This window comes from Saccopteryx bilineata, chromosome 3 (genome assembly GCF_036850765.1).
Source record: "Saccopteryx bilineata isolate mSacBil1 chromosome 3, mSacBil1_pri_phased_curated, whole genome shotgun sequence".
Lineage (NCBI taxonomy): Eukaryota > Metazoa > Chordata > Mammalia > Chiroptera > Emballonuridae > Saccopteryx > Saccopteryx bilineata.
Genome location: NC_089492.1, coordinates 294,472,339 through 294,543,950, shown reverse-complemented (window position 1 = coordinate 294,543,950; position 71,612 = coordinate 294,472,339). Strand labels below are relative to the sequence as shown.

General features: G+C 43.6%; 1 protein-coding gene and 1 pseudogene across 1 annotated transcript; both read left to right on the top strand.

Annotated features, from left to right (window-relative positions):
• The first annotated feature begins 29,450 nt into the window (after positions 1-29,450).
• LOC136330108 (zinc finger protein 211-like) lies at positions 29,451-32,187 on the top strand (annotated as a pseudogene).
• A 3,959-nt stretch (positions 32,188-36,146) lies between these two features.
• On the top strand, positions 36,147-45,552 carry LOC136331781 (zinc finger protein 530-like). The gene is made up of 3 exons (XM_066270804.1): positions 36,147-36,375; positions 40,176-40,302; positions 42,945-45,552. The coding sequence occupies exons 1-3, from the start codon at positions 36,343-36,345 to the stop codon at positions 44,519-44,521; spliced, it is 1,737 nt and encodes a 578-aa protein (XP_066126901.1). The 5' UTR covers positions 36,147-36,342; the 3' UTR covers positions 44,522-45,552.
• Positions 45,553-71,612: the final 26,060 nt, after the last annotated feature.

Genomic DNA, 71,612 nt, shown 5'->3' with positions numbered 1-71,612 from the left:
ATATGTTGTATTCTTCTTTTCCCTGGATGCCTTGAAGATTTTTTCTTTGTCATTGGTTTGTGATCATTTCATTATGATGTGTCTTGGAGTAAGTCTGGGTTAAGATAACTCAGTGTTCTGTTTGCTTCTTGGATTTGAGGCTCTAATTCTTTCCACAGGCTTGGGAAGTTTTTGTATTTACTTATTTGAATATGTTCTCCATTCCACTTTCTCTTCTTCTTCTTATATACCCATTATTCTTATGTTGCTTTTTCTGATGAAGTCAGACAATTCCTATAGGGATTTCTCATTTTTTAAAATTCATGAGTCTCTCTCCTCTTCTCTCTGTAGTGTCTCTAGTTGACTGTCTTCTATATCACAAATTCTCTATCTGGCTTGTTCTATTAGCTTAGCTTGTTACTTCATTTTTCAGTTTATGTATTGAGTTTTTCATCTGTTTGGTTCCTTTTTATAGTTTCAATTTCCTTGGTGAAGTATTCTTTTTTTCATTGAATTGTTTTTTGAGCTCTCTAAATTGCCTTTCCGTGCTTCCTTGTATTTCTCTGAGTATTTTTAGGACTTCAATTTTTTTTTTGTATTTTTCCGAAGCTGGAAATGGGGAGGTAGTCAGACAGACTCCCGCATGCGCCCGACCAGGATCCACCCGGCATGCCCACCAGGGGGCGATGCCTCGCCCCTTCGGGGCGTTGCTCTGCTGCAACCAGAGCCATTCTAGTGCCTGAGGCAGAGGCCACAGAGCCATCCTCAGTGCCCAGACCTGGGCCAACTCTGCTCCAATGGAGCCTTGGCTGCAGGAGGTGAAGAGAGAGACAGAGACGGAGAGGGGGAGGGGTGGAGAAACAGACGGGTGCCTCTCCTGTGTGCCCTGGCCGGGAATCGAACCCGGGACTCCCGCACGCCAGGCTGCCGCTCCGCTGCTGAGCCAACCAGCCAGGGCCAGGACTTCAATTTTTAATTCTCTGTCATTTAATTGCAAGATTTCCAAGCAATTAAAGTTTTTTCTAGAGATTTTTTTTATCATCTTTCTGAGCTACATCTCTGTCTTTTATATCCATGATATTTTATTTCTTTTTCCTTAATGGCATTTTAGAGTGGTATTTTAAATAACACTAATAAGAGATAATTTTAAAAATAAAATAAAAATTGAAAAGATACAGTGAGAAAATGAAAATTCTATTATGATAAGTGGAAAAAACACTACAAGAATAGGGAGCCAGAACTGAGGGAGAATGACAAAGAGATAAAAATTGAAGTAAAAAACATGCAAAATGCCACAAAAAATATGAATCCCAAATAAAATAATTTATCGATAAATGGCAATCAAATGAGAGAAAAAGAAAAAGAAATAAAAAGAGAAAAGAAAAAAAAGTTAAGGATTTTGAAATGTAACCCTCATAAAAAAACAAGAATGAAAAATGTAACAATTATAGATAACGAAGTTCAAAAGGAAAAGGAAAGAATTAAACAGAAAGAAGATAAAATGACCAAAGTGGAAAGAAAAAGAATTAAAAAAAAGAAGTTATATAAAATGTAAATTTTTCCTGTTTTTGAGAGGTAGCTTCTTTTATTTTCAGCAGGTAAGTCTGTACTACAAGTTTTGCCCCTGTGGGGCTCTTGAGCAGATACTTGCTGTTGTGTCACTATGGCAATGATGTAGGCTAGGACTCAGTTGTTAAGGTTTGAAGGCTCTGACAACGGGAGACTCAGGTTTCCAGGTGCCTCTCACCACATCTCTCTCCCTCCTGAGCTAGCAGCCTGGGGACTTAGCTGTGAGGTTGCCCTTGCCACTGCTTGCAGAGCAAGAGGCTCTAAGAGCAGCCAGGTCCTCCCTCCAGCACTACTCAAAGCACAGTTCTGGATAAGGCTGTGCCAACCAGAGCCAACGGCGAAAGCAGTCAGGGCTGGGAGCTGATTGCAGATCTTGCACCTTTTTTTTTTTTTTAAACATTTATTTTTATTTTTTACAGAGACAGAGAATGAGTCAGAGAGAGGGATAGGGACAGACAGACAGGAACAGAGAGAGATGAGAAGCATCAATCATTAGTTTTTCATTGCGTGTTGCAACACCTTAGTTGTTCATCGATTGCTTTCTCATATATGCCTTGACCACAGGCCTTCAGCAGACCAAGTAACCCCTTGCTGGAGCCAGCGACCTTGGGTTCAAGCTGGTGGGCTTTTGCTCAAACCAGATGAGCCCATGCTCAAGCTGGCGACCTTGGGGTCTCGAACCTGGGTCCTTTGCATTCCAGTCCGATGCTCTATCCACTGCGCCACCACCTGGTCAGGCAATCTTGCACCTTTCTAAGGGCCCCCAGGCACGTCTAGTATGCCTCAGCACTTCGCAGGTCTATTCTCCACAAGCTTCTCCCTTGTGCCCTTTTTGGTAGCCCTCAGCAAGCCACGGCCACATGTGTGCCCAGCCCCCACAACTTCTGCAGTGCACATGGAGGTCTGCTTCCGCCCACTTAGGTACACAATGCCTGTGATCTCAGTCAGTGCTGGAAATGCAGGAATGCGCTATGGGACCTGTAATGGCTTGTGGAGGTGCCCCGCCCAGACAGGTCCAGCCTTAGGGATCCCAACCCTTGTGCCTTGTCCATACTGCTGGTTGGAAAGCCAAGACTACACAGTAACACTGGCTACAGCCATGCAGATGTCCACCCCTGATAATCCCAGGCTAAGTCCTCCAGTTGCAAGCATGTGCACCCACGCCAGAGGCTCCAGGTGGAGTCATTCACACACTACCCGCAACCACGGGCGCGGGAGCGCACCAAACTGCTCCGGCACCGGCCTCCACGGGCAACCCAAACTGGCAACCTCCGTGGGAGCCTGCTGCCAGTGCTAGCCCTGTGTCCGCAATCTCAGGCTGTGCTGGCGCACTCTATCCTCTGCTTCATCATCCACCCTATCCTAGCTTCCCTCTGCCCCAGATCCTCTATTTCTCTTGGTTCCAGATGAAAGAGGCCCTTCATCCATCAATGAGGAGAGCAGAATATACCATTCTTCATCTTATTTCCTTCAAAGTGGATTATATATTCAGCCACCTTTTTGCCTAATCATATCTTTCTCTATTGTGTGTATATTTCAGGTGCTCCTGAGATTATTTTCTGTCCTTGGTTATTGAATTTGTTGAAATTTCAAGGGGGTGATATTGGGAGCACTCCTCATGATGCCATTTCTCTGATGTCACTCCTCCATTCATTGATTTCTGATATGTGCTTGACTGATAAGCTCCACCAGAGCTAATGAACGCTTGCACAAGCCAATGACCTTGAGCTCAAGCTGGTGAACCATGCTCAAACCAGATGAGCCCGTGCTCAAACTTGCAGGCAGAGTTTCAAAGCTGGGTCCTTGTGTCCCAGTCCAGTGTTCTATCCACCATCTGTGCCACCACTGGGTCAGGTGGAAATATCTTAAATAACAGTTTTATTATTTTTTCAGAGTGAGAGAGGGATAGACAGGGACAGACAGACAGGAACAGAGAGATGAGAAGCATCAATCATTAGTTTTTCATTGCATTGCAACACCTTAGTTGTTCATTGATTCCTTTCTCATATGTGCCTTGACTGCGGGCCTTCAGCAGACCGAGTAACCCCTTGGAGCCAGGGACCTTGAGTTCAAGCTGGTGACCTTTTGCTCAAACCAGATGAGCCCGCGCTCAATCAAACTGGTGACCTCGGTGTCTCAAGCCCGGGTCCTCCACATCCCAGTCTGATGCTCTATCCACTGCGCCACCGCCTGGTCAGGCGAGATGAAATGGTATTGAGGGCAGGATCGTGCTTTACAGGAATTTTGCTGTGTGCTTTTCTGGGCTCTGGCTGTTCTTTTCCTTGCTTGTGGCTAAGGTTATAAGCAAATATGGTCATTTTTAAGTGGCATTGTACCAGTTAATGGAGACCATGTCATTGATATTGTTAAGCAAAGTTTGAGTGGTGAGAAGAGGGTTGTGGGTTGTGAAGGGACAGCACAAAAAGTGCAGAGTGGAAAGGGGTCATTTCTTTGTGAAATTTCCATTGGGATCTGGGTGACAAATATTGTACTAGTGATCAGAAGTAGACAAGGACGACATCAGAGCCTCATCATTTAAGGCTTTTCCTGGATTTGGGATCCCTCAGACTGGTTCAGTGTTTCAGAATCCTGTTTGAGTAAATTAAGCGCTCTCTGGATACCATATACCAAATTTATGGGTGAGTGCACAGAGATCCCTGCAGTGTGGTGCAGGAAGGTGGCAGAGCTGAAAGAGACTTTAGTTTCAAATATGTGAAGGAAGTAGAGATTAGAAAATGGTGTGTACAGCTACAGCATATCTGAGAGCCTGGTGTAAGAATTCTGCGGCCAAAGATATTTCACCTGTACCATCTAGCAGGTGCCTACTGTTTACATCGGCCACCATCCTAATGCCCTTAGAGAAGCTGATTCTTTTGTCTGATTTGTTGGAAGAAGTGATGAGTAGTACGAGCTGTTATGGGATCAGTATTTATTTAACTCTGATAAGTTGTGACAGGGACCTGACTCAGTGTTGACCTCAGAGATTATCATCTGCATTCAGCTGGAAGCTAGTAGATGACTACCTTTTCAGGGACCTGGTTTCCCTAAATACCTGTGATGAATATTTTCAGTATTGATATCAGCAATGCAAGAAATGCCAGAACCATGTTTCATTAATTTGTAAAATAATGAAGGCCCTTTTCTTTGACTTCTTTCTAATTTTGGATGTTTTATTTACTGTGTCATTTAGGTTATAAGTAGGTTTTGGATCTAGATGTGTGAAGCGGTCAGCAACTTTTCCATGGGTCTCAAACTTTCTCTGACTTTGAAGGAACAGTGCAGTGCTGAAATCAGCTTTTGCCAAATTTTCATTATTGCCCATATCCTTCTAGAATAGACTGTCAGATTTTGTGACCCTCATATGCAGCCTGGATGCCATGAGTTTTAGGAGACTCAGAGATCACTTTGAAGTATTGGTAGATGTCACAACATCAGTTGCTTCTGGGAAGAAATGACATTTTTTCTTGTTTACAAGGACTGCCAGTTTTGGTGAAAGAAATAATTTTTATAAGTGTTCCAAAGTGCCATGTGTCTTTTTTATTTTTATTCAGTGAATGAAGGGGAGGCAGAGAGACTCCTGCATGCACTGCACCCAAGATCCACCTGGAAAGCCCACGAGGGATGATGCTCTGCCCATTTGGAGCATTGCTCCATTGCTCAGCAACCGAACTCTTCTTAGCACCTGATGTGGACGTAATGGAGGCTTCATCATGAGCCAGGGCCAACTCACTCTAATCGAGCCATGGCTGCTAGAGCAGGAGACAGAAAGAAGCAAGACGGAGAGGGTGGAGAAGTAGATAGTTGCTTCTCATATGTGCCCTGACCAGGGATCAAACTCAGGACATGCCTGACCTGTGGTGGCGCAGTGGATAAAGCGTCAACCTGGAAATGCTGAAGTTGCCAGTTCGAAACCCTGGGCTTGCCTGGTCAAAGCACATATGGGAGTTGATGCTTCCTGCTCCTCCCCCCCTTCTCTCTCTGTCTCTCTCCTCTGTCTCTCTCCTTCTCTCTCTCCTTTCTAAAATCAATAAAGAAAATAAAAATAATTTTTTTTAAAAAAAACAAACAAACAAAAAAACTCAGGACGTTTGTACACCAGGCTGAAGCTCTGACTTCTGAACCATCCAGTCATGGTCATTTCTTGTCTTCTTGACAGAAAGAATTCAATGAAGAGGCAAAGTGCAGCAAGTAAATTAGGGATTTATTGGCTATTTAGGAATAAACTCAGAAGGGGCTGCATTGGTAAACTCACTGGTGAGAATGAGTGCCTTGATCAATTACAGAAACTAGGTATTTCTGGGCTTTTATTTCCTGTACTTTCCTTGTTTTGTCCCCCCATCCCATAACCGCCTTCTGGTTCTTCCTCTTCTTGTTTGTTTGTTTGTTTTTTAATTTTTTTTATAGGGACAGAGAGAAAGTCAGATAGAGGGATAGACAGGGACAGACAGACAGGAATGGAGAGAGATGAGAAGCATCAATCATCAGTTTTTCGTTGTGACACCATAGTTGTTCATTGATTGCTTTCTCATATGTGCCATGACCGTAGGCCTTCAGCAGACTGAGTAACCCCCCGCTTGAGCCAGTGACCTTGGGTCCAAGCTGGTGAGCTTTTTGCTCAAACCAGATATGCCCATGCTCAAGCTGGCAACCTCGGGGTCTCGAACCTGGGTCCTTTCGCATCCCAGTCCGACGCTCTATCCACTGCGCCACCTCCTGGTCAGGCTCTTCCTCTTCTTTATGTGTCTTCATTGTACTGCTGTGTGCCTAACACCCTATCAGGAAATTCATGATCAGCAGCCTGGGTGTGGTGGGGCCTACTCTGGCTTAAAAATTCATCTAGACTCTGTAGGGATGCAGGAACGCAAGGAGACAACTTATCCCTTTCCTCCTTTGCCTGTCTTGGCTCATGTCTAACTAGCCACCTAAAGTAATATCAGGACTGTTCTCTAACCAAATGAGCAACCTCCCTGGGGAAATTCTCCCACTACTTTGAAAATTTTATCTTAATTGATGTTCAAATGATAAAGAAGCAATAGACATCCATTTCATGTTTATACTCCGCATCTTGGTTTTTTATTTCAAAGGTTTGTCTTACATTCTTTGCCATATATATAATGATGCAAGTTGATTGTTTGCTGAATAAAATTCTCCAGATGCTGTAATAAAAGGCATAACTTCTTTATTAATGTATCAGAACAGCAAGAAACTGACATCTTGCCACACAAGTAGCCAAATGAAGGTGTCTATATTAAAGCTGGCTACCTCAGCCCTGGTCGGTTGGCTCAGTGGTAGAACGTCGGCCTGGCGTGCAGAAGTCCCAGGTTCGATTCCCGACCAAGGCACACAGGAGAAGCGCCCATCTGCTTCTCCACCCCTCCCCCTCTCCTTCCTCTCTGTCTCTCTCTTCTCCTCCCGCAGCCAAGGCTCCATTGGAGCAAAGATGGCCCGGGCGCTGGGGATGGCTCCTTGGCCTCTGCCTCAGGCGCTAGAGTGGCTCTGGTCGCAGCAGAGCGATGCCCAGGTTGGGCAGAGCATCGCCCCCTGGTGGGAGAGCCGGGTGGATCCTGGTCGGGCGCATGCGGGAGTCTGACTGCCTCCCCGTTTCCAGCTTCAGAAAAATACAAAAACAAACAAACAAACAAAAAGCTGGCTACCTCACGGAGACTTAAGTTGTCCAAACCATGCGCTCTGGCTACTTTCTTTTCTATATTTCAGTATGACTCAGTGTATTGGGCTTAGAGATAAACACTCATTAAAAAGGGCTCAAGACCCCTTAGCAGTAAAAGATGACAACTTTCTTCAGCTGTTTTCAAGATGTCTCTTGCATGAGCACATGTTACTTCTCAGAATCGCTTGCATCTGGTCTTTTCCTGGAGTGGTGCGAGAAAAGCCCAGTTGACCTCCGGGGATCCTGTGACGTAACGTACATTTCCCATCAGATGATGTGTGGAATTCCACCCTGGGTAGCCAATCAAGATTCAGGATCAGCGTTTTCGAAGCAGCTCTACACTGAGGGGCGGGATATCCGGGATCCTCACAGGAAGTGATTTGTTTTCACCCCTTATTCCCACAGGAAGTGGATGGAGGTTCCACATTGCTGGGTGTTTGGGAAAATGTCGCAAAGGAAGATGTAAGCGTCGTGGTCCCCTCATTCGACGCATGTGTGAAGCTCGAGGCCGCCTCTTGCCCGCCGCTCTCGCTCCTCCCGCAGAATCCGAAGTCGGCGGCCGCGGTTAGGCGCCCGGCTGAGGTGAGCGCGTCCCCCGTGCCTTCACTGCTTCACACCTCTGAACCTGGATCCTCGGTGCGGGGGTTGGCCACGTCCTGCAGCCCAAGCCCTGGCGTCCGGGACCGTGAGATGCTCGTGGGTGACACCCAGTGTGACGGGGCAGGGAGGAGTGACAGGCCGAGGGGTTGCGGACCCGGAAGACTGCGATTCCTTTCTGTCTGCATGAAACAGTCTGAGGTGCAGTGTGGCCTTGATTAGGAGTCAGAGAGTTTGTGCCTTAATTTGGTGGTGGGGGGTGGGGTGGCAGAAGGATTGTGCCTTTATTTGGGGAGGGGGTGTCCTTCTAGTTATGAAAGGTTTGGAACAGGAAGGAACACAAGCTGTTTTATACTTTTACGAAGTTTTAAAATCCTGCTGAAAGTCTGACTTGTGGTAGCGAAGGAAATAAAGCGAGAACCTGGAACACAGGTCGAGGGTTCAAAACTCTGGGCTTGCCGGTCAAGACACATGTGGGAGTCACACTTGCTGCCCTTCCTCCCTTCTCTCTCTCTCTCTCTCTCTCTCAAATGCTTTCTCTCATTCTGTAAAATGAATAAATAAAGTTAAAAAAAATTAAATCCTGTTGAGAAAACAGACTGGAATAGGACGATGAGGACAGTGAGGCCCAAGAAGGTGAGTCCTGGTCCCAGTTCACAGAGCTGGTAAAAGAAAGCACTGAGGAGAGACTGCGGGGCATGGACAGTTTGCTGGAGGTCACCAGACATCATTCCTGGGCATTCCTACCTAGGAGACCTGCTTTCCTGGAGGTGAATGATGGGTGGTTGTGTCTTCTGAAAAGTCCTGAAGTTGAAAAACCACTTTATCTTCTATACATTAGACAAGAAGGGAAAGGGTGCTTCAGTTCCTCACTGGTGACACTACCATATAGTGTCTGCAGACCTTTCACTTGGTATTTGCCCAGCTCTTGGATGTGGACACTCTGGAAATACTCCAATCCTGTGTTCTGAGTGCAGGGCACAGCTAACATCAAGGTGCTCCCTTTTCTGGTGTGGATGTAAAACAGTTCAGATTTGTAGAAAATTATTTTATTATTTAAAGAAAAACTTTTTTATTTTATTTTATTTTTATTTACTTATTTCAGAGACAGAGCGAGAGTCAGAGAGAGGGACAGACAGGGACAGACAGACCGGAACGGAGAGAGATGAGAAGCATCAATCATTAGTCTTTCGCTGTGTGCTGCAACACCTTAGTTGTTTACCGACCCCTTTCTCACATGTGCCCTGACCACGGGCCCCCAGCAGACGGAGTAACCCCTTGCTCAAACTGGCGACCTCGGGGTCTCAAACCTGGGCTGTCCGCATCCCAGTCCGATGTTCTATCCACTGCGCCACCGCCTGGTCAGGTAAGAAAAAGTTTTAATATATTGCTTTTAGTGAGAGAGACAGGAACATTAGTCTGTCCTATATACACCCTGACTACGGATAGAAACGGCAACTTCTGCCCTTTTGGACGACACTCAAACCAACCAAGCTAACATTCCAGGGTCATAGAGAAATTTTTTTTGTGTGTGTAATTTTCTGAAGTTAGAAACGGTGAGGCAGTTAGACTCCCACATGAGCTGCAGTTGGAGCCATTCTAGTGCCTGAGAAGGAGGCCATAGAGCTGTCCTCAGCGCCTGGGCCAACTTTCCTCCAAGAGAGCCTTGGCTGTGAGAGGGGAAGAAAGAGAGAGGAAGGAGAAGTGGAAGGGTGGAGAAGCAGAATGGCACTGACTGGGAATTGAACCCAGGACCTCCACATGCCAGGCTGACCAGTCTACCGTTAAGCCAACTGGCCAGGGCCAAGAATTTTTTTAATGAGTTTATTGGAGCCAAGTTGAAGATGATTGCCAGGAAGGAAAATCTCAATAAATGGAGAAGATGTTTTGGAATATGTAAGTTATACCATTTACTTTACACTTCAGAGACAAAGGGGGTCATACCAGGCGTTTATGCAGTGGATACAGCATCAGACTGTGATGTGGAGGACCCAGCTTTGAGATCTGAGGTCACCACCTTGACCGTGGGCTCATCTGGTTTGAGCAAAGCTTACCAGGTTAAGCCCCTGATAGCTGGTTTGAGCAAGGTTCACTCGGTCTGCTTAGACCCCCGGTCAAGGCAATATGAGAAAGCATTCAGTGAACAACTAAGGTGCCGCAATGAAGAATTATTGCTTCTCATTACTCTCCCTTCCAGTCTGTCTGTTTCTATCTGTCTCTCTCTCTGTCTCTATCCAAAAAGGAAGAATCAAAGGGGAAGACATAAGGCAGTTAAATGAAATCCACTGCTGATAGAGTAAGGAGGTTGGGAAGCAATGTGGGGATATCTCTGGAGTTGCATAAAAAGTGAAAATGAATAGAGATAAAATTCTTTTATTTGGACAGTGTTTGAGGATGGAGACATGTAAAAGTGGTGGCTCCTTTGGGCATCATTGTAGAGTTGTGGAGGAAGTGCAGGTTTTGGTGGAAGTGGTTAAAAATAGCCAATGTTGAAGAGCATTTCCTTTATTGTCACCTAATAGGGAGGGGTTGCTGGTCCTCAAAAGCATGTGTGAGGGAAAAGAGTGATAGTGACATCACAATGGGAAAGATGGTGATCTCCGAAATGGCCAAGGTTTCCATGGGTTGATTATGATGGCTGTCGATGCAAACAAGGAGTAGAGATAGGATGATATCGAGGGCAGGGCTTTGCTTCCCCAGAATTTTCTGTTGTGCTTCTAAGGGTCTGTCTGGTTTCAGTCATCCCTGTGGATAAGATCGTGGGCAAATATGGTCATTTGTGAGTGTCACTCTGCCTGAAATAGAGATCAATGGCAATGGATTCTTTAAAAAGTTTGAATAGAGGGAAGAATGTTGTGGCTTCTGAGGGGACAGCAGTACAGTGCAGAGTGGAAAGGAGTTATTCGTATCTGAATTTCCCATGTGCCCTGACCAGGCGGTTGTGCAGTGGTTAGAGCATCAAACTGGGTTGCAGAGGACCCAGGTTTGAGACTCCAAGGTCGCCAGCTTGAGCGCGGGCTCATTTGGTTTGAGCAAAGCTCACTAGCTTGGACCCAATGTTGCTGGCTTGAGCAAGGGGTTACTTGGTCTGCTGTAGCCCCACTGTCAAGGCAAATATGAGAAAGCAATCAATGAACAACTAAAGTGCCGCAACAAAAAATTGATGCTTCTCATCTCTCTTTGTTTCTGTCTGTCTGTCCCTATGTATCCCCCTCTCTGACTCTTTCTCTCTGTCTCTGTCAAAAAAAAAAATTTCAGCCTGACCTTTGGTGGCGCAGTGGATAAAGCGTTGACCTGGAAACGCTGAGGTTGCTGGTTCAAAACCCTGGGCTTGCCTGGTCAAGGCACATATAGGAGTTGATGCTTCCTGCTCCTCCCTCCCCCTTCTCACTCTCTCTCTCTCTCTCTCTTCTCTAAAAATTAATAATAAAAAAGAAAAATTAAAAAAAAATTTCTATGTGGATCTGGGTGGCAAATATTGAAGCAAAGATCAAAATCAGACAGAGAAGATTTAGAACCTCATTTGCAGCTTTTCCTAGCTGTGGGTGCCCTCAGAGGATTGGGGTTGTGCTGGACCCTGTATGTATGTCGTGCACTCTCTGGGTGCCATGTGCCTATTATATGGGTGCATTCAGAGAGATCCCTGTGGTGTGGAATAGGAAGGTAGCTGAGTTGAGAAGTGAGCCAGGGGTCTGAAGATCTGAAGGAAGTAGGGATACTCGGTGTGCGCAACTAGAGGAAGTTTGAGCTGATGGTCCTGGGTACCTAATGTGGGACTTAAGGGTGAAGGGTAAGCTCATGATTTGCTCTGCCTGAGAGGCATGATCTAGGAGATAGTAGATTTTTTTGGCAAGGAGGATGGAGCTCAGGAAGTATGGCGCAAAACTAAGGTGTTATTTGTCTATTTCCTCTCCCTACCCCCATTTCCAATTCCCAGCGTGCTTTCGCTGAGGGGGATAGAAGTGATGAGGACTGTGATGACCAGGCAGGTAGCGCTGCACCAAGCCGTGGTGTCTTCTCTGAAGTGTGGAGCCCTGGAAGTAGTAGAGCATGGGAAAGGTTTTTATGGAGTTGGCGTGCAGGTCCTCAGACAGACTGTTTCTGATTCACTTGTATTAATTGTGACAGGTTGATGTGCCCTTTGAGGATGTTGCCCTGTACTTCTGCAGGAAAAAATGGTGCCTCCTTGATGAGGCTCAGAGACACCTGTACCTCGAAGTGATGGTAGAGAACTTCACACTTCTATCCTCTCTGGGTAAGATTTCCCTGGTGGCCTGGACTAGACTGTGCATTTCCCATGCCCCCAGTTCCCTCGGGGATGCTTCGTTGTCAGCAGGTGGACTGTGGGCTCTGCTGCTTCCCCAGTGTTCTGGGTACTTGCCATCTTGGTAAGGCTTGTTTGTTTGCACCTCCCTCCCTTCTCCCTGCAGCCCCAGTAACTGCTGTACTGAGCTTTCATTGGGCAGGATTTGTACTTGGTAGTCTTGCAGTGGCCCGAATAGGTTTCATCTTGATTAATGAGAAAACACATTTTTTTTTATTTATTCATTTTTTATTTTATTTTTTATTTTTTTTGTATTTTTCTGAAGCTGGAAACGGGGAGAGACAGTCAGACAGACTCCCGCATGCGCCCGACCGGGATCCACCCGGCACGCCCACCAGGGGCGATGCTCTGCCCACCAGGGGGTGACGCTCTGCCCCTCCGGGCGTCGCTCTGCTGCGACCAGAGCCACTCCATCCCCAGCGCCCGGGCCATCTTTGCTCCAATGGAGCCTTGGCTGCGGGAGGGGAAGAGAGAGACAGAGAGGAAGGAGGGGGTGGGGGTGGAGAAGCAAATGGGCACTTCTCCTATGTGCCCTGGCCGGGAATCGAACCCGGGTCCCCCGCATGCCAGGCCGACGCTCTACCGCTGAGCCAACTGGCCAGGGCCTATTTATTCATTTTTTAGAGAGGAGAGGGAGAGAGAGAGAGAGAGAGAGAGAGAGAGAGAGGAGAGACAGAGAGAGGAGAGATAGAGAGAGAGAAGTGGGGGAGGAGTTGGAAGCATTAACTCCCATATGTGCCTTGACCAGGCAAGCCCAGGGTTTCGAACCCGCGAGCTCAGCATTTCCAGGTCGACGCTTTATCCACTGCACCACCACAGGTCAGGCGAGAGAAAACACATTTTTATATTTCTGTTGTTAGTGTTCAGGGTCTCATGAAGAGGAGACGGAAAGGAATGAAGCAGCAACAATACTGCAAATGGAGGACCCCAATGTCTCCAGGACTGAGGTGCCTTAGAGAGATCAGTTATCCAATTTATTAAGCAGAAACATGACATCATGAATAAGAAACTAACAAGCAGAATACAGTGTACAATTTTATTATTTAGTTTTGCAAAACTGATTAGATTTCTCTTGCCCTTTTTGAGACATAACACCACACCATCTGCTGTCTGATTCCTGACCTGCACATGTTATAAAGTACCGCACCCCAGATTCTGAAAGGCACTGTACCTCACTTCATCGAGTGTCGGGAGCCGATCAACAACTGCTGGCTGACAAGGTCACAGCAGAAGAAGACCCACAACTGCTGGCTGACAAGGTCACAGCAGAAGAAGATCAAAAACTGCTGATTGACAAAGTCACAGCAGAGAAGACCAATGGCTGCGGGTTGACGAAGTCACCCAAAGGAGAGACATAACGATACTTCCCCCTTTGACTTTTTGAATTAATCTGGCCTTATATCCCCCCTTTTCTGGGTGTGTGCTATTATATATGGCACAGGGATAATAGTACCGTGCTTTCCCTGTAGATTCGTAGTAATTTCTTTGGAAATGAGAAAGAGGGTGTGAGTTCCACAGAAAAGCCTGTAAGCCCCTTGAACTGGGCTCATAAACATAAGAGGCTGGCTATGATATCCCTCGTAAAGGGTTAAGTTTGTAGGAAAATTCCTTCTTAATCATGTTAGAAAGAATAGATTGTGACTTGTGAATGGGTAGGAGGCAGTGGCTGTGCACAGAGCACCTTTCGGCCTTCACTTAATTCAACATTTTTCCTCCCTAGCCTTTTCATGTGATAGAGTAGAGGAACATTCCTTTCTTCTTGCTTATTTGATCTGCAGATAGTGGTACACTCTGAGAAAAATAGAGTTAGAACTTAACTAGTGTTTAAATATAATAAATAAGTAATATTTGACTAGACAATAGTATCTTAGGTAAGGTATAGTAGAATGGCCCATTGTGTGGCCTAGGATGAGAGCGCAGTCGGCAAGAAAAGAATGTTTTGTTTTTTTTTTAAGATGGTTCTAATTTCTTTTTTATTTTATTTTTTTATTCATTTTAGAGAGGAGAGGGAGAGACAGAGAGAGAGGAGAGACAGAGAGAGAGAAGGGGGGGGGAGGAGCTGGAAGCATCAACTCCCATCTCCCATATGTGCCTTGACCAGGCAAGCCCAAGGTTTTGAACCGGCGAGCTCAGCATTTCCAGGTCGACGCTTTATCCACTGCGCCACCACAGGTCAGGCCAAGAAAAGAATGTTTTACTAAGAGAATTGTCTTTTGACTAAAGGCAATTGCTAGGCTTTCTCAATGAGATGTTCTCATGAGATTTATATGCTTTCCAAGATTTTTTGATAATGAGAGGAATGTAGGGGAATCCATAGAAGTAATAACAGTTATTGTCTTCTGAAATTATGTTGCTACTAGGCTATCTTGCAAGTGCACTATGTATATCTTTGGGTGAAAGTTACTCTCAATGTTATGTCAATTTCTTTATAGGCAAGCCTTTTAGAATCTTGTGAGAAAAAGTAGGACACTGCATAAACTCAAGGCCATTTACCTGAGCAAGCGATGGTCCATTGTTAGTCCTTAATGATTTCGTCTGCTAATCTCTCTCTGCCCCTTGACTCACAACAGCAGTAAAGTTAGTTAACTATTAGTACTAATACTTTAAAAGCTTTTACCGATGTTGTTATCGCTATTCAAGTTATTTTGTACTTTGAATGATTTGCTACCTGGTTTGTAATTTATAGAGATAAATTAAATGCTATCCAGAAACATGTAAACATAGTAAAACAGAAGCAATGATTAATACCATGTAATTGTAACTCAGTGTGTATGTATAAAAAGGGAGCTATACTAGCTTTTGGCAGAGATGCCTGGCAGTAAATGCTAACTAGAGAATAGAGAGAAAGGAAAGAATTCGGCTCTCTCACTTGATTTCGCCGATGCCGTCTCTCCTCCTGTGGGACCCCTGGACCCCCCCCGGGGCTGGACCCTGGCAATCGAGTCCACATATAGACACCCAGTCCAGATGAATTTTTAAGAGTTTTATTGAAGGAGGAAATTTGTTAAATTTGCCGGCTGCATATGGCTGACACGAGCATAGCAGGGCCAAATCGTGCACGCTGAGTATATTTCAGGTGCTGGTTGTATATCGTTTGACCACATACAGGTTGGGGTGTATGATAGCATGACACAATCATTAACAAGATTATAACATTTGACAAGATTTACAGTAAATTAACAAGATTAACATTTGTCTAGGGCAGGGATCCCCAAACTCCGGCCCTCGGGCCGCATGCGGCCCCCTGAAGCCATTTATCCGGCCCCGCAGCACTTCTGGAAGGGGCATCTCTTTCATTGATGCGGATGCATCCTGTGCTCCTTGAGTACTGTGTGGCGGCTCCACAGCGTGGTATCACTTACAGCAGGGGTCCCCAAACTACGGCCCCGCAGGCCACATGCGGCCCCCTGAGGCCATTTATCCGGCCCCCACCGCACTTCTGGAAGGGGCACCTGTTTCATTGGTGGTCAGTGAGAGGAGCATAGTTCCCATTGAAATACTGGTCAGTTTGTTGATTTAAATTTACTTGTTCTTTATTTTAAATATTGTATTTGTTCCCATTTTGTTTTTTTACTTAAAAATAAGATATGTGGCCTGACCAGGTGGTGGCGCAGTGGATAGAGCGTCGGACTGGGATGCGGAAGGACCCAGGTTCGAGACCCCGAGGTCGCCAGCTTGAGCGCGGGCTCATCTGGCTTGAGCAAAGAGCTCACCAGCTTAGACCCAAGGTCGCTGGCTCCAGCAGGGGGTTACTCGGTCTGCTGAAGGCCCGCGGTCAAGGCACATGTGAGAAAGCAATCAATGAACAACTAAAAAGTCGCAACACACAACGAGAAACTGATGATTGATGCTTCTCATCTCTCTCCATTCCTGTCTGTCTGTCCCTGTCTATCTCTGCCTCTGTAAAAAAAAAAAAAATAATAATAAGATATGTGCAGTGTGCATAGGGATTTGTTCATAGTTTTTTTTATACTCCGGCCCTCCAACGGTCTGAGGGACAGAGAACTGGCCCCCTATGTAAAAAGTTTGGGGACCCCTGACTTACAGTATTACATCCGGTGACACAGGACACATGCATCATGGCTCCGGAAGCACATCATATCACTTGTTACAGCTAGCAGTGACAAATACGGAACCGGATATTGACTGTCTCATTAGCCAAAAGCAGGCCCATAGTTCCCATTGAAATATTGGTCAGTTTGTTGATTTAAATTTACTTGTTCTTTATTTTAAATATTGTATTTGTTCTCGTTTTATTTTTTTACTTTAAAATATGTGCAGTGTGCATAGGGATTTGTTCATTTTTTTTTATAGTCCGGCCCTCCAACGGTCTGAGGGACAGTGAACTGCTCCTCTGTGTAAAAAGTTTGGGGACCCCTGGTGTAGGGGATTTACAGAAAACGTTAAAACCTCCAAGATAATACAGTCAAAATCATTCACATATCCCTTTAGTTTCTATCTCTCCTCCTTTGCTTAGAGGTACACGTTAATCTCAGATTCCAGGAAGGGAGGGAGAGCTAGGATCAGTGTAGGGTGGTACCTTAATTTTGTCTCTTATTGAAAGAGAAAGGGAGTTCTTCAGTTAACCTTAATACTTTCAGAGAACTTAAAACCAAATGACCCTAGTTGTCCTTGTAAGTCAGGAGACTTCTATATTCTTTTTCCTCCATTTTCCAAAGAAAGGACAGGAAAGCCTGACCTTTTCTCCCAGAATATTAATATTAATTTGCAGCTTTTTGGTACCTTACAACATTCCCCACTGGCTTTATGTCCTAAGTCAAATCTTTGACTTAACTTACTGAAAAGTATGAGGCTGTTGTATAGGGATATTAACTTACAACATGTAATAATTTTTTTTTTTACAGAGACAGAAAGAGAGTCAGAGAGAGGGATAGACAGAGAGAGATGAGAAGCATCAATCATTAGTTTTTTCTTGCCACACTTTAGTTGTTCATTTATTGCTTTCTCATACGTGCCTTGACTGCAGGCCTTCAACAGACCGAGGAACCCCTTGCTCGAGCCAGCGACCTTGGGTCCGAGCTGGTGAGCTTTTGCTTAAACCAGATGAGCCCGCGCACAAGCTGGCAACCTTGGAGTCTTGAACCTGGGTTTTCCACATCCCAGTCCGATGCTTTATCCTCTGCGCCACCGCCTGATCAGGCATAACATGTAACAAATATTTAACAGTCAGCATTAATAGCAGTATAGTTCACTAGAGAAACAAATGTTACTAATTGATTTCCTATAAATTGTACAAACCTTTTGCAACTTATATAAAACTAATTGGTCTTTATAACAATTTACTTTTAGTCAGAACTCTTAATTTTAAAAATCTTAATCTTTTGCCTGACCAGGCCGTGGTGCAGTGGGTAGAGCGTTGGACTGGGATGCGGAGGACCCAGGTTCAAGACCCCGAGGTCGCCAGCTTGAGCGCAGGCTCATCTGGTTTGAGCAAAAGCCTACCAGCTTGAACCCAAGGTCGCTGGGTCCAACCAGGGGTTACTCGGTCTGCTGAAGGCCTGCGGTCAAGGCACATTTGAGAAAGCAATCAATGAACAACTAAGGTGTTGCAACACGCAATGAAAAACTAATGATTGCCTGACCAGGTGGTGGCGCAGTGGATAGAGCATCGGACTGGGATGCGGAAGGACCCAGGTTCGAGACCCCGAGGTCGCCGGCTTGAGCGCGGGCTCATCTGGCTTGAGCAAAGAGCTCACCAGCTTGGACCCAAGGTCGCTGGCTCCAGCAGGGGGTTACTCGGTCTGCTGAAGGCCCGCGGTCAAGGCACGTGTGAGAAAGCAATCAATGAACAACTTAGAAGTCGCAACGCGCAACGAGAAACTGATGATTGATGCTTCTCATCTCTCTCCGTTCCTGTCTGTCTGTCCCTGTCTATCTCTGCCTCTGTAAAAAAAAAACAAAAAACAAAACAAAACAAACAAACAAACAAAACTAATGATTGATGCTTCTCATCTCTATCTGTTCCTGTCTGTCTGTCCCTATCTATCCCTCTCTCTGACTCACTCTCTGTATCTGTAAAAAAAAAAAAAAAGGAAAAATCTTAACCTTTAGTGACAAGTTGGCTTTCGTTTTACCCTAGTTTTTCCTTTCCCAAAGTCTGATTAAAAGAGTCCTTAGTTTCTTCATATATTTGCCATACGTAGACCAACAAGCTTCCAGTTTGTGGTTGAAGAATGGCACGCCATTTTTCTACCTTAGCAGCAGTGGGAGTTGTCAGGATCTCGGTGTGTGGACCCGTCTATGTGACAGTCAGTCCTAGGGGATGTAATGCTGGAAGCGCCTCTTGGATAGTCTTTGAACAGTTTGCTGAGTAACCTGTAAATCCTCCAAGTACTTAAGGAAAGGATGGTTACGTTTCTTTTACTATTTGATTCATGTGTTTTACTTTCCTGGACCTTTTGGTACCTGTGGGTACAATGTAACTTCAAATTAGTTTCTAATTAATATTGGGTTCCTTTCCTACTTGCTTTGAAACTGTGGACACAAATGCAGGTTCGATACTAGAATGGGTAAGCTAAACCTGGAAAGAATTTCATACATCCTTACTTTGCCCAGCATTCACTTGGACACAAACTGAACACTCAGATATTATGCCTTCTGCAATAGATTCTAAGTTTGGCTTTTCCAATTATCCCTTTCCCGTTGGCAAAATCTTTTTCTAATTGGTTTCAAATATACCTTTGGCAATAAGAGTACCAAGACCCCACTGGCTTTGGGTGGCATCTATTCATTTGAATTATTATGTTCCGATTTTGAGGCAGACTAGAAAAATACACAATTAACAATAAAATTCAATAGCTAATGTTAACAAATACTATAACAAGCGTCTTAATACAATAAAATGACTAAAGCCTACTAGATTACTAAACAAAAGTAAAGTTCTAACTAATATAACAGGATTCAAAATAAAATTCTTACAGTCACAAATATTCTTAACATGTTAACGTAATTTCACTGTCTATGTTGACATTCTCATTGCTTTATATTATATGCTAATGTAATTTAATTTCACTTTAGTCTGAGAAATGTCCTAGCGCCTGAGGCAGCGGCCACAGAGCCACCCTCAGCACCCGGGCCAACTTTGCTCCAATGGAGCCTCGGCTGCGGGAGGGGAAGAGAGAGAGAGGAAGGAGAGGGGGAGGGGTGGAGAAGCAGATGGGTGCTTCTCCTGTGTGCCCTGGCTGGGAATCGAACCCGGGACTCCTGCATGCCAGGTTGACGCTCTACCACTGAGCCAACCAGCCAGGGTTGAGAAATGTCCTAAAGAACAGGAGTTACACATATTCAGGAAAAGTCCACAAGGCATTGGAATTGTGGTCACATTCTGCACTTTGGAGCTAGAATTTAAGTCCTAGTGACCACTGCTTCTAGCTGGAATTAGGAGCAGGTCCCAGCCTACAATAGGCATGGGGCATTGAGACAAGAGGAATAAAGGAGACACTATACATTAAATAAAGCAACAAAATCAGACTGTCAATACCCACAGTAGAGATCTTCTAGGGGTAAATAAAACTCATATTCAGGCATAGTAGATGGCCCTTGTGTTCACAAGAAATGAGATCAGTTTACCTGCTACTTGGAAGAAATACCTTAGGCTTGTGAACGATGTGAGATTGGGCCGATGGCAGGCCTTGGGCACCTTCTAGCCTTCAATGGCACATCCCAGTGTGCTGCTGGGCAAGGTCAGGTCACAGGTAGCTGGAGCAGGGCTAGAAGAGACTGAACCCTCCCTCCATGGAGCAAGGGGGCAGCTTACTTTCTTGTGTCCCTCTTTCAACAGCAAAGATATGTTCCTTGGTGGGGCCGAGAAGCCTGGCAGGCTTCAGTTCAATGACCTTTCTTTCCACTCTTGAAGCAGGGCCCTGCTGGAATCCTATGAAGCCCTTTCTTGGCACTGGAGCCTTTTGAGCGTATGGCAAAAGCTGGTATTCCTGACTTCTTTTGGGCCTTATTTGCCTTTTCTGTTACTACTTTGGTCATTATAGACCTTAAAAGCCATGCTTGGAAGATCTCACTTAGGGGCTTGAGAGCCCTTTCTTATCTATATAAACTATTGGAAAAAGACAGAAGCAATATTATTAGCTGGATCAATTCAAGAAAATAGGTTTGGGTATCTCCTTTAGAATTCCAGAGTCTCTTCATTGCTAAATGGTTCAGCACATTAGCATTCAAAAGAAATTTTAACAAAAGCATGATAAAATAGATTTGCAGGAGTTCTAAGATATGACAAAATTTAACAACATTGTTTCAAAATAGTAATAAACTAAACATTACATAGGAAGACATTATTAACAATTCCTAAGATTTAAACTAAGTATCTAATATTACAGGACTATAAAACAGCAAATAATTGAATTAACAAAAGGCCTTTTAAACAACACATACATTTTAACATGGAAAATACTCTTTTTTTTTTTTCTTTTTTTCTGAAGTTAGAAACGGGGAGGCAGTCAGACCCTCGCATGTGCCCAACTGGGATCCACCCGGCACGCCCACCAGGGGGTGATGCTCTGCCCATCTGGGGTGTCACTCTGTTGCAACCAGAGCCATTCTAGTGCCTGAGGCAGAGGCCACAGAGCCACCCTCAGCGCCCGGGCCAACTTTGCTCCAATGGAGCCTTGGCTGCGGGAGGGGAAGAGAGAGACAGAGAGGAAGGAGATGGGGAGGGGTGGAGAAGCAGATGGGCGCTTCTCCTGTGTGCCCTGGCTGGGAATCGAACCCGGGACTCCTGCACGTCAGGCCGACGCTCTACCACTGAGCCAACCGGCCAGGGCCCAATGTTTTATTTTTTTAAAATGATCAGATTCCCTCTGTTACATCCGTCTAAGACTCACTCTTGATGCTTGTCTGTTTCACGTGATACATTTATCTGTCCCACTCTAAAGGCCAGTCCGTGAAAGTATTTTCTGACATTAAATTGGTCCGTGGCCCAAAAAAGGTTGGGTACTACTGCCTTACAACAAGAAAGCATTAGCAGGGCCAAGCATCATGTCTTTGGGCCTTCCCTGGACGCCACTGCCTTCCGTCATGTGTGCTTGCTCTCGACCTTCACTTCCTCAGGATGGGAACAGAAAGTCACTTGGTGCTTTGGCTTTCCTCTGACAGGTTTCGTCTTGATAAATGAGAAAACACATTTTTTATATTCCTGCTGCTCATTTGTACATAGTATTTGGGGAAATGTCTCTATATCATCAACCCCATTTTTAACTACTTTTGGGCTAATGAATTCTGAATACCTTTTATTTATTTATTTATTTTTATTAATGTTAATGGGGTGACATCAATAAATCAGGGTACATATATTCAAAGAAAACATGTCCAGGTTATCTTGTCATTCAGTTATGTTGCATACTCATCACCCAAAGTCAGATTGTCCTCCGTCACCTTCTATCTAGTTTTCTTTGTGCCACTCCCCCCTCCCCCTTCCCCTCTCCCTCCTTTCCTCCTGCGCCCTCCCCTCCCCCCCCACCCCCGGTAACCACCACGCTCTTGTCCATGTCTCTTAGTCTCATTTTTATGTCCCACCAATGTATGGAATCATGTAGTTCTTGTTTTTTTCTGATTTACTTATTTTACTCCGTATAATGTTATCAGGATCCCACCATTTTGTTGTAAATGATCCGATGTCATCATTTCTTATGGCTGAGTAGTATTCCATAGTGTATATGTGCCACATCTTCTTTATCCAGTCTTCTATTGAAGGGCTTTTTGGTTGTTTCCATGTCTTGGCCACTGTGAACAATGCTGCAATGAACATGGGGCTACATGTGTCTTTACGAATCAATGTTTCTGAGTTTTGGGGGTATATTCCCAGTAGAGGGATTGCTGGGTCATAAGGTAGTTTGATTTTCAGTTTTTTGAGGAACCACCATACTTTCTTCCATAATGGTTGTCCTACTTTACATCCCCACCAACAGTGAATGAGGATTCCTTTTTCTCCACAGCCTCTCCAACATTTGCTATTACCTGTCTTGTTGATAATAGCTAATCTAACAGGTGTGAGGTGGTATCTCATTGCAGTTTTGATTTGCATTTCTCTAATAACTAATGAAGATGAGCATCTTTTCATATATCTGTTGGCCATTTGAATTTCTTCCTGGGAGAATAGTCTGTTCATGTCCTCTTCCCATTTTTTTATTGGATTGTTTGTTTGTTGAGTTTTATGAGTTCTTTGTATATTTTGGATAATAGGCCCTTATCTGAGCTGTTGTTTGAAAATATCATTTCCCATTTAGTTGGCTGTTTATTTTGTTGTCAGTTTCTCTTGCTGAGCAAAAACTTTTTAGTGTGATGTAGTCCCATTCATTTATCTTTTTTTTTTTTACACTTAAGTGTGGCTAATTTTATTTTATCTGAATTTTACCTCAATTTAAAAACAAACAAACAACAAAAACAGATGGCTGGCCAGATTTGGTCCACGTACCATAATTTGCCAAACCCCTTGACCTAATCAATTCTTCAACTTCTCCTCACTTCTCCCAATCTTAGGCTAAATCTAGCACCATCCTCATCCTCACTCCATCCTCCACTCTCACCCAAACCCTCAGCCCCAGCCTCACTCTATTCTCCCACTCCCAATTTCATTCCCTTAGTCTACTCTAATCCCACCCCATTTATACATGCCTTTCATCATGCCACCTGCCAACAAGGCAAGATCACTCAGGTAATGTCAACAAGACACACACTCAGTTTCCTAGAGATAACACAATTATGTGATCTCCGTAAAATTACATTTCATTACATAATTATATTACATAATAATTACTCTGCTCTTAATCCTGCAATTACATATAATAGTTACTGCATTATGCATCCTACAATTACACAGTCATTCTTACCATCCCCATACTGTACAGTAATAAACAAGAAGCGGTGGGTAGACAGCAGCCTTGCCCCCGCCCCCACCCAATCCGTTTCTGCAAAGCTGCTGCCATACTCGCAGACTTCCATGTTGCTGGGCATGTGTTTGGGTCCACCAGCGCTTCCAGCTTTAGAAGGAAGAAGGAACTGGAGCGATCTTGGTTTCTCCCCCTCTTTACTCTGCCACCAGCCAATCTTGATGGGTCCATTCATTTATCTTTGCCTTCACTTCTCTTGCCTTTGGAGTCAAATTCATAAAATGCTCTTTAAAACCCAGGTCCATGAGTTTAGTACCTATGTCTTCTTCTATGTATTTTATTGTTTCAGGTCTTATATTTAGGTCTTTGATCCATTTTTTAAAATTTCATTTATTTATTTTTATTATTAGAGAGAGAGAGGGAGGGGAAAGAGATAGAACAGAGGAGGAGCAGGAAGCATCAACTCCCATATTTGCCTTGACCAGGCAAGCCCGGGGTTTCGAACCGGCGACCTCAGGGTTCCAGGTTGACGCTTTATCCACTGCGCCACCACAGGTCAGGCCAGTCTTTGATCCATTTTGAATTAATTTTTGTACAAGGGGACAAGCTGTGGTCGAGTTTCATTCTTTTGCTTGTGGCTTTCCAGTTTTCCCAGACCATTTGTTGAAGAGACTTTCTTTTCTCCATTGTGTGTTGTTGGCCCCTTTATCGAAAATTATTTGACCATATATATGTGGTTTTATTTCTGGACTTTCTATCTGTTCCATTGGTCTGAGTGTGTATTTTTCTGCCAATACCATGCTGTTTTGATTGTCGTGGCCCTATAATATAGTTTGAAGTCAGGTATTGTAATGCCTTCAGCTTCATTCTTTTTCCTTAGGATTGCTTTGGCTATTTTGGGTTTTTTATACTTCCATATAAATCTGATGATTTTTCGTTCCATTTCTTTAAAAAATGTCATAGGGGGCCTGACCTGTGGTGGCGCAGTGGATAAAAGCGTCAACCTGGAAATGCTGAGGTCGCTGGTTTGAAACCCTGGGCTTGCCTGATCAGGCACATATGGGAGTTGATGCTTCCAGCTCCTCCCCCCTGTCTCTCTCTCCTCTCTCTCCTCTCTCTCTCTCTCCTCTCTAAAATGAATAAATAAAAGAAAAAAAAAAGAAAAAAAAATTAAAAAAAATAAAATAAAAAATGTCATAGGAATTTTGATGGGAATTGCATTAAATTTATAAATTGCTTTGGGTAATATGGCCATTTTGATTATATTTATTCTTCCTATCCAAGAACAAGGAATATTTTTCCATCTCATTGTATCTTTTTCGATTTCCTTTGACAATGCTTTGTAGTTTTCGTTATATAGGTCCTTTACATTCTTTGTTATGTTTATTCCTAGGTATTTTTTTGTTGTTGCAATCGTGAAGGGGATTACTTTTTTTAGTTCGTTTTCTAATATTTCATTGTTGGCTTATAGAAAGGCTATAGACTTCTGTATGTTGATTTTGTATCCTGCGACCTTACTGTATTGGTTTATTGTTTCTAGTAATCTTTTTGTGGAGTCTTTGGGGTTTTCGATATATAGGATCATATCATCTGCAAAAAGTGATACCTTTACTTCTTCTTTTCCGATATGGATGCCTTTTATTTCTTTCTCTTGTCTGATTGCTCTGGCCAGAACCTCTAGCACCACGTTAATTAAGAGTGGAGAGAGAGGACAACCCTGTTTTGTTTCTGATTTAAGGTGGAAAGTCCTCAGTTTTATGCCATTTAATATGATGTTGGCTGATAGTTTATCATATATGGCCTTTTTCATGTTGAGATATTTTCCTTCTATACCCATTTTATTGAGTATTAAATCTTTTTGAATGTTTGGCAGAATTGACTAGTAAAGCCATTGGTCCTGAGTTTTATTTTTGCAAATACTTCTGTGATTCCTAACAGCAAAGTTTCCCCTGGGTTTTCACAAACCAACCACTAGAGTCAAAGCTAACACAAGCACAGTGGCTGCTAGAGGTAACTCTGGCCCTTGTTTTTGAACCTAGCCATCTTTACATATGTTTGCTAATTTGGTCTCCCAATTAACCTGTTTGTACAGGTCTACATTTTTGGCTCTTCCATGCTCTACCACTACCACTGAGCCAACCGGCCAGGGCCAGTTTTTTGTTTTTGTTTTTTTATTTTTTTTTGTTTTATTATTGTGTTTTTGTTTTGGGGGGGGGTGTTTTTTGTATTTTTCTGAAGCTGGAAACGGGGAGAGACAGTCAGACAGACTCCCACATGTGCCCGACTGGGATCCACCCGGCACGCCCACCAGGGGGTGATGCTCTGCTCACCAGGGGGCGATGCTCTGCCCCTCCGGTGCGCTCTGTTGCGACCAGAGCCACTCTAGTGCCTGGGGCAGAGGCCAAGGAGCCATCCTTGCTCCAATGGAACCTCGCTGCAGGAGGGGAAGAGAGAGACATAGAGGAAGGAGAGGGGTAGGGGTGGAGAAGCAGATGGGCGCTTCTCCTGTGTGCCCCGGCCGGGAATCGAACCCGGGACTCCCGCATGCCAGGCCGATGCTCTACCACTGAGCCAACCGGCCAGGGCCTGTGTTTTTGTTTTTTTTAAATAAAATTTTATGATTTGTATCCCATTATTGGATCAACTAGGGTGAAGGAGAAGAGTCATTTTTAGATGTTTGTCTCAATTCGGCTGTTTTTACTTTCTCCTGTGGCTGTCTTATTTGAATAGGGGGAGGAGTTTTCCTATCTCCTGTTCAGCCACCTTGCTGGTGTCACATAGATCTTTTACCTTCGGTCAGTTTTTTTTTTTTTTTTTTACAGAGACAGAGAGAGGGATAGACAGGGACAGACAGACAGGAACGGAGAGATGAGAAGCATCCATCATTAGTTTTTCATTCCGCATTGCAACACCTTAATTGTTCATTGAGTGCTTTCTCATATGTGCCTTGACCGCGGGCCTTCAGCAGACCAAGTAACCCCTTGCTCGAGCCAGTGACCTTGGGCTCAAGCTGGCGAGCTTTTGATCAAACCAGATGAGCCCACGCTCAAGCTGGCGACCTCGGGGTCTTGAACCTGGGTCTTCCACATCCCAGTCCGACGTTCTATCCACTGTGCCACCGCCTGGTCAGGTAGTTTTGTGCTTTCTGACCATCACACTCAGAAGTTTTATGGGTTTTTTTTTTTTGTATTTTTCCGAAGCTAGAAACGGGGAGGGAGTCAGACTCCTGCATGCACCCAACCTGGGTCCATCCGGCACGCCCACCAGGGGGCGATGCTCTGCCCATCTTGGGGCGTCGCTCTGCCGCCATCAGAGCCATTCTAGCGCCTGAGGCAGAGGCCACAGAGCCATCCTCAGCGCCTAGGCAAACTTTGCTCCAGTGGAGCCTTGGCTGCGGGACGGGAAGAGAGAGCCAGAGAGGAAGGAGATGGGGAGGGGTGGAGAAGCAGATGGGCGCCTCTCCTGTGTGCCCTGGCTGGAAATCGAACCCGGGGTCTCCTGCATGCCAGGCTGACGCTCTACCACTGAGCCAACCGGCCAGGGCCAGTTTTTTGTTTTGTTTTTTTATTTTTTTTGTTTTGTTATTGTGTTTTTGTTTTTTGGGTTTTTTTTTTGTATTTTTCTGAAGCTAGAAATGGGGAGAGACAGTCAGACAGACTCCCGGATGCGCCCGACCGGGATCCACTTGGCACGCCTACCAGGGGCGAAGCTCTGCCCACCAGGGGGCGATGCTCTGCCCCTCCAGGGCTTCGCTTTGCTGCCACCAGAGCCACTCTAGTGCCTGGGGCAGAGGCCAAGGAGCCATCCCCAGCACCTGGGCCATCTTTGCTCCAATGGAGTCTTGGCTGCAGGAGGGGAAGAGAGAGACAGAGAGGAAGGAGGGGGGTGGAGAAGCAAATGGGTGCTTCTCCTATGTGCCCTGGCTGGGAATCGTACCCGGGTCCCCTGCACGCCAGGCTGACGCTCTACCACTAAGCCAGCCGGCCAGGGCCAATTGTAGTTGTTTTTAAATGTAAAAAATGATTATCTGATAAAAACACCCTTGTATTTTGTTTTAAGATTAAATCGTGGCTTCTTCGAGTAGGTGTAAATGTAATAGTCCTGACACATTCTGTTATATATGTGGCTGTTATACACTTCAACGTCAATGGCACAATATTTCATCATTTGTGACATGTGCATATATTACCTATTTTCAAGTTCCCTTTGGTGATCAAGACAAGAATTGAGCTCCTTATATTGTATGTCATAATTGTGAGGAAATGCTTCATGACTAGATGAAAGTAAAACGCAAAGGAATGCCTTTTGGTATTCCCATGGTTTGGCGTGAACCTAAGGACCACAGCAGTGACTGTTATTTATGTCTGATCCATACAAAGGGCATCGGCAAGAAAAAACAGCATATGATCGCATATCCTAATATTCCTTCAGCAGTATGAACTATCCCACACTCTGAGACACTCCTGGTTCCAGTTTTCAATGGTTTTATTCTGAGGACGAAGAAAGTGAACATGGTGCTCAAGTGTATTTTGATAAGATGCATGAGGAAATGGTTGTAGAATCTGAAGGGTCTTCTTCTGATGCCAAGCAGTCATGAACCCCTCAGCAGTTTAGCCAAACCGAATTGAATGACTTAGTAAGAGATTTGGGCCTATCAAAGAGAGCAACTGAGTTATTAGCCTCCAGGCTTCAAGAAAAGAATGTACTTCGCCGGTCAGATAAAGTATCCCATTTCAGGAAGCGTGAACAAATTTTTTTGGACATTTTTCCGAAGACAAACACTTTGTTTACTGTCATGATATCAGTAGTCTTCTCAGCCAACTAAGTGTTATCACTTACAGTCCAACAGAATGGCAGCTATTTCTTGACAGCTCTAAAAGATGGCAGACTACTGCTGGAGCATCAAACGAGATTGTCCTCAACAAGTATACAAATGTAAAAGCTACAAACGCAAATTTTTGCCTGAATAGAATTTAAGTTTTGCGCAAATTTAATGATTAAAATAAGTGTTTTAATATGTTCTATTTTGAAATTGTAGACAAATTCTGATGCAATCATATCTTTTAGTGTATTAGTGTATTTACTGCATTATATAAATTATTATATTTTCACAAAGATGATGCCCAAGAAGACATTCTACTTTATTATGTTAAACTAAATGTTGAAATTTTTTAGAGCGTCCGCCTGGCGTGCGGGGGACCCGGGTTCGATTCCCGGCCAGGGCACATAGGAGAAGCGCCCATTTGCTTCTCCACCCCCCACCCCCTCCTTCCTCTCTGTCTCTCTCTTCCCCTCTCGTAGCCAAGGCTCCATTGGAGCAAAGATGGCCCGGGTGCTGGGGATGGCTCCTTGGCCTCTGCCCCAGGCGCTAGAGTGGCTCTGGTCGCGGCAGAGCGACGCCCCGGAGGGGCAGAGCATCGCCCCCTGGTGGGCAGAGCATCGCCCCTGGTGGGCGTGCCGGGTGGATCCCGGTCGGGCGCATGCGGGAGTCTGTCTGACTGTCTCTCCCCGTTTCCAGCTTCAGAAAAATAAAAAATAAAAAAGATTTTACGATAACCTAAAATCTTGAATTGCAAAAAAACTGTAGCTTACAGAGAAAAACTAATGTCAGATTTGAGATCAGCACAATTGAAGTTAGGTAAGAACAAGTGTTTTTGTGGATGCAACAAAAATTTTGTTCCCCAGTGTAATTGATTTTTATGTGTTTGAGCACATTCAGATTACTCCAGCAAGAAAAGTCCTCCAGGAGGCCTTTTCCAGAAGAAATAGTAGTGGACTTGGTCTTTATTTTTCTGTCATATTGTATGCTGGCATTTTTCCTTAGTGAAGTCTGCACCACTCACTGACTTTTGGTGCCGAGTAAATGGGTAAATACCATTTTTTTGGAGTTTAACATACTTTTCTCTAAAAATCATCCCACAGAATCATGCCTGTGACAGATGTTCATTTATGTTGAGAAATCTCATTTTCTATATGGTCAGCATGTAATTCACCAGCATTTTCTTTTGTTCAGGTTGCTGCTGTGAAGCAGAGGATGTGAAGGCTCCCACTGAAGAGAATGCATCTGAAAGGATGTCACAGGCAAAGTATCATAATGTTGCTTTCTCTTCCCAGAAGAGCCACCCCTGTGAGAGTTGTGTCCTTGTTTTGAGAGACATTTTCAACTTGGTTGAGCAGCAGAGATCACAGCTGTTGAAATGTGCCATGTTGAAAATGATTTAATTTCAGTACAAAGTGTCAGCACCATGAGGATTAGTACATTAAAAAAAAGCATTTAGAAAGACGTGGACAGAGTCTCACTTGCAAAGGGCCAGAATTTTAATGTGTCCCAGACGTTTTTTTCCTGCCAAGCATTGCGCTGGACATTTTTACTGAATCAGGACATCTTCAACAATAGGCTACTCACACCAGAGACAGGCCAGCTGAAACCTCAGTATCGGGGGTGACTTTGCAAATGAGAAGAACTTATCAGAAAGTTCATACAAGAGAAAAACCCTATGAGTGCAGTGAATGTGGAAAATCTTATTTCAGCAGCTCCAAACTTCATCATCATAAGAGAGTTCATACTGGAGAAAGGTCTTTTCAGTGCTATGAAATTAGGAAATCCTTTATCACAAAAACCGATTTAAATTGTCATCAGAAAGTTAATACAGGTGAAAGGGTATATGAGTGCAGTGAATGTGGGAAAATTTATACCTCTAAAGCTGATGTTTGTTGTAATCAGAAAGTTCACATACCCTGGCCGGTTGGCTCAGCGGTAGAGCGTCGGCCTAGCGTGTGGAGGACCCGGGTTCGATTCCCGGCCAGGGCACACAGGAGAAGCGCCCATTTGCTTCTCCACCCCTCCGCCATGCTTTCCTCTCTGTCTCTCTCTTCCCCTCCCGCAGCCAAGGCTCCATTGGAGCAAAAATGGCCCGGGCGCTGGGGATGGCTCTGTGGCCTCTGCCTCAGGCGCTAGAGTGGCTCTGGTCGCAACATGGCGACATCCAGGATGGGCAGAGCATCGCCCCCAGGTGGGCAGAGCGTCGCCCCTGGTGGGCGTGCTGGGTAGATCCCGGTCGGGCGCATGCAGGAGTCTGTCTGACTGTCTCTCCCTGTTTCCAGCTTCAGAAAAATGAAAAAAAAAAAAAAAAAAAAGAAAGTTCACACTGGAAAAAGGTCTTATAAGTGCAGTGAATGTGGGAAATCTTAATTTCGGTCACTCTAACCTTCTTTATCATCAGAGAGTTCACACTGGAGAAAGGCCCTATGAGTGCAGTGAGTCTGGGAAATCCTTTTTCTGGAACTTTGACCTTCATAGTCATCAAAGAGTTCACACAGAGCAAGGCCATATGCGTGCAGTGAAAGTGGGAAATTTTTTGTTTTTAATTTTATTTATTCATTTTAGAGAGGAGAGGGAGAGAGAGAGAGAGAGAGAAGAGAAGAGAGACAGAGAGAGAGAAGGGGGGGAGGAGCTGGAAGCATCAACTCCCATATGTGCCTTGACCAGGCAAGCCCAAGGTTTCGAACCGGCAACCTCAGCATTTCCAGGTTGATGCTTTATCCACTGCGCCACCACAGGTCAGGCAAAAGTGGGAAATTTTTTAAGGGAAACATGACCTTCATATTCATCAGAGAGTTCACAGTGGAGAAAGGCCTTACAAGTGCAGTGAATGTGGGAAATCTTTTATCAGGCCTCTCACCTTTCTCATCAGCGCACTCACAAGGAAAAAGGGCCTCATCTGTGCTGTAAATGCGAAAAATCTTTTACCTCTAAAAATGGTTTTCTTCTTTATCAAAGAATTCACAGTGTATAAAAGCCTTATGGGTGCAGTGCATGTGGGAAAACTTTTATTTCTAAAAGTGGTCTTTATTGTTATAGAAGAATTCACACTGGAGAGAGGCCATACAGGTGCAGTGCATGTGAGAAATCATATATCTACAAGTCTCACCTCTCTAGGCACATGAGAGTTCACATTGGAGGACATTCTTAGATGGGTAGGAAATGTACAGTTATTTTTTTAGTGACTCTGAGGTCCATGTATATGTAAAAATGTCATATATTTTAACAGTAATGGTAGGGAGGTTTTCCAAGAGTTTTAATTATGTGGGAATCATGTATGTCTTGTTTAGGTTGCATTTTCTAACCTTCTTTCACAAGGGTCTTGCCATATTTGTGTTTTTGCTCATTTCAGTGACACGTTATTTCACCTATACTATTACCTTAGAGATCGCCACAGTTTATATGGGTCAGCATCCTACTGCCTTCGAAGAATCCTACTGTCCGTCGATTTGGTAGAGGAGATTAGAAGCCGTCTGAGCCTTATGAGATTTGCATTTGCATCAGTCTAGTTGGGGTGCGGACCTACACAGTGTTGACCCCCCCAAAACATCATGCGAGTTCAGATGGCAGCTTCCGGAAGAACCGCTTTTTCAGGGACCTGGTTTCCCTAGATACTTGTGATGAATATTTCCAGAATCAGTGTCACCTTTGCAAGAACTGTCATCTCCATGTCTCTGGTTTGTGAAATAATGAAGGCCTTTTTGTTCAAGTTTTCTTTAATCTTGGATGTTCTATTTACTGTGCGGTGTAGATTATAAGTAGATTTTGGCTCTAAAAGCAGTAAGAGGTCAGTAACTTTTACAGTGTGTCAAGCTTTCTTTGCCTGTGAAAGAAAAGTCTGGTGCTGAAATTGACTCACCCGTTTTTGCTAAATTTTTGTTGCTGCCCACATCCTGCTAGGAAAGAGTGCAGGGCTCTCTGATCCTCACGTGAAGTCTGGATGGTATGAGTTTTAGGTGACTCATTACTTTGAAGAAGGAGCAAGTGAGACAACCTAAAGAGCTTCTGGGGTAGCATGAGTTATTATCACCTGGTATGTCAGTATTTTTGAAAGGAGTCACTTTCAAAAGTCCTGCAAAGTACCATGTGTGTTAATGTCTGCAATTCCATGGGTGATGGTCAGTTCATATAGGACCATTGGGAAAAGCATAATTGTTAGAGAAATAGTGGTGTAATATGAACTTGAGGAGACTTTAGCTAGCAAGATGGAAATCCGTCTTTAAACGTGAATCCAGCCTGACCTGTGGTGGCGCAGTGGATAAAGCGTCGACCTGGAAATGCTGAGGTTGCCAGTTCGAAACCTGCACTTGTCTGGTCAAGGCACATATGGGAGTTGATCTTCCTGCTCCTGCCCCCTTTTCTCTCTCTCTCTCTCTCTCTCTCTCTCTCTCTCTCTCTCTCTCTCTCCCTCTCTCTCTCTCTCTCCTCTCTAAAAATGAATAAATAAATAAATAAAATTTAAAAAAACAAACAAAAAACGTGAATCCAGACTGTTTCTGTGAAGAAGACTGCAGGTTCGTTTGTACACAAATAGGATCTCCAGGTATGTTTATCTTCTGTGTCCAAAGTCAGTGTAATGGAAAATAATCAAAAGTGTTTTGTGGCCTGACCTGTGGTGGTGCAGTAAATAAAGTGTCGACCTGGAACACTGAGGTCACTGATTTGAAACCCTTGGTTTCCTGGTCAAGACACATACGGGAGTTTATGCTACATGCTCCTCCCTTTTTTATTTTTTTCTCTCTCTCATCTCTATAAAAATAAGTTAATAAATTTTGGAAAAAAAGTGTTTTGTGAATGTACCCTCTCAGATGTTCACCTAAGACCATTGGTGCTTAGGCAGGAAATGAAAGGTAAAGAAAAGCATTATCTACACTCCTGGCTGTGACTTTTGTGACGCAGCCATCATTCCTGTTGATTTGAAAGATAAGTCCTTGATTCTTTGGTATATTTGATGCCACTGAGGAAAAACTGACCTCCAGAGGGCATGAGAATGTGGATTTAATATAAAATTTTCAAATATTTTCAAAATATTGGACATGGAGATATGATTTTGGACCATTTTTCAAATGTCTTATTTAGTAAACAATATATTTGAAGTAGAGCATTTGATATATGTAGGAATTGTAACTTACCATGGTCAGATGCTGAAATTGTTTTATCATCCTTTTCCTGTCCTTCCCAGCTTTTTATGTAACCACTGGTTTACTTTTTGTTTTAAGAGATAACTTTGAATTTTCTAGAGTATATAATGAGAATAATAGTCTTTTTTTTTTTTAAAGATTTTATTTATCCATTTTTATTGGAGAGAGCGAGAGAGAGGGAAGAGATACAACAGGGGGAGGAGCAGGAAGCATCAACTCCCATATGTGCCTTGACCAGGCAAGCCCAGGGATTTGAACCGGCAACCTCAGCATTCCAGGTCAACACTTTATCCACTGCGTCACCACAGGTCAGGCAATAGTCATTTTTTTTGCTTTCCACTCATGTTGTATAAATACTTAGAGTTTGATTAATGTTATATTAGTTGCTCATTTTGTTTTGGCTAAGTATTTTGTCTTTGGTTATATCACCACTTGTTTATCCATTTATTTGTTCATAACATTTGGTTTCTTTTGGGGGGGTTATTTCTTATTTTGGAATATGAAAATAAAGCTGGTATGAAAATTTGTGTTTAATTCTTCATGTCAATATGTGTTTCATTTACCTTTTTCTATACGTCATTGTACAGGCTCAGTCATCAGCTAGGTCAACACAAAATTAGCAATTAGCAAGTCTTTATCTTAACTGATTGTACCTTTTTGCATATTTCTGGCAGTGTGGAAGGATTCAATTCTTCCACATCTAGAATATATTTGGTTTAGTCAGTTCTTTATTTAAACTTTTTAAGATAAACTTGTAGCCTGGTTGTTTAGAGCATTGTCTCAAAGTACAGAGGTTGCACGTTTGATCCCCGGTCAGGGCACATACGGAAACAGATTGATGTTCCTTTCTATCTCTCGCTAAATTTAGTTAAAATAAACTTCAGTTATTTTCCTCCACAAGAACTTGAGGAAAAAATGAGCTAAAAAATATATATAGTAAGCTGTGAGCAGAAAAATTTAGAAAAGTGGGTTGAAAGCCATGAAACATTTTTAATTGTTCAACATTTACTAATTACCTTCTTCAGAGGATCACCTAGGTTCATGTTATACATGAGTGAATAAAGAAATGTGTTCAGCCCGAACTGTGGTGGTATGGTGGATAGAGTGTTGACCTGAAACAGTGAGTTGCTGGTTCTAAACTTTGTACTTGACATGTCAAGGCCTATACAACAAGCATGCAATAAACCACTAAAGAGAAGCAACTATGAATTGATACTTCTTGCTACACTCATTTCTCTGTAAAGTCAATCAATTGTTATTGTGTGTCTGACATAGAGAGAGGGACTGGGCCAGAGAGACAGGAAAAAAAATAAGAAGCATTAATTCTGCATGTGGCACATTAATTGTTCATTCACTGCTTTCTCATATGTGCCTTGATTGAGGGGCTCCAGCAGAGGTAGTGTATCCTTGCTCAAGTCAGCAACCTTGGACTCAATCCAGTGAGCTTGGGCTCAAGCTGGTGAGCCGTGCTCAAACCAGAGGAGCTGACCCTCAAGCTTGCGACCTCAGGGTTTCGAAGCTGGATCCTCTGTCCCAGTCCGATGCTCTATCCACTGCGCCACCACTTGGTCAGGCAGAAATATCCTAAATAACCGTTTTATAGATTTTTGTCAGATATTAATTTTTTAAAAAGATTTTTAAAAATCAGAGAGAGAGGGAGAAGGGGTGGGGAGGAGCAGAAAGCATCAATTCTCATATGTGCATTGACGAGGTAAGCCTGGGGTTTCAAAATAGATGTCTCAGCGTTGCATGTTGATGCTTAATCCACTGCTGCCAAGGTCCAGCCCCGGGGGGAATCCAGGGGTCCCACAGGAAGAGACGGCATCAGCGCAAATCGAGTGAGAGAGCCGAATTCTTTTTTAGCCTTCACTGCCAGGCATCTTTGCCAATGGCTAGTCTAATGTTATTTTATACACACACACTAAGTTACAATCACATGGTATTCAGAATACATTAATAATTGTTTTTATTTCACTATGGTTACATATTTCTAGGCAACAGTTAACTCATTTCTATAAGCTATAAATCGGGTGGTAAGTCATTCTAAGTATAGTTATACAATAACTTGAGTAGCAACAACAATATTGGTGCAAACTTCTAAAAGGTCAGTATTGATTAATAACTATTTTATCTAAGGGTCTATTGTCTAGTCACATTTTATTTATCTACTATATTCATATACTAGTTAAATTCTAACTTTATTTTTCTCAGAGTGTTCCACCACCTGCAGGTCTGGTATGCAAGAAGAAAGGAAAGTTTCTCTACAACATGAAAAGGCTAGGGAGGTAAAATAATGAATTAAGTGAAGGCTGAAAGGTGCTTCTGTGTATAGTTACTATTTCCTACCTATTCATAAGTCACAATCTATTTTTTCTAACATGATTAATAGGAAGGAATTCTCCTACAAACTTAACCCTCTTTGAGGGATATTTCCAGCCTCTTATGTCTATGAGCCCAGGCAAAGGGGCTTACAGGCTTTTCTGTGGAACTTACACCCTCTGTCTCATTTCCAAAGAAATTACTACGAATCTACAGGGAAAGCACGGTGCTATTATCCCTGTGCCATAAATGATAGCACACACACCCAGAAAAGGGGGATAAAAGGCCAAATTAATTCCAAAAGTTAAAGGGGGAAGTATTGTTGTGCCTTTTCTCTGCTGTGACTTTGTCAACCAGCAGCCATTGATCGGCTTCCAACACACTGTGCCACCACAGGTCAGGGTATTTAATATTTTTTTCAGTAATATTTTAAAACTTAATGACAATCTAGTTTTGTGTACCTCTTTTATTGTTCTTATTGAACTGTTAAATGCATGAAATAATCTACCTTTTGGTATATAGTTTTTAATACTTAAAATTGGCATTAGGGCTGACACCCTTTGCTGGTCTCAGTCTGCCTGTACCTGGGTGTTTTTTAGAATAAGCATTCCTCTTGGAACACACAAACAAAAAAAACAAACGAAAAGAACACGGTCATTAGGGCCCCCTAAAAAGAAACCCCCAAAACAGAAACAGAACTGGCTATTAAGTTAGTTGAATCTCACCTGTGGGAATATGCCCCCAAATCCACCCCTGTAGCGGCTAGTGAATTAAGAGAGTCCCCTCTTTGGACTATAGGAACTACATTACCCAGAAAGGTCATTTCCAGGTGGGCAGTACTGTAGGGCGGGACTTCCGTTGCCTTTCCGCCGGCACTTCCTCTTCCCTATGGAGTCTCTCTGGGTCAGGTGCTACTGGTGATGGTAGGATTGGACGCAAAAAGCGTTAAAGTGTTCCCGCAGCCAGTGTGAGGATCCCTGACCACACGCGGGTGACCCGCGCCAGGACCGACAGCGACCGCGGCGCCGGGGCCGCCTCCTCACCCGCCTCGCCCGCAGAGTCCGATGGCGGCAGCCGCGCTTAGGCGCCCGGCTGAGGTGAGCGAGTCCTCCAAACCCGGAACCCCGGTGCGGGGGCCAGTCAAGTCCTGCAGCTCAGGCCCCGGCTTTCCGGACCGTGAGGCGGTCGTGGGTGGCACGCGGTGTGACGGGGCTGGGAGAGGTGACAGACAGAGGGTTCGCGGACCCGGAAGACTGAGATTCCTCTTCTCTCTGCATGAAACAGTCTGAGGTGCAGCCACGGCTTCAGTGAGAGGCTGAGGGATTGTGCCTTTATTTAGGGGACTCCTTGGAGCTATGAAAGTTGTTGAACAGGGAGAGATACAGGCTATTTTAGGCTCTTATGAAGTTTTAGAATCCATGCTGACAGTCTGACCTGTGGTAGCTTAAAGCGTCAACATGGAACGCTGAGGTCGACAGTTCCAAGCTCTGGGCTTGCCGGGTCAAGGCACGTGTGGGAGTTGACGCTTCCTGTTCCTCACCCCGTTCTCTGTCTCTTTCTCACTCTCTCACATGCTTTCTCTCAGCCTCTCACTAAAATAAATAAAGCCTTAAAAAAAATTTTTTTTGCCCTGGCCGGTTGGCTCAGCGGTAGAGCGTCGGCCTAGCGTGCGGAGGACCCGGGTTCGATTCCGGCCAGGGCACACAGGAGAAGCGCCCATTTGCTTCTCCACCCCTCCGCCGCGCTTTCCTCTCTGTCTCTCTCCTCCCCTCCCGCAGCCGAGGCTCCATTGGAGCAAAGATGGCCCGGGCGCTGGGGATGGCTCTGTGGCCTCTGCCTCAGGCGCTAGAGTGGCTCTGGTCGCAACATGGCGACGCCCAGGATGGGCAGAGCATCGCCCCCTGGTGGGCAGAGCGTCGCCCCTGGTGGGCGTGCCGGGTGGATCCCGGTCGGGCGCATGCGGGAGTCTGTCTGACTGTCTCTCCCTGTTTCCAGCTTCAGAAAAATGAAAAAAAAAAAAAAAAAAAAAAAAATTTTTTAATTCCGCTGAGAAAACAGACTGGAATAGGATGACGAGGACAGTGAGGCCCAGGGAGTTGAGTCCTGGCCCCAGTTCACAGCACTGGTAAGAGGCAGCACTGAGGAAAGGCTGCAGGGCATGGACAGTTTGTTGGAGGTCACCAGACGTCTTTGTTGGGTGGGCCTACCCAGGAGACCTGCTTACCTGGAGGTTAGTGATGGTGGTTGTGCTTCTCATAAGTTTTGAAGTTGAAAAACCACTTTTACTTCTGTAAATTAGACAAGGAATTAAAGGGTACTCCAGTTCCTGCTTAGTGACACTACCATATAGTGTCTGCAGACCTTTCTCTTTATATTTGTCCAGCTCTTGGATGTGGGGACTCTGGGGATACCCCAATCCTTTGTTCTGAGTGCATGGCACAGGTAACATCAAGGTGCTCCCATTTCTGATGTCATTGTAGAAAATATAAAGTTCAAATCTGTAGAGAATTATTTTATTTTATTATTTAAAAATTTTTTAAATTTATTGACTAATGTGAAAAAGGCAGGGAGAGAGATAGAGAGACAGGAACATCACTCTGTCCTGTATATGTCCTGACTGGAGATTGAACTGGCAACCTCTTGCTTCTGGAAGACACTAGCCAACCAAGCCAACCCTCCAGTGCTATAGAGAATTTTTTTTTTAATTTTTTAATTCATTTTTTAGAGATGAGAGAGAGACAGAGAGAGAGAGAGAGAGAGGAGAGACAGAGAGGGAGAAGGGGGGGGGGGCTGGAAGCATCAACTCCCATATGTGCCTTGACCAGGCAAGCCCAGGGTTTTGAACTGGCGGCCTCAGCATTTCCAGGTCGACGCTTTATCCACTGTGCCACCACAGGTCAGGCTATAGAGAATTTTAAAATGAGTTTATTGGAGCCAAGCTGACGATGATTGCCAGGAAGCGAATATCTCAACAGATTGACAAGATGTTCTGGAAAATTGAAGTTTTACCATTTATTTTACACTTAAGAAACAAAGAGGAGTCTGACCAGGCGGTGCTGCAGTGGATTGAGCATCGGACTGCGATGGGGAGGACCCAGGTTCGAGACCCTGAGGTTACTACCTTGAGCGTGGGCTCATCTGGTTTGAGCGCAGCTCACCAGCAAGAGCACAAGGTTGTTGGCTTGAGCAAGGGGATACTTGCTCTGCTGTAACCCCCAGCCTTCACACACACACACCCCCCCCTTAAGACACATATAAGAAAGCAATCACTGAACAACTAAGGTGCGGCAACGAAGAATTGATGCTTCTCATCTCTGTCTTTTCCTGTTTCTCCCTCTCTGTCCCTTTCTCTGTCTCCTTGTCTCTATCCAAAATAAAAGGTGTGGGGGGGGGAGACATAAGGAGGTTACATGAAATCCATTGATGACAGAGTAGGGAGGAGAGAGAAAACAATGTGGGGATATTGTGGGGTTGCACAAAAAGTGAAAATGGAGATATAATTCTTTTACTTTGTTCGAGGATGGAGACATGTAAAAGTGGAGGCTCCTTTGTGCATTAGTGTGGAGCTGTAGAGAGAGTGCAGGTTTTGGTGGCAGTGGATGAAGATAGCCCATGTCAAAGAGTGGTTCCTTTTTTGTCACCTAATAGAAGTCACTGGTCCTCACAAGCACATGTGAGGGAGAGGAGTGATAGTGACATCACAATGGGAGAGATGGTGATCTCTGAAATGGCCAAGGATTCAATGGGTTGATTATGATGGCTGTCGAGGCAGACAAGGAGTAGAGGTAGGATGATACCGAGGGCAGGGCTTTGCTTCCCCTTCAGAATTTTGTGTTGTGCTTCTGTGGGATCTGGCTGGTTTGTCTTGCTGATGGATAAGGTTGTGGGCAAATATGGTCCTTTGTGAGTGTCTCGCTGCCTGAAATAGAGACTAATGGCGGTGGATTCTTTAAAAAGTATGTGTAGAGGGAAGAATGTTGTGGCTTCTGAGGAAACTGCAAAACAGTGCAGAGTGGAAAGGAGTTATTCGTATCTGAAATTCCCATGTGGATCTGGGTGGAAAATATTGAAGCAAAGATCAGAAGCAGGCAGGGAAGATTTAGAACCTCATTTGGGGTTTTTCCTAGCTGTGGGTGCCCTCAGAGGATTGGGGTTGTGCTGGACCCTGTATGCATATGTCGTGCACTCTCTGGGTGCCATGTGACAAGTATATGCGTGCATTCAGAGAGATCCCTGTGGTGTGGAATAGGAAGGTCGCTGAGCTGAGAAGTGAGCCAGGGGTCTGAAGATCTGAAGGAAGTAGGGATACTCAGTGGTGTGCACAACTAGAGGAAGTTTGAGCTGATGGTCCTGGGTACCTGATGTGTGGACTTAAGGGTGAAGGGTAAGCTCATGATTTGCTATGTCTTAGAGACATGAACAGGGGTCCCCAAATTTTTTACACAGAAGGCCAGTTCACTGTCCCTCAGACCGTTGGCGGGCCGCCACATACAGTGCTCCTCTCACTGACCAGCAATGAAAGAGGTGCCTTTTCCGGAAGTATGGTGGGGCCCGGATAAATGGCCTTAGAGGGCCGCAGTTTGGGGACCCCTGATCTAGGAGATAGTAGTGGATTTTCTTGGTAAGGAGGATGGAGCCCAGGAAGCATGACCGAGAACTAAGGTGTCATTTGTCTGTTTCCTCTCCCCACCCCCATTTCCATTTCCCTGCGTGTTTTTGATGAGGGAGATAGAAGTGATGAACAGGACTGTGGTGACCAGGCAGGCAGCGCTGCACCAAGCCGTGGTGTCTTTGAAGTGTGGAGCCCTGGAAGGAGTGGAGCGTGGAGATTTTTATGGAGGTGGAATGCGGGTGCTCAGACAGACTGTTTCTGATTCATTTGTATTAATTCTGACAGGTTGATGTGACCTTTGAGGATGTTGCCCTGTACTTCTCCAGGAAAGAATGGTGCCTCCTTGATGAGGCTCAGAGACGCCTGTACCTCGAAGTGATGGTGGAGAATTTCACACTTATATCCTCTCTGGGTAAGATTTTCCCGGTGGCCTGGACTAGACTGTGCATTTTCCGTGCCCCCAGTTCCCTCGGGGATGCTTCATTGTCAGCAGGTGGACTGTGGGCTCTGCTACTTCCCCAGTTCTGGGTACTTGCCGTCTTGGTAAGGCTTGTTTGTTTGCACCTCCCTCCCTTCCCCCTGCAGCCCCAGTAACTGCTGTACTGAGCTTTCATCGGGCAGGATTTGTACTTGGTAGTCTTGCAGTGGCCCTATAGGTTTCGTCTTGATCAATGAGAAAATACATTTTTATATCCCTGTTATTAGTGTTCAGGGTCTCATGAAGTGGAGCTGCTAAGGAACGAAGCAGCAACAATACTGCTAGTTGAGGACCCCAATCTCTTCAGGATTGAGGTGCCTTAGAGAAATCAGTTATCCAATTTACTAAGCAGAAACATGACATCATTGAATAAGAAACTAACAAGCAAAATACAGTGTACAATTTTATTATTTAGTTTTGTAAAACTGATTAGATTTCTCTTGCGTGTTCTGAGACATAACACCACACCATCTGCTGTCTGGTTCCTGACCTGCAGAAAGCTCCAGCAGGGCCAAGCCTCAGGTCCTTTGGCCTTCCCTGGATGTGACCGCTTTCAGTCATGTGTGCTTGGTCTCCATCTTCATTTCCTCAGGATGGGAACAGAAAGTCACTTGGTGCTTTGGCTTTCGTCCAACAGATTTCATCTTTTTTTTTTTTTTTTTTTTTTAATTTTTTTAATTTTATTTTATTTATTCATTTTTAGAGAGGAGAGAGAGAGGGAGAGAGAGAGATAGAGAGGGAGAAAGAGAGGAGGGGGGAGGAGCTGGAAGCATCAACTCCCATATGTGCCTTGACCAGGCAAGCCCAGGGTTTCAAACCGGCGACCTCAGCATTTCCAGGTCGATGCTTTATCCACTGCGCCACCACAGGTCAGGCCAACAGATTTCATCTTGATTAATGGGAAAATAATTTTTTTTTATATTCCTGTTGGTTATTTGTACATAGTATTTGGGGAAATATCTCTACATCATGAACCCTATTTTTAACTACTTTTGGGCTAACGAATTCTGAATACTTTTTATTTTTTATATATTATTTTCCAAGAAAAGTATCAATTTTTCTTTGAATATTTGGTAGAATTCACTAGTGAAGCCGTTGGTCCTGAGTTTTATTTTTGCAGATACTTCTGTGATTCCTAACAGCAAAGTTTCCCCTGGGTTTTCACAGAACCAACCAGTAGGGTCAGAGCTTACACAGCACAGTGGCTGCTAGAGGTAACTCTGGCCCTTGTTTTTGAACCTAGCCATCTTTATGTATGTTTGCTAATTTGGTCTCCCAATTAACCTTTTTGTGCAAATCTACATTTTTGCCTCTCCTGTGTTGATATTTGTCTCAATTCGGCTCTTTTTCCTTTCTCCTGTGGCTGTTTTCTTGTGGACAGGTGTCTACTTTATTTGAATAGGGGGAGGAGTTTTTCTATCTCCTATTCTGCCATCCTACTGGTGTCATTCACATAGATCTCTTTTCTGTACTGTTTTGTGCTCTCTGACCATCACTCTCATTAAGTTTTTTTTTTTAATGACATTTTATGATCTGAATCCCATTATTGGCTCAACTAGGGTTAAGGAGAAGAGTCATTTGTGGATCACAGGAGGCACATGATTCCACCCTTAGTTCAAAGAGGGTCTTTGCTTGGTGAATGGCAGTTGCTGAGGGTTCATTCCAGGCTTTAAGGTTGTAACTTTGGAAGTAATTTGGCATAATAGCGTTTTGTTAACCTTGTCATTGCCATACCTTAATCTGTTTGTCTTTGCTTATCACTTAACCTATTTGTCAGCTAATTGCCGACACTTTGCCAATTACTCAGATATAACAGTTGTCATTTCTATTCATATTTTAAACCCATGAGTAATCTTTACCTCTTTAAACTTCAAATGCCAACCTTTCTCTCACAGGTCTCTCTTTACTACTTTACAACTTTGATTCGTGCCAGAAGAATCTTTTTTTTTTTTTTTTTTTTTTTTTTTTTAAAGAATTTTTTTTTTATTTATTTATTCATTTTAGAGAGGAGAGGGAGAGACAGAGGGAGAGAGAGGAGAGACAGAGAGAGAAGGGGGGGAGGAGCCGGAAGCATCAACTCCCATATGTGCCCTGACCAGGCAAGCCCAGGGTTTCGAACCGGCGACCTCAGAATTCCCAGGTTGATGCTTTATCCACTGCGCCACCACAGGTCAGGCCGTGCCAGAAGAATCTTGAAGTTTGCACATGCTCTTGTATTGGTGTTTACATCAAGTGGTTTTAATAGAATTGATTTTTATGGGTTTGAGCACATTCAGATTACTCCAGCCAGCAAGAAAAGTCCTCCAGGAAGCCTTTTCTGGAGGAAATATTAGTGGACTTGGTCTTTATTTTTGTGTCCCATTGTATGCTGGCTTCTTTCCTTGGTAAAATCTGCACCACTCGCTGACTTTTGGGGCAGAGTAATGGGTAAATACAATTTCTTCAGAATTTAACTTACTTTCCTTAAATATCGTTCCATAGAATCATGCCTAACTGTGACAGCTGTTCATTTATGTTGAGAAATCTTCTTTCCTATAAGGTCATCATGTAATTCACCAGCATTTTCTTTTGTTCAGGTTGCTGCTGTGGAGCAGAGGATGTGGAGGCTCCCACTGAACAGAAAGCTTCTGAAAGGGTGTCACAGGCAAAGTATCATAATGTGGCTTTGTCTTCCCAGAAGAGCCACCCCTGTGAGAGTTGTGACCTCATCTTGAGAGACATTTTCAGCTTGGTTGAGGAGCAGGGATCACAAATGTTAAAATGTGGAGCATGTGAAAAACTGTTTTATTTCAGTGCAAAGTGTCACCGGGATGAGGATCAGTACATGAAAAAAGAGCATTTTCAAAGACATTTAGAAAGGATCTCACTTGCAAAGGGCCACAATTTCAATTTGTCCCAGATGCTTTTTACCTGCCAGGAGTTAGGGCTGGACATCCTTCCTGAATCTGGACATATTCAACAACAGGCTACTCATACAAGGGACAGGACAGGTGAAACCACATTGTCTGGGGTGACTTTGCAAATGAGAAAAACTTTTCATCAGAAAGTTCACACAGAAGCATGTCCCTATGAGTGTAGTGACTGTGGTAAATCCTTTTTTAGTAGCAGTGGCCTTCATTATCATCAGAAAGTTCATACTGGAGAAAGGCCTTATAAGTGCAATGAGTGTGGAAAATCTTTTATCAGGAACTCTAACCTTCGATATCATCAGAGAGTTCACACAGGAGAAAGGCCTTATGAGTGCCATGAGTGTGGGAAATCTTATTTAACTAGCTCTAACCTTCGTTATCATCAGAGAGTTCATAATGGAGAAAGGCCTTATGAATGCAGTGAGTGTGGGAAATCTTTTAAGACGAAGGATAATTTGAGTTATCATCGGGGAGTTCACACTGGTGAAAGACCATATGAGTGCTGTGAATGTGGGAAGTCTTTTTTCAGAGAGTCCGACCTTCACTATCATCTGAGAGTTCACACTGGAGAAAGGCCTTTCAAGTGCAGTGAGTGTGGGAAATCTTTTTCCAATAGCCGTGCCTTTCGTTATCATCAGAAAGTTCACACTGGAGAAAGACCTTATAAATGTAGTGAGTGTGGGAAATCTTTTATCAGCAAGTCTCACCTTCATTATCATCAGAGAGTTCACACTGGAGAAAGGCCTTATAAATGTAGTGAGTGTGGGAAATCTTTTTTTACTAGCTCTAAGCTCCGTTATCATCAGACAGTTCACAGTGGAGAAAGGCCTTATGAGTGCAGTCAGTGTGGGAAATCTTTTAAGAAGAAGGATAATTTGAATTATCATCAGAGAGTTCATACTGGTGAAAGACCATATGAGTGCAGTGAATGTGGGAAATCTTTTTTCACGCAGTCCGACCTTCACTATCATCAGAGAGTTCACACTGGAGAAAGACCTTTCGAGTGCCGTGAGTGTGGGAAATCTTTTTCCAATAGCCCTGCCTTTCGTTATCATCAGAAAATTCACTCTGGAGAAAGGCCTTATGCCTGCCGTGAATGTAGGAAATCCTTTATCACAAAAACTGCTTTTCATTATCATCAGAGAGTTCACACTGGAGAAAGGCCTTATAAGTGCAGTGAATGTGGAAAATCTTTTTTCAGTAGTAATGGGTTTCGTTATCATCAGAGAATTCACACTGCGTAAAGACCTTATCAGTGCTGTGTGTGTAGGAAATCTTTTTCCTACACATGAAAGTTCACATTAGAGGACAATCTTAGAAGTATCAGAAATGTACAGTTTTTAAAAGTGTTAACAACAATGTAGGTAACTCTGAGGCTCCATTTCTTTAATTTTATGCATCCAAATGTTAATAGTATGGAGATTTTATATAAGTTTTACTTAAATGGGAAGCATGTGTGTCTATGTTGTACTTTCTAAGGTGTCCAGTTCTCTTTCCAGATTTATGTCTTTGCAAATTTCCGTGGCCAAAGGTATTTCACCTGTACCATCTAGCAGGTGTCCACTGTTTTCATCAACCACCATCCTAATGCCCTTAGAGAAGATGCCAGGGCAATTCTCCCTCTCCTTTCAATAATTTATCTTAATGATGTTCAAATTATAAAGAAGCAATAGATTTCTATTTCATGTTTATACTGTGCATCTTAGTTCTTTATTTCAAAGGTATGTCTTACATTCTTTGCCATATATATGATGATGCAAGTTGATTATTTTCTTAATATTCTCCAGATGCTGTAATACAGGCATACCTCCTTTATTAATGTATCAGAACAGCGAGAAACAGACATCTTGCCACACAGTTAAGTAGTCAAATGAAGGTGTCTTTATATTAATGCCGACGACCTCATGGAGACCTAAATCTTCCAAATCATGTGGCTTCGGCCACAGTTCGGGGCCAACTTTAAAAACAAAATCGCATACTGGTTGAAAGGTAGGAAGGAGAAGGCATGGTACAAAAGTCATTAATCTCACTGACAAGCTCATTGAATTTTACTCTCTTGTTTACAATGTTTATCTATCGCAGGGGTCGGGAACCTTTTTAGCTGACAGAGCCATATTTTAAAATGTAATTCCGTGAGAGCCATACAATATGTTTAACACTAAATACAAGTAAAAGTGTGCATTTTATGTAAGACCAACACTTTTAAAGTACAATAAGTCTCTGAATTCTTTTTAATAACATTATGCTGTTGCTAACCAATGATGAATAAAGTACTTTTTACCATTAATGCGACTTCTGGTGCTGCATGGTTTTGCTGATGGCTTTGTAGTCTGGTTGATAACATGGTGACGTTAAGCTTCATGCAGGCTTTGAGACTTCCATCCGTTAAACGTGATTGTAGGTTGGTCTTAATGTTCTTTAGATGTGAGAAAGACTGCTCACATGCGTACACAGAGCCAAACATTGTCAGTACAGCAATACTCACACACTGCCATGTGTGGTATGTGACAGGAAGCATGTTCCAAGTTTTGACAATCAGCTGGTCCATGGGTTGAAGTTTTTTCATTTGTTCCCACTTGTGTTTGCTCACCAACTCTACTTGCTGTCATGCAAGTCTTTCCAAATCTTCATTCAGTGACTTGAACTTATTCACCCACACATCTGAGGCCTTCAGGTAAGCAGCTTGTAGCTCAAAATCTCTGACGGAGACACTGGGGATTAACTCAGGTTGGTGCTGTCCACTGCACACTCGTGTGGATGGGTGAAGAACTTAAAAAAACAAGTGCTGCCTGACCAGGTGGTGGCGTAGTGGATAGAGCATTGGACTGGGATGCAGAGGACCCAGGTTCGAGACCCCGAGGTCGCCAGATTGAGCATAGGCTTATCTGGTTTGAGCAAAAAGCCCACCAGTTTGAACCGAAGGTTGCTGGCTCCAGCAAGGGGTTACTCAGTCTGCTGAAGGCCCGCAGTCAAGGCACATATGAGAAAGCAATCAATGAACAACTAAGGTGTTGCAACACGCAATGAAAAACTAATGACTGATGCTTCTCATCTCTCTCCGTTCCTGTCTGTCCCTGTCTATCCCTCTCTCTCTGAAAAAAACAACAAAAAAAAAACGAGTGCTGCCTGACCAGGTGGTGGCGCAGTAGATAGAGCGTTGGACTGGGATGCGGAGGACCCAGGTTCGAGACCCTGAGGTCGCCAGCTTGAGCACGGGCTCATCTGGTTTGAGCAAAAGCTCACCAGCTTGGACCCAAGGTCGCTGGCTCGAGCAAGGGGTTACTCGGTCTGCTGAAGGCCCGCAGTGAAGGCACATATGAAAAAAAAAATGCACTCACAAAATTCTCCAATGCGCGCTTTGAGTGACTGCAGGAGATTAAATGTGAAGCCCGCTAGCTGCTGGAGATCAAGATGTTGAGCAGGGTCACTTGCTGTGCAGGCATCTTTAAATGCTCCCAGTTTTTCAAAGTGTAGTAAACGACCTGTTTCAATGTCGGCAATGAAGAGTTCCAGCTTGTTTTCAAATGCAAACACTGCTTGTTGAAGGAATAAGACTGTATTTCCAACGCCTTGCATTTTCACATTGAGCTGGTTCAGATGTTCAGTCATGTCCATGAGATAGTAGAACTTCACGAGCCACTCAGTGTTAGCTAACTCAGGATGCTCAACGTTTTTCATTTCAAGAAAAGTCTGGATTTCTCTCAGACAAGCCGCAAAACAGCTGAGCACCTTCTCTCTTGACAACCAATGCACATTGCCGTGCAGAAGCAGACCAGGATAATTATTCCCAACTTCATCCAGCAGTGTTTTAAACTGGCGATCATTTAAAGCTCGGGCAACAATAAAGTTGACCACCCGAATGACCAGAGACATGACCTCACCAAGTTGCTCGCCACACATCTGAGCACAAAGCGCCTCCTGATGTAGGATGCAGTGAAAACTTAGGATGGGTCTCTTTTCATGATCACAGATAAGTGCTACGAATCTTGTTTTTCCCCACCATTCACGGAGCGCCATCAGTACACACACTAAAATAAGTCTATCCATTGGTAGATTTTTTTCTTTAGCGAACTCAGTGAAAGACTTGAATAAATCCTCCCCTCTTGTTGTCTCTTTCATAGGCAAAACAGCAAGACTTTCCTCATGTAGTGTGTCACCAACAGCATACCTTGCAATCATGCTGAACTGGGATAAATGGCTTACATCTGTTGACTCATCCAAAGTGAGAGAAAAGAATGGTGCTGCATTTATGTTCTTCACTTGTGTTGCCTCAATTTGATTTGCCATCATGATGGTACGATCATGAACAGTTCTTGTTGACAGAGGCTTGTCTTTTATTTGTTTGATTATCTTGTCTTTATCCAAAAAGTTTACTGGCAACATCAAGCATGAATGTTTTGGCATACTCCCCATCTGTGAATGGCTTTCCGTTTCTCACAATTGCTAAAGCACCAGCAAAGCTCGCTGAATTCCAGTCACCTTGTTGGGTCCAAACACGGAGTTGCTGCTGTGACTAGCTTGCACTCTGCACAGTAGCTCTTGACATGCTTTCTTTCTGCTGTCCCTCGCTGGATATTTCAATGCAAATATAGTATGGCGTGTGTCGAAGTGCTGCTTTATATTTGACCGTTTTATCAATTCAATTTTATCATTGCATATTAGACACACTACAGAACCTGCTCTCTCCACAAAGGCAAATTCCTCTATCCATTCCTGCTGAAAAGTACAATCTCATCTTTTTTTTAAGCCATCTTCTTCATCAAAAGGGTTTCTGCGGCCCTGGCCGGTTGGCTCAGCGGTAGAGCGTCGGCCTAGCGTGCGGAGGACCCGAGTTCGATTCCCGGCCAGGGCACACAGGAGAAGCGCCCATTTGCTTCTCCACCACTCCGCCGCGCTTTCCTCTCTGTCTCTCTCTTCCCCTCCCGCAGCCAAGGCTCCATTGGAGCAAAGATGGCCCGGGCGCTGGGGATGGCTCTGTGGCCTCTGCCTCAGGCGCTAGAGTGGCTCTGGTCGCAACATGGCGACGCCCAGGATGGGCAGAGCATCGCCCCCTGGTGGGCAGAGCATCGCCCCTGGTGGGCGTGCCGGGTGGATCCCGGTCGGGCGCATGCGGGAGTCTGTCTGACTGTCTCTCCCTGTTTCCAGCTTCAGAAAAATGAAAAAAAAAAAAAAAAAAAAAAAAAAAAAAAAGGGTTTCTGCAATTAGCTAGCTGACTGCTTGATTAAAAGGAGGGTAGTTTACTTCCTGACCTCACAACAACCTAATGCGTACGTTTATTATCCAATAAAAATTTGGTGTTGTCCTGGAGGACAGCTGTGATTGGCTCCAGCCAACCGCAACCATGAACATGAGCGGTGGGAATGGATTGTAATACATGAGAATGTTTTATATATTTTTTTTATTTTATTTATTAAATTTAATGCAGTGACTTTGATAAATCAGGGTACATATGTTGAGAGAAAATATCTCTAGATTATTTTGACATTTGATTGTGCTGTATACTCCTCCCCCAAAGTTAAATTGTCTTCTGTCACCTTCTATCTGGTTTTCTTTGTGCCCCTCCCCTCCCCCAACCCCTCTCTCCTTCTTCACCCCCTCCCCCCTCCCCCCCACCCCCCACCCCAGTTGTCATCACATTCTTGTTCATGTCTCTGAGTCTCATTTTTATGTCCCTTCTAGGTATGGATTCATCTTAGGTTTTTTTTCTGATTTACTTATTTCACTCTGTATAATGTTGTCAAGGTCCATCCATGTTATTGTAAATGATCCGATGTCATCATTTCTTATGGCTGAGTAGTATTCCATAGTATATATGTACCAAAGCTTTTTAATCCACTCGTCCTCTGACGGACACTTGGGCTGTTTCCAGATGTTCGCTATTGTGAACAATGCTGCCACAAACATGGGGGTGCATTTCTCCTTTTCGAGCCGTTCTATGGTGTCCTTGGGGTATATTCCTAAAAGTGGGATAGCTGGGTCAAAAGGCAGTTCGATTATCAGTTTTTTGAGGAATCTCTATACTGTTTTCCACAGTGGCTGCACCAGTCTGCATTCCCACCAGCAGTGCAGGAGGGTTCCCTTTTCTCCACATCCTCGCCAGCACTTATTCTGTGTTGTTTTGTTGATAAGCGCCATTCTGACTGGTGTGAGGTGATATCTCATTGTGGTTTTAATTTGCATTTCTCTAATGATTAGTGATGTTGAGCATTTTTTCATATGCCTATTGGCCATCTGTATGTCTCTTTGGAGAAATGTCTATTCATCTCTTTTGCCCATTTTTGGATTGGGTTGTTTGTCTTCCTGGTGTTGAGTTTTACAAGTTCTTTATAAATTTTGGTTATTAACCCCTTATCAGACGTATTGTCAAATATGTTCTCCCATTGTGTAGTTTGTCTTTTTATTCTGTTCTTGTTGTCTTTAGCTGTACAAAAGCTTTTTAGTTTGATATAGTCCCATTTGTTTATCCTGTCTTTTATTTCACTTCCCCGTGGAGATAAATCAGCAAATATATTACTCCGAGAGATGTCCGAGAGCTTACTGCCTATGTTTTCTTCTAAGATGCTTATGGTTTCACGGCCTACATTTAAGTCTTTTATCCATTTTGAGTTTATTTTTGTGAGTGGTGTAAGCTGGTGATCTAGTTTCATTTTTTTGCAGATAGCTGTCCAATTTTCCCAACACCATTTGTTAAAGAGGCTGTCTTTACTCCATTGTATTTCCTTACTTCCTTTGTCAAATATCAGTTGTCCATAGAACTGTGGGTTTATTTCTGGGTTCTCTGTTCTGTTCCATTGATCTATATGCCTGTTCTTATGCCAGTACCAGGCTGTTTTGTGTACAACAGCCTTGTAGTATAACTTGATATCAGGAAGTGTGATACCTCCCACTTTATTCTTATTTTTTAAGATTGCTGAGGCTATTCGTGTTCTCTTTTGGTTCCATATAAATTTTTGGAATATGTGTTCTATATCTTTGAAGTATGTCATTGGTATTTTAATTGGTATTGCATTGAATTTATAGATTGCTTTGGGTAATATAGACATTTTAATGATGTTTATTCTTCCTAACCATGAGCACGGTATATGCTTCCACTTGTTTGTATCTTCCTTGATTTCTTTTATCAATGCTTTGTAATTTTCCGAGTACAAGTCTTTAGTCTCCTTGGTTAAGTTTACTCCTAGGTACTTTATTTTTTTGGTTGTAATTGTGAAGGGGATTGTTAACTTAATTTCTCTTTCTGACTGTTCATTGTTGGTGTATAAAAATGCCTCTGATTTCTGAGTATTGATTTTATATCCTGCCACCTTGCTGAATTCATTTATCAGGTCCAGTAGTTTTTTGACTGAGACTTTAGGGTTTTCTATATACAATATCATATTATTTGCAAATAATGATAGTTTTACTTCTTCTTTTCCAACTTGAATGCCTTTTTTTTTTTTTTTTTTTTTACAGAGGCAGAGATAGACAGGGACAGACAGACAGGAACAGAGAGAGATGAGAAGCATCAATCATCAGTTTCTCGTTGCGCGTTGCGACTTCTTAGTTGTTCATTGATTGCTTTCTCACATGTGCCTTGACCGTGGGCCTTCAGCAGACCGAGTAACCCCTTGCTGGAGCCAGCGACCTTGGGTCCAAGCTGGCGAGCTCTTTGCTCAAGCCAGATGAGCCCGCGCGCGACCTCGGAGTCTCGAACCTGGGTACTTCTGCATCCCAGTCCGACGCTCTATCCACTGTGCCACCGCCTGGTCAGGCTTGAATGCCTTTTATTTCTTCTTCTTGTCTGATTGCTGTGGCTAGGACTTCCAGGACCATGTTAAATAAGAGTGGTGAAAGGGGGCACCCCTGCCTTGTTCCTGATCTTAAGGGTATTGCTTTTAATTTTTGCCCATTGAGTATGATGTTGGCTGTGGGTTTCTCATAGATGGCTTTTATCATGTTGAGGTATGTTCCCTGTACTCCCACTTTGCTGAGAGTTTTGATCATGAATGGGTGCTGGATTTTATCAAATGCTTTGTCTGCATCTATTGAAATTATCATATGGTTATTCTCCTTCTTTTTGTTTATGTGATGAATCACATTGATTGATTTATGAATATTGTACCAGCCTTGCCTCCCCAGAATAAATCCAACTTGATCATGGTGAATGATTTTTTCCATATATTGTTGGATCTGGTTTGCTAATATTTTGTTGAGGATTTTAGCATCTATATTCATCAGAGATATTGGCCTATAATTTTCTTTCATTGTGTTGTCTTTGCCTGGTTTTGGAATCAGAATTATGCTCACCTCATAAAAGGAGCTTGGAAATCTTCCTTCCTCTTGAATTTTTTGAAATAGTTTGAGAAGGATAGGAGTTAGTTCTTCTTTGAATATTTGGTAGAATTCCGTTGTGAAGCCATTGGGCTCCGGACTTTTCTTTGTTGGGAGTTTTTTGATAACTGTTTTGATCTCATTTGTTGTAATCGGTCTGTTTAGGTTTTCTGATTCTTCCAGATTGATTTTTGGAGGATTGTACGTTTCAAGGAACTTGTCCATTTCATCTAGGTTGTCTAGTTTTTTGGCGTACAGTTCTTCATAGTATTTTCTTACAATATTTTGTATTTCTGTTGTGTCAGTTGTTATTTCTCCTCTCTCATTTCTAATTTTATTTATTTGAGTCCTCTCTCTCTTTTTCTTGGTGAGTCTACTTAAAGGTTCATCAATCTTGTTTACCTTTTCAAAGAACCAGCTACTAGTTTCATTGATTCTCTGTATTGTTTCTTTAGCCTCTATGTCATTTATTTCTGCTCTGATCTTTATTATTTCCTTCCTTCTACTACATTTGGGCTTTACTTGCTGTTCTTTTTCTAATTCTTTTAGATGCAGGGTTATTTGAGCTTTTTCTAGCTTCTGAAAGTGTGCCTGTAGTGCTATGAACTTCCCTCTCAGCACTGCTTTCGCTGTGTCCCATAAATTTTGAGTTGTTGTATGCTCATTGTCATTCGTTTCTAGGAATTTTTTTATTTCTTCTTTGATCTCATTCTTAATCCATTCATTATTTAACACCCTGCTATTTAGTTTCCATGTGTTTGAGAATTTTTGAGCTTTTCTGCTGTGATTCATTTCTAGTTTCATGCCGTTGTGATCAGAGAAAGTGCTTGATATTATTTCAGTCTTCTTAAATTTGTTGAGAGCACTTTTGTGCCCTAACATGTGGTCTATCCTAGAGTATGTACCATGAGCACTTGAAAAGAATGTATATTCTGCTGCTTTAGGGTGAAAGGTTCTGAAGATATCTATTAAATCGAGTTGATCTAGTGTTTCCAATAAGTCTGCTGTTTCTTTGTTAATTTTCTTTCTTGAGGATCTATCTAGTGATGTTAGTGGGGTATTGAAATCCCCTACTATTATAGTATTGCTGTTGATCTCGCCCTTTAAATCCATCAAAGTCTGTTTTATATATTTGGGTGCTCCTATATTAGGTGCATAGATATTTATAATAGTTATATCTTCCTGTTGGATTACTCCCTTTATCATTATGTAGTGGCCTTCTTTATCTCTAACTATATCCTTTGTTTTAAAGTCCAATTTGTCTGATATAAGTATTGCTACCCCTGCTTTTTTTTTCATTTCTGTTTGCATGAAATGTTTTTTTCCGTCCTTTTACCTTCAATCTATGTGTGTCTTTTGTTCTAAGGTGTGTCTCTTGTAGACAACATATGTATGGGTCCTGTTTTCTTATCCACGCAGCTGCCCTATGTCTTTTGATTGGATCATTTAATCCATTTACATTTATGATTATTATTGATATGTAGTTTATTGCCATTTTCTTTTTTAAAGGTGTATTCCTTTTTTTGCTATATTCTTTTTCCACTTTGATCTGTTTACAACAGGCCCCTTAACATTTCCTGCAGCATTGGTTTGGTTTTAATGAATTCCTTGAGTTGTTTTTTGTCTGGGAAGCTTTTTATTTCTCCTTCGATTTTAAACAATAGCCTTGCTGGATAAAGTAGTCTTGGTTGTAGGTTCTTGTTCTGCATTACTTTAAATATTTCTTGCCATTCCCTTCTGGCCTCAAGTGTTTCTGTTGAGAAGTCAGATGTCATCCTTATGGGGCTCCTTTGTAGGTGATAACTTTTTTTTCTCTTGCAGCTTTTAATATTTTCTCTTTATCGCTTAGCTTTGGTATTTTAATTATGATGTGTCTTGGTGTAGGTTTCTTTGGGTTTCTCTTTAATGGAGTCCTCTGTGCTTCTTGGACTTGTGAGAGTTTCTCTTGCATTAATTTAGGGAAATTTTCAGCTATGATATGATTGAACAACATCTCTATTCCTTGTTCCTTTTCTTCTTCAGGAACCCCTATGATGCGGATGTTATTTCTCTTCATGTTGTCACAGAGTTCTCTAAGAGTTTCCTCTGACTTTTTGAGTCTCTTTTCTCTTTTCTTCTCTGCTTTCATGCCTTCATTCCAGTTGTCCTCTAACTCGCTGATTCGATCCTCTGCTCTATCTATCCTGTTTTTAATTCCTTCCATTGTGGTCTTTATTTCTGATATTGTATTTGTCATCTCCGACTGATTCATTTTTATACTTGCTATTTCTTTATTTAGGTGTTTGTAGTGACCATCCATTGTTGTTCTAAGATCCCTAAGCATCCTTACAATCATTATTTTGAACTCTGCATCTGGAAGTTTGATTATTTCTGTATCACTCAGTTCATCTCCTGAAGGTTTCATTTGGATTGCACTTTTTTATCTTCTCATTTTTGGTGTTTTGTTTGTAGAGTTGGTTGAGTCTAGGCTTGGTGTTGTCTGCCTCCAGTTTTCAGTTGTGTTATTTCTAGGTCTTCTTGGGTTGGTATCAGCTATTATTTGTAATCCACTTTCGGATTTGGGCAGCTTTGAAGTCTTGATTTGTTTGTTTTCTTAACAGGTGATAGTCTTGTTAACTGATCTCAGCAGGGGGCTTCCTTGAAACTGTATCCAGGAATGCTGTAGGTGTAACCTGAGACTCTGAAGGTCTCTTTCACCAACTAATCTCACTAGGGGCAGGGTTTTTTCTCAGCTTCAGTAGGGGGAGGTGTATCTCAGATCTCCATGGAGACCTGAGTTACTGCCCCTCCTCCCCACTTCTTGTTTTCAGCTGTGTCTTATTGCACTGATTGGAGCTGGATAGATGTCCGGAGATCTCTGATCTGGAAGCACGTCAGCTCTGTTTTGTGAAAGGTTCAGTCCCTCCCCCAGCTATGGCCACCTCCAGCACGAATGAGTCAGCTTTTTTACTTCATTTCCTGCATTCCTTAGCCCCTCACAGTCTGTCCCTCTCTCTGTCCTTTCCACTTGGGAGATAAGCTGGTCTTTTCAACCCACCTCACTCCCTGGTCGCCAGTAAGTGGCTGTGAGCAGTAGTTTCTGCTCTTTTTCCTATGTGAGATCCTCTGTGGGCTCTCAGCCTCACCACCCCCCTCCGTTCCTGTAAGCAGAGGAGATTCAGGCACTCCTTACCAGGATTATTGTGGCTTCCTCTTTGCTCCTTGGTTTTTGAGAGCTGTTCTTGCAGTTCAGAGTTGGTTTTTCATGCTGATTTTTCCTAAATTGATTTGTATTCCAGTTTGGTGGTGAGAGCTGGGCGTCTGTGCGTCCGCCTACTCCACTGCCATCTTGGACCGACCGAGAATGTTTTATATTTTAATGTTATTTTTTTATTAAAGATTTGTCTGTGAGCCAGATGCAGCCATCAAAAAGCCACATCTGGCTTGTGAGCCATAGGTTCCCGACCCCTGATCTATAGGATCTATTTAAAAGGAAAAAGACATCTCTACACACTAAGACTAGAGTGGTGATAAATGTTTGGTTTACCTAACAAATATATTCCTAAACATTCTAGGATTTAAAACCTATCCGGACACCACAGTAGTGGGAAATGTTTAGTTTAAGGAGAGAAGCTAAATGAAGTTGCTTTTGCTAAAAGCATTTAAATGACCTATTTGCTAAAAACAAACAAACAAAAAACCAAAACCAAAAAACGTTTCTATATTTCATTATGAGACACTGTATTGGCCTCACAGATAAACACTTTCATTAACAAGGACTCAAGACCCCTTAGCAGGAAAAGATGACAGCTTTTTCAGCCATTTTCAGAATGTCTCTTGCATGAGCACATGTGATTTCTCAGAGTCCTTGGCAGCTAGGTCTCTTTCTGGAGTGATGCGAGAAAAGTCCAATTGACCGCCTAGGATCATGTGATGTATATTTCCCATCAGAAACATGTGGAATTCCGACCTGGGTAGACAATCAAAACTGAAAGGCCCTGGCCGGTTGGCTCAGTGGTAGAGCGTCGGACTGGCGTGCGGGGGGACCCAGGTTCGATTCCCGGCCAGGGCACATAGGAGAAGCGCCCATTTGCTTCTCCACCCCCTCCCTCCTTCCTCTCTGTCTCTCTCTTCCCCTCCCGCAGCAGAGGCTCCATTGGAACAAAGATGGCCCGGGCGCTGGGGATGGCTCCTTGGCCTCTGCCCCAGGCGCTAGAGTGGCTCTGGTCACAGCAGAGCGACGCCCCGGAGGGGCAGAGCATCGCCCCTGGTGGGCGTGCCGGGTGGATCCCGGTCGGGCGCATGCGGGAGTCTGTCTGACTGTCTCTCCCCGTTTCCAGCTTCAGAAAAATACAAAAAAAAAAAAAAAAAAAAAAAAAAAAAAACTGAAAAAAGGCGTTTTCCTCAGAGCTACACGCTCAGGGGCGGGACTTCCAGTATCCTCACAGGAAGTGTTTTGTTTCATACCAAATTACCGCAAGGAGTGGAAGGAGGGTCCACATCGCTGGCTGTTTGGAAAGATGTCACAAGAGAAAGTGTAAACGTCGTGGTCCCCTCCTCACCAGACGCAGGTGTGAAGCTCGGTGACGCCACTCCTGTCAAGCTCGGGGCCGCCTCCACGCCCGCTGTTCCCACCCGGTCCGCAAAGTCCAATGGCGGCGGCCATGCTGAGGCACCCGGCTGAGGTTAGCGTGTCCCCCGGGTCCTTACCGCCTCACCCCTTCAAACCCAGAGCTCTGGTGCGGGGCCGGTCCTGTCCTGGAGCCCAGGCCCTGACATCCCGGCCCGTGAAGCACTCGTGGGTGACACACGGTGTGACGGGGTGATAAGAGGTGACCAGCTGAGAGGCTGTGGAGCCTGGAGGACCCGGAAGACTGCGATTCCTCTTCTGTCTGCATTAAAAGAGTCTGAGGCGAAGTCAGGCCTGATTAGGAGATGGGATTGTGCCTTTATTTTTGGGGTCTTTGTGTTATAAAGTACTGCACCCCAGATTCTGAAAGGCACTGTACCTCATTTCATCAAGTTCATGTAGAGACACTCAGTCCAAATGAATTCTGAAGAGATTTACTAGAAGAGGAGATTTATTAATATGCCGGCCGCATATGGCTGACACAGGGCAACTGGTAGGCCCAAATCGTACAGTGCCAAAAATATTTCAGGGGCTGCTTATATACCCTTGCTTGCACACAGGCGGGGAGAGCATGACATCATGGTGTAAGAATGAGATGGCACTTGAACACCAGGTGTACAGGCTTTATTAGAGGAGAAAGACCTGCCGAGGTACTCCTCCAAAAGAAGGGCACCAGTACAACAAGCCAGGGGGACTAATTTATAGGGTAAAAGGAAAGTCTCGAGCAAGTGGGTGTTGAATCAAAAGTTCTGGTATGTCCGGAATGCTCCTCCTTGGGGCAGTGTGCCAGCTTCTTGGATTTCCTCTGCCTCAAGGGCAACAGTCCAGCAAGGGTGAGGTCTGACAGATAAGCGGAACATCAAGAGGGCAGTTTGGAATTCACATATCTATCATTTCTCAACTCTGTGGTTACATATAAAAGAAAGACAGTTATTTTATAATATACGGTGATGGGTGATGAGGAGAAAGAGAAAAAAAAAAGAAAAATTATTCCAGAGGAGAGAACTCAAGGATGCCTTGCCAAGCCAAGTTTCTCATCCAGTTAAAAAGGTCGTCAATTTCCATGCTGTGAGGTCTGAACCTGGCGATGTCTCCAAAAACCTGAGTGAGAAAGTAAAAAAAAAAATTGCGAGGTAATAATTGTGAATTGCTTGCTGCAAGTGCTGAGTGGACAGAGTGACATGGTGATACATGGTCTCCTGGATGAGCCTCATGAGACATACTGGTCTGGTTCCTCTCGAATGGGAGGACATGTGGAGATTTTTAGAAACAGGGGACCTGTTGGTGCAAGTTTTAGAAGGACTGAATATTTGTGGCTAAAAGGAAGCGGGTTTGGAGAACATTCAGGAGGGAACTTCTTGGGCTGAGGGGAGGTTTCTTCCTGCTGTCATCCCTACCTATTTGATACTTCCCTCATGAAGTTCTCCTTGGGATATTGGGGAATAGGAGTGTAGGAGCATTTGATTGTAGGTAATCCTAGAGATTTCTCTTATCCTGGCCTGTAGGAACTTGATAAAGAAGGAGGCAAGTATTTGGATAAGGAGGGTTGTATAGCGGGAGGTGAAAGTTTTTCCATGGTAAAGTTAGAGATATTTTTTCCTGGCAGCCCTGGAGAGAGCAGTTAGCTTGAGCTAAAGAAATGTGTCATGTCCGTTTGCAGGCTCTTCTTCATTCAAGAAGACCCAGCGATCTTGTCCCCTTACTATGTGAAGGGTAAAAAGACTGAGAAGTGTTAAGAGGTGAATGCTATTCATTCTCCTAGTTCTTCAGGGATACAAGAGAGCTTTAGGGTTAGGAGACCTGTAGGGGTTGAAAGATAAGATTTAGGAGGTTTGCTGATATAGGGTTTCAGATTTTTCTGTTTCACAAGGGCAGGTTTCAGGGTTGGTGTGTAGGGTTAGGTAGATTTTCCCAATTTTCTGATTGGCGAAGGTCTGCATGTGGTTCTGTAAGAAACTAGTGAATAATCATAAGAGGCGGGGTCCAAAAGTTGGAAAAATAAATAGGAGAGTGGACCAATGAAAGGCACTAGTCAAGACACCCAGTTTGTACCACTGATTCCATGACTCAGTTTGCTTTTTACAAATTTTCTGGGCTTTAGAGATAGAGAGAGTAAGAATAAGACAGGAAAGTGGCCAGTCTGCCTGCCCCTGGACCCACTTTTGTAGAGATTTCTAAAGCAAAAAGAAGAGGGATTACTTGTACAGCTCGTTTGGTCCTTAGATTGATGGGTAGTGTACTAGGAACTGGAAGAGGCTTATGGGGTGGAATTAGGTTGATGTTTGGGGTGAGATAGACTAGGGTACAGGTTTCTGTCTAATTAGTAGGGAGACACATATAGGTGTTGGTCCCACACGAGTAGAAAGCACCTGATTGGGTGAGGTAGGTTTAGAGGTGAATAGAAAATAGAAGGACAAGGGGTTGGTTTTGATTCTCTGTTTCTGAGCTCCAGATGGTCAGGGTGGAGGAAAGAGTCACCCTTAGCCGCAGTGGGAGTTGTCAGGATCACGGTATGTGGACTTGTCCACGTGAAAGTTAGTCCTTTGGTGATGTAATGCTGAAAGCGCCTCTTGGACAGTCTTTGAACAGTTTGCTGAGTAACCTGTAAATCCTGTAAGTACTTAGGGAAAGGGTGGTTACATTTCTATACTTTGTAGTTAGAGTTTAAGTCCTAGTGACCACTGCTTCTATCTGGAATTAGCAGCAGGTCCCAGCCCACAATAGGTATGGGGCATTGAGACAAGAGGAATAAAGGAGATATTATACATTAAATAAAGCAACAAAATCAGACTGTCAATACCCACAGTAGAGATCTTTGAGGGATAAATAAAACTCAAATATTCAGGCAAGACATAGTAGATGGCCCTTCTGTTTACAAGAAATAAGATTAGTTTATCTGCTACTTGGAAGAAATACCTTAGGCTTGTGAACAGTGTCCTTGTTGGCAATTCCCAGCATGCAGGGCAAGGTCAGGTCACAGGTAGCTGGAGCAGGGCTAGAAGAGGCTGAACCCTCCCTCCATGGAGCAAGGGGGCAGCTTACCTTCTCATGTACCTCATTCCACAACACAGACGTGTCAACTGGTGGGGCTGGGAAGCCTGGCAGGCTTCAGTTCAATGACCTTTCTTTCCATTCTGGAGCAGGGCCCTGATGGAATTCTATGAAGCCCTTTAGGGTGCTGGAGTCTTTTAAGAGTGTATGTCAAAACCTGGTATTTCCTCGGTAGAGCGTCGGCCTAGCGTGCGGAGGACCCGGGTTCGATTTCTGGCCAGGGCACACAGGAGAAGCGCCCATTTGCTTCTCCACCCCTCCGCCGCGCTTTCCTCTCTGTCTCTCTCTTCCCCTCCCGCAACCAAGGCTCCATTGGAGCAAAGATGGCCTGGGCGCTGGGGATGGCTCTGTGGCCTCTGCCTCAGGCGCTAGAGTGGCTCTGGTCGCAACATGGCGACGCCCAGGATGGGCAGAGCATCGCCTCCTGGTGGGCAGAGCATCGCCCCTGGTGGGCGTGCCGGGTGGATCCCGGTCGGGCGCATGCGGGAGTCTGTCTGACTGTCTCTCCCTGTTTCCAGCTTCAGAAAAATGAAAAAAAAAAAAAAAAAAAAGGCATTTTTGAGGTTTAGGATTATAAAGTGAGTGGTGTTTGAGGGAATGTGTGACAGTAACCTGTAGAGATTAGGGCTACTGGATGGAGGGGAACTACTGCCTCAATGATTAGGTGTAAGTCTGGTATGAGGTGAAAAACCTCTGAAGGTTTTTGAACAGGAAGGATGGGGGTATTGCAGGGAGAGTCCATGGGGATGAGTAAACCTGGTTTAAGAGGCAGGTAATTACTGGTTTAAGGACTTAGAAACAGACACAGTTAAGGAAGAGAGAAAGCAGAAGGATGGACAGTGTGAACAGTTTAGATGGAAAGAAGGAAGGTTAAAATCAGCAGGAAGAGGAAGAGAATTGGTAGTGGTGCCAAGTGGTCAGAGGAGTTAAAAAGATTTATAGCTCTGAGGAGAGGGGAGAGGATGAGGGGTAGTGGAAGGCCAGCAGGGTGGGGGGATGGGTCAAAGAGAAAAAGAGACAGAGCCGCCCATTTGTACTAGTGAAGAGAAGAGAGGGGGCTTTCTGGAGGGAAAAGAGATTTGCAGAGGGACTAGAGGGGGGTTCTGAGAGGGGGTGCCCTTGGTGGTCAGGAAGGAGGGGGAGAGAGTTGGGAGCTTGCAGAGGAGAGATTAGGAGCGGAGGTTTTAGTTGAGGTTTCTCTGGCCAGAAACGGCCTGTGTGTAGAACAGAAGGCACAGAAATTAAGGACAGGAACAAAGGGAGAAGAAAGCCTTCATGTAAGGAATTTCTGATGCCCTCCCCATCTGGTGGCAAAAGTTGTCAAGATCTCTTAGGATATTGTACTAGTAGTAGAAAGCAACCTGGCTAGGCACCCAGACTCTCGAGGAAGTCTGTAGAAGCTAGCCACTCGGAGTAGAAACCTCCCAAACTGTGAACCTCAGAGAGTAGGGTGAGTCCTGAAGGAGTAGAGGAGTAGTGTCTGAGGCCTGAGATTGGGAGGAGCCCATGTTCCGAGGGGAGCCTGGCTGGATGGTTTGGACTGAGAAGAGCCCACAGTAGAGGAAACTGGTGAGAGAAGGGGGCGTCCCGCCTTCAGTCACAGTTCCAAGAGGAGAAAATCTCCGTAGAAAGAGAGTCTCAGACAAGAGGTCGTCACCTCAAGGCTGAGATCCCGGGACATAGGAGAGGGGCCTGGCTAGGTGCGCCTAGACTTTCATAGAAGTCCATAAAGGAGTAGAGGCAGACCACTCGTAAATATGGGATCCAAAGTCAAAACCGTCCGACCAGGAAGGGGTGTTTTTAGAGAGAAATTTGAAGGCCACCCGGGGAGGGGGGAGGGAGAAACTCCTTACCATCCTCTTCCGGCAGGGTTCAGGACAGGGTCGGACTGCTGGTCACTCAATGGCGCTCACACAACCGAACAGAATCAGGGAGTTAGCCCAGATGAGCTGCCGCTGTCCACTGCTTCCCTGGTTGTAAGTTCAGCTGGCAAGGGGATCATCCAGAAAGCTGGTTCCCTGTCCCGGGTTTCGGCACCAGATGTAAGAATGAGACTGCACTTGAACACCAGGTGTGCAGGCTTTATTAGAGGAGAAAGACCTGCCGGGGCACTCCCCCGGGAGAAGTGCACGAAGCAGATTCTGAGGCAAATTTTTTATAGGGTTAAGGGAGAGCTTTGAGCAAGTGTGTGTTGCTTCAGCAGTTCTGGTATGCTCCCTTCTGTAGTTTTACAATATCAGCTTCTTGGAACGCTTCTCCTCGAGGTGGCTAACCAGCTTCCTAGAACTTTTCTGTTTCAGGGGCGATAGTCCAGTAAGTAAGGGTGGGGTCAGATAGACAAATGGAACAGCAAAAGGGCAGTTAGAAGTCTGGTGAATTCATGTATCTATCAGTACTCAGTTAAAACATGAAGTTCTCTCAGAATGGCATAAACTGGTTACACCTAAATCACTTTCCTTATGACATTTCATATTAATTTGATTTTATGTTTACTGTAACAACTGTGTAAACTAGTGAAGAAAGGAAAAAGTGTGTCAGTTTCTTCCTGGTATTGACACTAACTTATAGGGTCTCCAGACTCTTCCCTAGGTATTTATTCAGTTCTTGAATATGGGACCCTCAGGATACTTCAAATCCTCATTTGCTGAGTGCAGGCCAGAGGTAACATCAGGGTGCTTCCATTTCTGGTGTCAACATAAGAAATGTCCAAAACTGTATCAAATTGTTCAAAATGTTTATTTGAGCCACAGTGACTATAATCGCCAGAAAATGAAATATCAACAGAGCAATAAAATGCTCCAGAAAACAGAAATTTTGCCATGTATTTTATCAGAATCAAAATAGAAAGTCATGCAAGGCTTACCTGAAATACACTGGTGATAGATTATGGAGGGGGAACAAAGCAAACCAGGAAAATCTATGAGTTCTATAACAAGTGAAAATAAACACATACTTCTTTTTTTTTTTTTTTTTTTTTTGTATTTTTCTGAAGCTGGAAACGGGGAGAGACAGTCAGATAGACTCCCGCATGCGTCTGACCAGAATCCACCCGGCACGCCCACCAGGGGCGATGATCTGCCCCTCCGGGGCATCGCTCTGCCGTGACCAGAGCCTCTCTAGTGCCTGGGGCAGAGGCCAAGGAGCCATCCCCAGCGCCCGGGCCATCTTTGCTCCAATGGAGCCTTGGCTGCGGGAGGGGAAGAGAGAGACAGAGAGGAAGGGGGGGTGGAGAAGCAAATGGGTGCTTCTCCTATGTGCCCTGGCTGAGAATCCAACCCGGGTCCCCCGCATGCCAGGCCAATGCTCTACCCCTTGAGCCAACCGGCCAGGACCACACATACTTCTTTTACATTGGGGGATATATGTTAGTTAACAGTTACTTAACATAAAATAATATTAAGAAGCCTGACCAGGCGGTGGCACAGTGGATAGAGCGTCGGACTGGGATGCAGAGGACCCGGGTTCGAGACCCCGAGGTCGCCAGCTTGAATGCGGGCTCATCTGGTTTGAGGAAAAGCCCACCAGCTTGAACCCAAGGTCACTGGCTCTAGCAAGGGGTTGCTCGGTCTGCTGAAGGCCCGCGGTCAAGGCACGTATGAGAGAGCAACCAATGAACAACTAAGGTGTTGTAATGCGCAATGAAAAACTAATAGTTGATGCTTCTCATCTCTCTCTGTCCCTGTCTATCCCTCTCTCTGACTCTCTCTCTGTCTCTGTAAAAAATAAATAAAATTTAAAAAAAAAATAAATAAATAATATTAAGAATTTTTGTGGTCTTTCCTTTGTTGCAGTGTTTGTGTCATGAGGGATCAGGGAAGAGAAAATCATCCTGGCATTCTAAAGATCTGTTATCAAAATGACAATAGACCAGTGTTTCCCAACCTTTTTTGTGCCATGCCCCACCTTAACCTTTCTAGAATTTTTATGTCCCCCCATGTAACATAAATAATTTTTAACATTAAAAAATTGATTTGTTCACTTAATAAACATAAATGATAGGTTCTAGGAAGAAATCACTATGAAATTGTTAACAAAACACAGTAAGTAAAATTTCAAAACATATAATGAAAAACAGAAATTTAAATTCCAAATAATTTTAATACAGATTTTTCTATATTAATTTATTATTTTAATTTAGTGTGATCCTTGTGCTTGATGCTTGCTGCACAGAGATTTTATATTAGATTCCAATTTGGTTAGCTTTAGTCTCAAGTCTCCACGTTGTGTTATATCCAGCTGATTTCTTTTTTTTACCAGTAAATCATTTACAGCACTAAATCCACCTTCAGCTAAAAATGAAGATGGAAACAGTAGCAATAGTTTTCTTGCACATTTGGTTGAATTTGGGTATTTGATTTCTGTTTCCTCACAAAGCCATGCCATCGCTCCTTTGATATTAAATAAAGCTTTAACTGACTCATCATTTTGAAATTCTGTGAGTTCTTCTTGATACTGCATATTTGATATATCAGACAAATCCACTAACATTGGCTGCATCATCCATGTTGGGAAATCAATTTGTTTTAAATCAGAAAATCTTTCTTTTAAATCAGCCGATAGAATATTCAAATGATTGACAATAACAAGTAAAGCGGTATCAGTTACTTCACATTTTTGGAGCCAATGAAACTGTTTAAAGTTTTTGTTGTTAATATGTTTCTGACATAACTCAATATTGGTAATGAAACCAAATATCTTTGCTTTTGCATCGACAAGAGTTTTATTTGTTCCTTGAAGTTGCTTATTTAATATATTTAGTTTTTCAAAGATATCGGCTAAATAATTCACAAATGCTTACCATCTATTGTTAACAGATACTTCATTTCAGGTTTGTCACTTAAAAAATCACTAAGAGTATCAAACAGTTCCACAAATCTTTTCAAACAGTTTCCTTTAGATAGCCATCTTACTTCAGTATGAAGTAAAAGTCTCACATGGTCTTCATTTTGTTCTTCACAAAATAGCTTGAAAAGATGCTCACATTTGGCACTAGCTTTAATAGCATTAACATACTTTATTACTGTATGTAATACTTCATTCAGAACAGGCGAGATGTTTTTAGCTACCAAGTTTTCCCTATGAATAACACAATGCACAAGAATCATTTCTGGATTCGCATCTTTCATCAATTTTAAGCAGCCATTTTTCTTGCCCATCATATTGGGAGCATCATCTGCAGCACAAGATGTTATATTTTTCATTGGTGTATCATTAACATCTAAGTAGTTTTTTTAGCTTATTATATATATCTTTGGAGGTAGTGGTGCTTTCTAATCTTTTACAGAACAACATTTCTTCAGCAAAATGTCCTTTATCAATATATCTTACGTAAGTTATCAATACTACCTCACTGTCTCTCAAAGTTGATTCATCCATTTGCAAGGAGAATTTTCTTGTTTTCAGCTTTTCAATAAGTTGTTTTTCAATATCCTCACTCATTTCATCTATTCTTCTGCTAACAGAATTGTTACTGAGTGGCATAGCTTTTACATCTTTGTCATCTTTTTCAAGAACCGTTTTAAGAAATGCTGATATTGATGGTTTTATTAAATTCTCTCCTATAGTGTGATTTTCTCCAGTTTTAGCGATGAATAAAGAAATTTGATAACTAGCCTCAAGAACATGATTATTAGTTGAAGTATGAGCAGTAAATAGAGACTTTAATGTTGTTCTTTTTTCAAAATTTTTCTTTAAAGTTTTAAAGTAACTCAAATCTGAATTAATTATGTTTCACCTTCAAATGTGCCTCAAGCCTGACCTGTGGTGGTGCAGTGGATAAAGTGTCGACCTGGGAACGCTGAGGTCGCCGGTTCAAAACCCTGGGCTTGCCTGGCCAAGGCACATATGAGAGTTGATGCTTTCTGCTCCTCTCCCTTCTCTCTCTCTCTCTCTCTCTCTCTCTCTCTCTCTGTCTCTCAAAAAAAAAAAAAAAAACAAACAAAAAAAAAAAAAACCAAATGTGCCTCAAGATGACCTCATTTAATTGATTCCTTGGTCAAGCATTGCTGGCATAAAAGACAAAAAGGAATCCGCTCATTGTGAACAGCAGGTATGAACCCAAATTTTAAATATTCCTCCGAATACTGACGAGTTTTTTTCTTGCTTACACCACTCATTTTACTATGGGCTATAATAAAAATAAGATCAATTAGAAACTAATATTAAAATATGTGTTAAAATATATTCAATGTGACATAGAGTAAGTGTATACTAAAAATTTATATTTATTTAAATGTATATAACACATTTACTACACTACCACCGCAAATCAAAAGGTATCTATATTTTTTTCCACTTGACAAAATTTTCTGGAAAGTTATGCTTCTAAAATTAAAATCGTTGTGCATGCACTATTATAGCCCCAATCATATTTATAAAATATTGCTTTCTAGCCCCGATGCAAGAAGTACTTAATAAAGAGTTTAATATTGATAAAAATAAAATCAAATGCTTACCAATTATATCTATACAATATATATGTATATTTATTAAATCAATGAGCTTTTACAACAGTTTTGACTGACACTTATTTCAAATTAACACCAACTTGAGGAGCCACTGAGCCACTTCATCCGCAGGTGTTGTAAGGTACCAAAAAATACAGAATCAATATTTTGAGAGGCTTGGAGAACATTTTTATTAATTTGGGTTAAGGAGTGCAGAGAAATTATGAGAGTAGTCTCTGTACTGTGTGATTGGCATAACCAGGATGGCCCTTGGCATTGTATTGTAAATGCAAGGGAAGGAAAACATGGATTCCCAGACATTCCACCACACCTGTGGGGAAAGGGGTGAATGGCTAGCCAGGTGCAGGAAGAGAAAAGCCAAAATAAACCTTTTCTTATAGCAATGAGTCATTTGCGGGCATTTGTCCCCACCGAAACTACCTCTCCTATGTAAATGCGTGTGTGATTCTGGACAGAGAGATAGCAGATAAACACTAGATAATATAGGAAAGCCTTTAATATGTAAAGAGACATCTTTCTACCATTGTGTTGGCTTGTAAATTTAGTTTTCTCCAAAATGATGTATGGTTTGCAAATTGAATGTGGTCCTATCATGTTAAAGGACATATGACTATAACCAATAGCGGTAAGGGGCTCCTAATTGCAATTTTTGCTTCTGTACTTCCCACTTACAAAACTATAAAAACTAAGTAAAACAAAGGGCCAGCGCGCTCTCCCTCAGATTTCTGTCGGAGCTGCCGCCGCTTGGCCAAGCTAGACAATAAAGCTTTGATGTGTAAATGACGGACATTGTTCCTGTCCTTCATGCTTTGGGTCCCTCCGAATTTGGCTTAACAAACCGAATGATATGAAACACTACAGAAGTTGCGATGGGCCAATTAGGTGAGAATAACTGCGTTGTTTAGCGAGTTTTTAAAACGTCCAGGGTTCCCTGTGGCAGATGGCACGCTCCGCGGTGAACCCAGGACGAAGTTTACTTGATGACGCCAATCACTCAGTTGATATTTTGGTCTCGTCAAACCAAAATTATACTTAATAATTATTTACCGCAATTATTTTAGAATTGCATTTTTTGTTAAATTTGGCACCGATATCTAGCATTGCATTTAAATGGCCCGGGGTGAAAGAGTTAAAGTCGTGTCGAGTCCATTTTCTTTTTTTTTTTTTTTTTTTTTTTTAATTTTTCTGAAGCTGGAAACAGGGAGAGACAGTCAGACAGACTCCCGCATGCGCCCGACCGGGATCCACCCGGCACGCCCACCAGGGGCGACGCTCTGCCCACCAGGGGGCGATGCTCTGCCCATCCTGGGCGTCGCCATGTTGCGACCAGAGCCACTCTAGCGCCTGGGGCAGAGGCCACAGAGCCATCCCCAGCGCCCGGGCCATCTTTGCTCCAATGGAGCCTTGGCTGCGGGAGGGGACGAGAGAGACAGGGAGGAAAGCGCGGCAGAGGGGTGGAGAAGCAAATGGGCACTTCTCCTGTGTGCCCTGGCCGGGAATCGAACCTGGGTCCTCCGCACGCTAGGCCAACGCTCTACCGCTGAGCCAACCGGCCAGGGCTCGAGTCCATTTTCAAATTGCCCCCCTTAACTATTGAATTGCCCCCCTGTGGGGCGTGGGCCCCACGTTGGGAAACACCACAATAGACAGTGTCAGTTAAGGTAAAAATCTATTTTCAGGGAAGATAATGGCCTGGAACATGACTACCTACCCTGAAATTTTTAATTTCAGTCTTTCTATATAGTTATTTTCAGCCTCCAAGCTTGTAAGGCTGCTATGCAGGCTTCCACTGAAATTGTCAGGTTTAGTATATGGCCCACCCTTATTTCTTTGGTCTACCCTGGCAGCAAATACAATCAGTGATGGAAAGTTATTCAGGGAGTAACACCTGCATGTGGGAATGCTTGGAGGAGCCACAGAGCTGAAAGTCAGTACCACAGGTCTTCATTCTTTGTATTTAAAAAAAGAATTCTGGAATGAAAAGTCAGGCCTGAAAATGGCCCAATGATAATTTAGTCTTTTGTTGTGGAGATAATGGGGACTTTGCACAGGAGGAAGGAGTTAGTCTCTCACCAGTTTAGGAGGCTTTCTGTACCTGCAGAGTGTAGACAGATTGTTTTGAGGACATTCAAGGAGCCCAGGAAAAGGCGAGTGCTGTAATCCAGAGCAGTGCTGCTTGACTAGAGTTGTGGCCATGGATGTAGAAAGAAATGTTGAATTATTTTTTTATCTCCCTATTTATTTATGTATTTATTTATACAGAGAGAATCAGAGAGAGAGAGGAAAGGAGAGAGATGTGAAGGGTCAACTGATTGTTGCAAGACTTTAGTTGTTTTTTGATCACTTCTTATATATGTCTCTTGGCTGGGATGTACCAAGAGAGCCAGTGACCCCTTGCTCAAGCTAGCGAACTGGGGCTGAACCAGTGCCTTTATGCTTCACTCCAGTTACCATATTATGATCATGTCAATGATACCATGCTCAAACCAGGATCCTGCCCTAAAGTTAATGAGCCTGTGCTCAAGCCAGATGAGCCAGCGCTCAAGCTGGTTGCTTCGGAGTTTCAAAACTGGCATCTCATTGTTCCTAATCAATGACAGTCTACACACTGTGCCAGCACCAGTCAGACTATTGGTTCATTTTTTTAAATTTTTAAAATTTATTTATTCATTTTTTAGAGAGGAGAGAGAGAAAGAGAGAGAGAGAGAGAGAAGGGGGGGAGGAACAGGAAGCATCAACTCCCATATGTGCCTTGACCAGGCAAGTGTAGGTTTCGAACTGGCGACCTCAGCATTCCAAGTCGACGCTTTATCCACTGAGCCACCACAGGACAGGTAACCTTTTTTTTAAAGTGTATGGTTCAGTGACATTAAGTACATTCACACTGGGCCCTGGCTGGTTGGCTCTATTGGTTCATTTTTTAAAAGAAGAACCTAGTAGTGCTTTAGATTTGCAGCTGTGGGAGAAAATAGAAGGTGTTTAGGATGACCCAAGGATTCTTGGTTTAGCAGTCAGAACTTTAAAGAATGGATCAGCTGGACTGGAGAAGTTAATTTAATTTCTTGGTGAATATTATAAGATATTTTTCTGGTGAACAGTTTTATAAGTTTGAAAGAACAGTGAGTGGAGACATCAAGTTGGCAGCTGAACACAGAGGCCTGGATATTTGGGAAGTGTCCTTGATGGAGACACAGAAGTTGTAGCTCTTTGTGCAGTAGGGTAGTGTTATGGATGACTGGGGAGCTACCGCAGAGTGAGTGATCCCTTGTACAAGCCAGCGACCTTTGGGCTCAAGCCAGTGACCATGGGTTCATGTCTATGATCTCACCCTCAAGCCAGTGACCCCACGCTCAAGTTGGATGAGCCTGTGCTCAAGCCAGCAACCTCGAGGTTTCCATCCTGGGTGGTGTGTGTCTTAGGTGCATGTTCTATCCACTGCTCTACTGCCTGCTTAGACATGTGGGTAAGATTTATATGTAGTATGATTGTGGGGTCTCAAACAGACTGTTCTGAATTTATTTTTATTACCTCTGGCGGGTTGGTGTGACTTTTGAGGATGTTGCTATATACTTTTCCAGGGAAGAATGGTGCCTCCTTGATGAGGCTCAGAGATGCCTGTACCTGGATGTGATGCTGGAGAACTTTGCACTTATACCCTCACTGGGTAAGACCCTGACTCTCCTGGAGCACTTTGAGCATGCCTGCGCCCCCTTTTACTCAGGCTTGTACTTTCCTTTTTCTATTTTAAGCTCCAAGAGACCAAATGAGACTTATACCCAGGAGCCAATACAAAACAGCATCTGGACTTGCAGTCACACTAATTCTTTTTTCCAGGACCTTCATTTTTGCCTCACTGTCTCAAGCTTTAATAAACTTACTCTCAATTTCAAACAAAAAAACAACAACAAAAAAACCCCCAAGCCTGACAAGTGGTGGCACAGTGGATAGAGTGTCAGACTGAGATGCAGAGGATCCATGTTCAAAATCTTGAGGTTACTGGCTTGAGTGCAGACTCATCAGGCTTGATCACAGGGTCAATGCCTTGTGTGTGGAATTGTAGACATGACTCCATGATCACTGGATTGAGTCCAAGGTTACTGAATTGAGTAAAAGGTCACTGGCACTGGATTGAGTCCAAGGTTACTGGATTGAGTAAAAGGTTACTGGCTCAGATGGAGCCCCCCGTCAAGTCACATGTGAAAAAGCAATCAATAAACAATCATATCCACCTATGAAAATGCAACTACGATTCAATGCTTCTTATCTTTTTTCTTTTCTATCTTGTTTTCTCTGTCTTTCTGTCTCTGTCCCTCACTTAAAATTTTTTTATTTTGTTTCTATATGTAGATTGGTAAGCTTTTTAAAATTATTTATTTTGAAGTCTTTCTTTTTTTTTTCTTTTTTTTTTTGTATTTTTCTGAAGCTGGAAATGGGGAGAGACAGTCAGACAGACTCCCGCATGCGCCCGACCGGGATCCACCCGGCACGCCCACCAGGGGCGACGATCTGCCCACCAGGGGGCGATGCTCTGCCCCTCCGGGGCGTCGCTCTGCCGCGACCAGAGCCACTTCAGCGCCTGGGGCAGAGGCCAAGGAGCCATCCCCAGCGCCCGGGCCATCCTTGCTCCAATGGAGCCTTGGCTGCGGGAGGGGAAGAGAGAGACAGAGAGGAAGGAGGGGGGTGGGGGTGGAGAAGCAAATGGGCGCTTCTCCTAGGTGCCCTGGCCAGGAATCGAACCCGGGTCCCCCGCATGCCAGGCCGACGCTCTACCGCTGAGCCAACCGGCCAGGGCCGCGAAGTCTTTCTTTTTTTGTGACAGAGAAAGAGAGAAGGACAGATAGGAAAAGACAGACAGGAAGGGAGAGAGATACAACAATAAAGTACTTTATTGTAGCTCATCAGTACTTTATTGTAGCTCCTTTGTTTTTTTAGCTGTTCATTGATAGCGTTTTTGTATGTGCCTTGGCCAGGGAGCTCCAGCTGAGTGGGTGACACCTTGCTGAAGCCAGTGACCTCAGGCCTCAAGCCAGTGACCTTTGGAGTTAAGCCTGTGACTGCACGCTCAAGCTGGTGTGCCCCCACTGAAGCCACATGAGCTCACAATCAAGCCAGTGACCTCGAGGTTTCAAACCTGGGTCTTCTGTGTCAGAGGAAAATCCTCTACCCACTTCACTACTGCCTGGTCAGGCACCCTGCCTCTATTATTTGTGTTTTATCTTACACTTTTATCTTTGTATTGTTGTTATTGAGATCTTTAACCTTTTCTGACTATTGAGTTCAAGGAGTTTATAACAGTCTTTACTCAGAGTCTAACTCACTTGTTTTGGAAATAATTCTATAGAATAGTGACTAGCTGTGACAGATAGACGTTTGTGATGAAGTTACTTTCTTCTTATAATGTCATCATGTGGTTTACTAAATTTTTCTTGTTGTTGTTGTTGTTCAGGTTGCTGCTATGGAACAGAAGATGTGGAGAAACTTATTAATGATAGATATGTAAATTCCAAACTGCCCTCTTGATGTTCCACTTATCTACCAGACCTCACCCCTACTAGACTATCACCCCTGAGACAGAGGAATTCCAAGAAGCTGGTCAACCTGCCCCAAGAAGGAGCATTCCAGAAAGCTGAAATCCTAAAACCGTGAAAGGGAACATATCAGAACTTTTGACTCAGTATCCCCTCAGGCTCTCCCAAACACTATATAACTCACCCCTAGTCTGTAACTCTTCTCCCCAGGAGAAGTGCCCGGCAGGGTTCCTTTCTTCCTTTCAATAAAGCCTGTTACCCTGGTCTTTTCAGGCTCCCATGGATTACAACATTTGGTGCCGAAACCCGAGACAGGGTACTAACTGCCTGGACGATATCTCTTTGCCATCCAATCTTACAACCAGGGAA

Bases quoted from the DNA above. Each gene is read 5' to 3' on its own strand.
- LOC136331781 (XM_066270804.1), top strand. From the start codon at position 36,343: ATGGCGGCAGCCGCGCTTAGGCGCCCGGCTGAG. The intron at 36,376-40,175 runs GTGAGCGAGTCC...TAATTCTGACAG, and splicing joins CGCTTAGGCGCCCGGCTGAG to GTTGATGTGACCTTTGAGGA. The intron at 40,303-42,944 runs GTAAGATTTTCC...TCTTTTGTTCAG, and splicing joins CACACTTATATCCTCTCTGG to GTTGCTGCTGTGGAGCAGAG.